Source organism: Odocoileus virginianus, chromosome 4 (assembly GCF_023699985.2).
Source record: "Odocoileus virginianus isolate 20LAN1187 ecotype Illinois chromosome 4, Ovbor_1.2, whole genome shotgun sequence".
Taxonomy (NCBI): Eukaryota; Metazoa; Chordata; class Mammalia; order Artiodactyla; family Cervidae; genus Odocoileus; species Odocoileus virginianus.
The window spans coordinates 55,199,614-55,271,702 of record NC_069677.1 but is presented as its reverse complement, the minus strand read 5'-3'; the positions used below and the strand labels follow the sequence as shown (position 1 = coordinate 55,271,702).

General features: G+C 38.6%; 2 protein-coding genes, 1 long non-coding RNA gene and 1 pseudogene across 3 annotated transcripts in view; 3 read left to right on the top strand and 1 right to left on the bottom strand.

Annotated features, from left to right (window-relative positions):
• Nucleotides 1-6,774, top strand: part of LOC110132912 (arylacetamide deacetylase-like 2) — a 23,530-nt gene extending 16,756 nt beyond the window's left edge. The window contains exons 3-5 of the mRNA XM_020886526.2: nt 679-748; nt 2,687-2,858; nt 4,810-6,774. Of these exons, the coding sequence (XP_020742185.2) occupies nt 679-748; nt 2,687-2,858; nt 4,810-5,412 (845 nt within the window). The 3' untranslated portion in view covers nt 5,413-6,774. The remainder of the gene's footprint in view (nt 1-678; nt 749-2,686; nt 2,859-4,809) is intronic.
• A 14,604-nt stretch (nt 6,775-21,378) lies between these two features.
• On the top strand, nt 21,379-29,662 carry LOC139034861 (arylacetamide deacetylase-like 2; annotated as a pseudogene).
• Nucleotides 29,663-51,576: 21,914 nt separating this feature from the next.
• Nucleotides 51,577-71,763, top strand: LOC110132918 (arylacetamide deacetylase-like). The gene is made up of 5 exons (XM_020886548.2): nt 51,577-51,926; nt 63,034-63,256; nt 64,857-64,926; nt 66,261-66,432; nt 71,096-71,763. Exons 1-5 carry the CDS (start codon nt 51,789-51,791, stop codon nt 71,690-71,692), a joined length of 1,200 nt encoding a protein of 399 aa, XP_020742207.2. The 5' UTR covers nt 51,577-51,788; the 3' UTR covers nt 71,693-71,763.
• LOC110132919 (uncharacterized) lies at nt 52,366-58,400 on the bottom strand. Its single transcript, XR_002312610.2, has 2 exons — nt 58,250-58,400; nt 52,366-52,536 (listed from the first exon to the last, which is right to left on the bottom strand). It is a non-coding gene; the product is annotated as an uncharacterized lncRNA (long non-coding RNA).
• Nucleotides 71,764-72,089: the final 326 nt, after the last annotated feature.

Sequence of the window (72,089 nt, the reverse complement as noted above, 5' to 3'; positions counted from 1 at the left end):
TCAAGAAAACAAGCAGAGGAACTGCTCCTCAGCTGTTGTTCTATGAATGTGAGAACTGCGATCGATTACTTATTGTACCTTAGCATCTATGTTTAATAACCAACTCTGCCCACCTGTCTTCCTAAATAGCTTTTTCTCTCTCTCCACACTTAAAAAAACTATTATTTTTATTTCCTTCTGTTGCTTCTCCTTTTTTTTTTTTTCTCACCACTATTTCCTTGTTTATGTCACCCCTTTTCTAATTTGCTTCTGTTATATGCAAATCTGGTCATAAACTTTATAACTAAATTCTTTGGTAATATCTATCACCTTGTTGACAAAGAAATCTTTAGTGTAGCATCCAAGTACTGGGACCGGTATTCCTATTTTCCAATGTGGTTTCACTTTATATCCTACTTCTCTCTCAATATTTGTTTCAATTGTAATTAACAGTTAATTCCCTGAGCTCTGTATGTATTCTCATGATTCTTTGGATGTATTTCCTTCTGCAGTGACCTTCCCCATTTGATGGCAGCCATCAAATCTTTCATCTCTGGATCCTAACATGTGGCAGCAGGAAACGTGGAAGTGTGAGGATTCCACCAATTAATCATATTTCTGTCAGGTTTCACAGTGTTGTCGGTTTTCAATTGCCATTTATTTACAGGGTAGACATTCATGTTAATTTCTTCATTTCAGAGCAAACACCTCTGGACCTCCTGAATAGATGGACGGCAAACCAAGTTGATGCTGTTGTTGTTTCAGTGGAGTAAGACCATGATTTTTTTAATATTATGATTCTTGCCCTTGTGACATAGTTTTGGTTTCCAAAGAAGGCACCCAAGCCTCCCAGAGGACTTGGAACCTAGGGATCTTATATTTATGTTAGTAGCTTTTGCTAATGTTACATTATATCTTACTCAAAGGTACCTAGTTTCTCTTCAGTCTCTATCATTGCACAGACTTCTGAGAGGCACCACAGGCTGAACGTCTTTGGCAACACAGCTGTGGTACTTCTAGAAATGTCTAGGTGCTTAGCTACCCATTATACAATTGGGATGTTGAGTTTAGTGGGGTATTTTATTTTTGAGTTGGTGATAAAAGATTAATTTTATAGATTTTTTTTTTCCACTGAAGTGCCATTGCTTTACCATATTGTGTTAGTTTCAAGTATACAGCAAAGTGATATAATTACACTCATATATGTTCTTTTTTAGATTCATTTTCATTATAATTTATTACAAGATATTGGCTACATAAATACTCTTAATTGGAGAAACATCAGCTGCAAATGTTGGGACCATCTAAAAATTTAAAATCATTCTCAAAATGAGAGAACTTAAGTGCTAATGATTTTTGCCCAAATTTCCAACAATATACAAGAAAAACTAGCATATGTCCAGTACTATGTGATCTATTCAGGGGTTCTCTGTACTTCATTTTCATAATGAAGTTTTTTTTTCCCATTTTCCAATCAGTTAAGTAGACTTAAGTTAAGCGAACAGAGAACACAGTAGTATTTTTGTTAATTGAGAACTTAAGGGTATTAAATAGAACATAGAAGTGCAACCACTGCTGTCCTACTCACTAATCCTGCCTTAGGGCAACCAGAAGAGTCAGATGTTTTCAGAGGTACTTCTCGTTTATAGTAATTAGGATGCTCTCCCTTTCTCTCTGTAATTGAACCTAATATACCACTTTCTTATTTTAAGATGATTTTAAAATCGTTATATGTATTGTACTGAGTTTAAGAATTCAATCAGTTACTTCTGATATTTGTTCTTTTCTTGTACCCTGAAGACCATTTAAAGTAACAATACATTTTTGATATGTTATTTTCCTTAATTTATATTACATTTCAGATATTTTAGATATAGTTACAATATGACAAGATTACAAGGGTCATCAGGTCAGCATTTAATGGTTGATACTGACATTATTAATTCACCAATTCTTTTGCAAAGTAAGGTTACTAGTACAGGTAGAAATAATACAACCCAATAGAGTTTACCTCATTATTAGAAGAAAAAATTTAAAAAAATATATATACACACATATATATAGTGGATACATTAACAGATGCTCTAATAATTTGTCTTAGAATGACAATTACAGCCGTCATGCAAGATCACTTACTATACTTAAATATTTATTTTGAATTGTGTTTTCAGGTCATATGTAAGCTCATACTCATGTATTCAGCTTATGATACAAATTCTGATAACAGAACACGCTATTTTATAGAAGTTTTATCTAGATAAATTTCTAACATAAGACCTCTACAAACCATTCATTCTCAGATCTGCTGCTTTGAAAATCTAGTGCGCACTCTTAATATGGTTGTGAAAATATTTGCTACCAACTGCATTTGAGAATCTAATAAATGCTACAGAGAGATCATCTCCCCTATTGATTGCACATTTGCTGAAAAAATTCTATACAATTTTATGAGGATAAAGATAGAATCCTGATCTCTTTCATCTCCCATAGAACCAATATTTCAAAAACATTATACAAGAATCTACATTTTACTTTAAAAACAGAAGTTAGGAGGAAGTCCAGGTATGACTGGTGACAATAAAAGATTGAAAGTTGGGCCAATTTTGTTCTCTGGACCTGCTGATTAAATCGAGAGATACATGAATATACGCAACTGAAGTTTAATCCTAAATGCTTTATCTCTTTCTTTTTTTTTTTTTTACTGAAGCCCTAGACTAGCTCCTCAGTATCCATTTCCTGTTACTCATGAGGATGTTGCTTCTGTGGCCAAATTCTTTCTACAGGATAAAATCCTTGCAAAATATGGAGTTGACCCCAGTCGAGTTTGTATTTCAGGGGATAGTTCTGGGGGTACTCTTGCAGCAGGAGTGACTCAACTGGTAAGCTGTATGTATTATATGTTACATATATATTTATAACACATACACACATGCTGTAACTCTAACACAAAATAATCATTCTCTTTGTTAGGATGTTTTTAATGGTTTTATATTTTAAGCTGTTAAGTGGAAAAAAAAAAAAAAACAGAAAAACCCTCCTGTCCTTTTACATAATTTTACCATTAGACAATGTGGCTTTAGCAGCATTGAGGAAAAGTGACACGTAGTACTAAATAAGGCTTTCAATTAGTTAACAATTTTGAAGGAAACAGAACAATGACTAGGAAGCACTGTTTAATATGACAAGGGATTTTTTGTTCTCCTTAGCTATTGTAGTTCATGTATTTCAGTGGAATGTTAGCAGATAACATTTGGGCCACATGGCATGCTTGCAAGGAAGAATCACTACTGTAATAAAAAAGAAAATGGTCTATGTTAAAACCATTGCTGTGTGCAGTTAAATAATGGTTGTTCCAAATAACTAATATGGTTGAAAAATGAATTCAGTATGATAGATAATTTTTACCACCAAAACTAAATTTTATGGAGCAAAACTAACATAAGAAGAAGGATACCTACCAGTAAAACCAGCAGGCTCTTCTACCTCCTCTTGCATGACTTTGCTACTAGCCTGAGAAAGTATTGGTTGAGTTTCTCCCATTTTTGACCTCTCATTCTGTCTCATTCTTGGTTTTGAGGTTGCTGTTGTTTACTCCACTCTGCTTATGACATGAGCCAGTTGATTTAGAAAATAATCTGTAGGAGGACACTGGGAAGGGGTCAAGGGCATAAGAGAGATTGTAGACAAATTTGTTTTTCTTCATCATCTTTTTGAAACTGTGCTCCCACTATACCTTGAGTGTGTAGTTTGCAGTTGGTTGGATATCATGTCTCCTTGTGAGGTTCTACTGGGATTAATTTCAATTAATTCTCATTTTGTATGTCAGCTACTTCTAGGAGGGGTTAACATTAATAAACACCCTCCAGAGACTGAGCCTTTCATGTGTAGTGGCAACTGGTATATTCATTTCTACAGATGTCACCGTTGAGGCTGTTGGTCTGGGGTTAGGCTCCTCAGATTACTTTTACGTGTTCTTCTTTAGAGTGTAGGAGTAAAATCAAAGGAAAGGAAAATATATGGTGGCTCATCTCACCCCATAGTTGAGATATTAGCATGCTTCTTATTTCTGTAAGAAAGAAAAACTTCAAATACAATGCTCCATGTCTTTTTTTGCCCTTAAAATTTTCATTAATTACTATGCTTATTTCCCACCACACTACACTTGTGTCTTTTGGTTTTCTCCAAAAGACAAGTTGCTTATTGTCGTGTGTGTGCTCAGTCACTTCAGTCATATCTGATTCTTTGCGGCCCCATGGACTCTAACACACTAGGTCCCGCTGTCCATGGAAGTTTCCAGGCAAGAATGCTGGGGTGGGTTGCCATTTCCTCCTCCAGGGGATCTTCCCGACCCAGGGATCGAACCCATGTCTCTTGTGTCTCTTGCACTGCAGGCAGATTCTTTACCACTAGTGCCACTATACTGTTTTCTCCAAAAGACAAGTTGTATGTTAGGAATATTTTTTTTAACTTGACTGAACTCCATTTGAATTTAGTTAATATGTGAGTTTGAGTAATGGTATTCTATTATTACATTCATTATTTCTTCTCAGGTTACTGTAGGTCAGATTTTTCAGTATAGACTGCTTGTTCACAGGAATTACATAATTATTTTTTTTTATTTGGTTTTTATTTTATGTGAGTAAACCTGTGTGTGAATCATTATTGATGAAAGTGGGATGACACTTTTTAAAGCACTCAATATGTAACTATGAGGTACTATATCATTCTTGTAATTATCTACATAAGAGCTGATGTGACTGGAGGAAAGCCTCCTACTCCTATAGCTTGGAAGGCTTGGACTCATTCACATTTTACTGCGTCTTTTTTCAGATACAGAATGATCGAGAATTCAAAAATAAACTGAAAGCACAAGCTTTAATCTACCCTGGCTTACAGCTAATTGATTTGTCCTTGCCATCTCACCAAGAATTTGAGCATGGTCCACTTCTGTCAAAGAAACTGGCGATCAGACTTGCAAGCCTATATTTGACTCAGGATAAAGCACTCCCCCAGGCAATGATGAAAAATCAACACATGCCTCATGGATCAATGCATCTGTTCAAGTTGGTTAACTGGAGCACCTTCCTTCCTGAGAAGTACAAGAAAAACCATGTATATACTGAACCAATTCTTGGAAGACTTAACCCTTCGTATTCAATCCTTTTGGATAGCAGGTTATCACCCTTGGCCGTCAATGATTCCCGGCTGCAAAATCTACCCTTAACTTACATCCTCACCTGTCAATATGATATTCTAAGAGATGATGGACTTATGTATGTCTCACGACTTCGAAAGGTTGGAGTTAAAGTTTCTCATGACCATATGGAAGATGGAGTCCATGGAGCTTTATCTTTTATGACCTGGCCAATGTACTTACAGCTAGGCATTAGAATAAAAGATAAGTATATTAATTGGCTAGAAGAAAATCTGTAAGTAGTACATATAACTAAGTAGCTAATCAGTGTTATAGTCCAAAGGCTATGTTTTGAGATTTGTGAATTTAAGTGACAATATGATGTTAGTTTTGATCAATCAAGGTTTAAATCAAAGCAAAATTACTTTGAAAAAACTTAATTTCCCTAATCTTAGATCTTGCTAAAAAGAAGACTGTACCATATTTATCCCGATAAATGTCATTTATTCAGAGTGATACATGTTAAATATTCACAAATTTCCTAGTAAAGTATAAAAATAAGTATGATTATAGGCAACATACACATGATAGTTTCCTGGTAGTGACATGAATGGTAATGGTGAGTGAGAAGTAATTTTAAGAAAGGAAAATTGCAATGGCTTTTAGATGGGGTTGGGAAGCAATACCTTTCAAGCCTTTTTATCATTTAGTGGCCATACATTAGTTTTATCCTCTCTGTATAAATCATTAGTTTTCTTTCACTCACACAAAATCTGCTTTCAGACATATTTCTAACCTTCTTTGCTGATAGAGGGAAAAGGCCAACATCTGAACCGTAAATCCTTTCAAAAGCCTAAATTTTTAGCCCATACTCAAATGTTTAGAAACATCAACCCAGAAGATAGATGAGTTACTCCACTGATTTCTATGTGCTGATTATCCAAGATGTTCCCTCACCAACTGTACATTGCAGTTAAGTATTGAGTATTCTATTATTTTGAACTTCTGGAGTGATACATTTATCTTCACAGGGAGCTATATAACTAGAAAGATATTTAAGCTGATGCTTTCTGGACCTATGGACTCTCCTGTGATGATGGGGCCCACACTCATGTTAGTCTAGCTGCACCTCATGAATAAAATTCATTCCCATTAGGACATGTCATAAACAGTGTCTCTTTTTCTGAAGTCCCTATGATGCTACTCTTTGCATGCTGTTGTTCTGTGTCTTTTTTTTAAGCTGAGTAAATTTGGTGCTGTATAAGTGTAATTGTATTTGCTCATTTGTTTGATAATCTAATCCCCAAACACATTGCTTGAGTCTGCAGCTTCATTATTTGCTTTTTGGTCATCTCAGCACCTAATCTGAACTATTATATCAGGACCCACAAATATAGACTATTCTGTTTCTCAATGGTATTTGTTGTCTCATCCCATGTATGAAATAACATCTTATTCAACAATCATCTAGTTGTGTTTTTTATAAAAGAGAGACACTGTTCAAAGATATTGTCTTAAATTAGATGAAAAAAATTTGCTTGCCTGAATTAATCATTGGAATCATGTGAATCTTTGTGGTTCAAGATTTATTCTGTAAACATCATTAATTAAATTAATGATAAAACTTAACATAAAGCTTATAGCTTATATGTTAAAGCTTATGTTAAAGCTTATATGTTAGGTCAGTATTACAAACCAGCAAGTTGATATGTAAATACTACAGTGACTAACACACGATTAGTGAGCAGAGGAAGGTCTGTGGCATTGAGGACCATTTTTAAACTATGAAAAATTTATGACTCATGCAGATATAAAAATACAGATATGTTAAAGACTATATTTTAATTCAATTCATTCAGTAAGAAAACCAAGCCACTGTTATACAAAAGATAATTCAGAGGACCAATACAATAAAAAGAGGTCAAAGACAATGAGCAATAGAGGGTGTGCTTAATGTAGTCAATGCATAGTTGTAAAATATTTCAAAGACCATAGTATACTAGACCCAGATAACCTAGAGGAACACACAGATGACACAGAAGAAAGAAGATCTCTTTATTCTAGGCAACACAGAAGACCAGTTTTGTATTAAAGTACATTCTTTTTCCTTTAGTGGAAAGAAGGGCAAGGTGATAGTAAAGTTCTCAACTCTTTGAAGCATCAGAAAAATTTGCTAGGTGAATTATATCGGTAGTTGTAGAGCTGTATCAATGAGCCAATTAAAGAGCTTTAGGAGAGGGGGAGACTCAAGATGGCAGAGGCATAGGAAGTCAAATCACCTCCCCCCACAGAAACGTTGAAAACACAAGTGGAAAGATTCACACAGAAAAGCGACTGAGAACTGACAGGAGACCTCAGATCTCTGAAAAGACAAGGAAACTTCCATGTAATCAGGAAAGAACAAATGGAAGAAGAAAAAGAAGGAATCAGTACTGTGCCCAAGGGAGGCAGCCGTGAAGAAGGAAAGCTTCCCACTTCCCGTGAAGAAGGAAAGCTTCCCACTTCCCTCTGGAAGTCTCCTTATCAGAGAGGAGATCAGCCTGGACAGATGGGGAACTTCAGAGCCTAAGCGGAGAGAGCAGGAATCCATCTGCGGAAGGCGTAACAGAGTAACCTGCCCAGAGGGTCCCCACAACCTAGACAGTCCTCTGCTGGTAGGGGTGAGAGGCACATGCTGACGCTCAGATTCAAGAGGTCAGTCCCAGGGAGAGGACCAGGGATGGACGTGGAATCAGCTGAAAAGTTCAGGCTGTAGCAACTGAGGGCGTACTAGGAAGAAGCCTGGGCCTGCCAGAGCGGTGAGGCACCATTATTGGGAGGTGCCCAAGGAGGTGGGGGGGGGGGGGGGACCGCTGTGAAAACGTCTTTTCCCGTGAGAGCTCTCAGGCTCCGAGCACCTCCTACAGAAGCTCTGGGGATGGGCACAAGTCACCACTGCCGTCTTGGGCTCCAAAGATGGGCACTGGCCACCTCTTCCAGACCACAGGCAGAGGCCAGGCTCCGCATCTGTGGACCCAGAAGGGTATGGGCAGTTCCCACCACTACAAATTTCAAATTTTGCCAGTGGGCCCCAGGACCACCCCCTCCACTGACTCAAACAGGCACAGAGAGCTTCCCAAACTAGTAATTCCACCAATAGGCCACAGGACCTGCCCACGCTGGCCCAGCAAGGAGCTGAAAGCTCTGGCCTCTAGGAATTCCACCAGTGGGTCCCAGGATTTGCCTGCACTGTCCTCAAATGGCAAGGAAACATCTGTGACTAGGGAATCTACCAGTGGGCGCTGGGACTTGCCCTCCAGTCCTGGGAGATTTCCCCTACTAAGTCCATCAGTGAATGTTGGGACCTGCCCTATTTTTCCCAGATTTGTGAGGAAAGCTCTCACTACTAGGAAATCTGTCAGTGGGTCCTGGGATGCACCCTGCTGTCCCAGGAGGACATGGATGGCTCCTCCAACTAGGAGGCATTGAAACCATAGCTGAGCCCCAGTGGCTATGTGACTAAGGAAGAGGAGTTGAGATCTCTCCTTGTAGCTGCATGAACCTCCTTTGATGGCTTCCTAAATTCAGTGGTTGCAAAAGATCTGAAAGAATAAATACCCTCGGAGCTGGAATAGGTCTGACTTTAGCAGCTGTGGGCTTTGTGGGCATGTACACAAAGAGATTAGGTCAGGCTAGAATCGGAGCTGCTTCCATCGCTGATCCAAGTGCATGACCACTGAAGTCCTGGGTCCTGATCTCAGTGGATCTGTGCCAGTGTCCTGGTGAAAACAATGCCTGAGAGTCACCAGGGCCAAATTCAGGCATCCCCACAGGCAAGGTGAGACAGAGCAATGCCAACAGCAGTGTCCTTTGTGAGCCTACACAAGACCAAAAGGGAACACGGCAGAGGACATTCACAAACAAACGGGTCCAGAGGAGGAATATTCACTGGCTTCTCTCCCAGGGGGAGTGCTCTAATACAACATTCCTTGTGCCACAGATCAGATTGACAGCTAAGAAACAGATCAGGGGCCTCTACTACAACAACTAGGGAGCAGACCTCACTCCTGGCAGGGCAGTGACAAGCAAAGAGCAAATGGGAGGCCATGCTCAATATCCAGGGGAGGCTCTGGTCACTATAGCACTAATCAACCCACCTATTAAGAGGATAGTGGCACAAACATCTGGATCAACCTCACACACCAGGGATCAGACACCAGAAACAAGAGGAACTATAATAGTGCAGCCTGCAGAAAGGCGACCACAAACTCAGTAAGTTTAACAAAATGAGATGACAAATATGTTTCAGACAAAGGAGGAAAATAAAAACCGACAAGAACAACTAAATGAAGGGGAGATAGGCAATCTACCTGAGAAAGATTCAGAGTAATGATAGTAAATATGATCCAAGATCTCAGGAAAAGAATGGCGGCACAGGTCAAGAAGATACAAGAAAAGTTTAGCAAAGATGAGGAGGAGCCAAGATGGCGGAGGACTAGGACAGAGAGACCACCTTCTCCCCTACAAATTCATCGAAAGAACATTTGAACGCTGAGCAAATTTCACAAAACAACTTCTGATCGCTAGCAGAGGACATCAGGCGCCCAGAAAAGCAGCCCATTGTCTTCAAAGGGAGGTAGGACAAAATATAAAAGATAAAAAGGGAGACAAAAGAGCTACGGACGGTGACCCGTCCCGGGAAGGGAGTCTTAATAGAGGAAGTTTCCAATCACCAGGAAACCCTCGCACTGGCGGGACTGGGAGAAGTTTTCGGCAATCTAACTGGGAGGAAAAATTAAATAAGGCCCACAGATTACGTGCCTAAAAGCAACTCCCAGCAGAAAAGTACCCCAGACGCCCGCACCCGCCAGCAACAAGCGGGGGCGGAACGGAGAGGAGCGGGCGGCATTGCTTAGGGTGAGGACCGGCCCGAAGACCCTGAGAGCAATCGGAGGGAGCTTCTTTTAAACGGTGGGACAAAATTAACTGGCCGGAACACACTGCCTACGGTTCGCAAAACAAAGGGACTGAGAAAGTCCAGGGAAGAGCCGGCCCATCCCCGCTGGAGGTAGGAGGCAGGGGGAAGGGGATAAGGGCAAACTCAGCCCCTGAGAAGCCACCCCCTCCCACACTGCAAACAGGCCCCCGGTTCCTATCTAAAGACTTCCTGAGACCCGACTGGCGGCGCGCGCTGGGGCCGCTGAGGGAAAAGGCGCGCTGCACCCGGGGAGAGGGCGCGCAAGCCTCTGGCTGCCTGGGCCGCTCGACACGGAGGGAAAAGGCGCGCTGCACCCTGGCTGCCCAAACCGCTCAGGCCGGGAAAGGCACAAAACGCAGGCGCAACCGAATCCGCGCTTCTGTGGAGTTCCAGAAAACTGGAACCGCACTCAACGCAGGGCCCGCACCATATAGAGCAGCCGGGAGCCTGAGCAGTGTAGACGGGGGAAAGCACTGACACCCGTGAGCGGGGCAAACCCAGTGTGGCCGGCGAGTGCTAGCCACACGGAGCGGTATCTGTCTGCAGCGCCCCGCCCTCCCCGTAGCAGGACTGAACTGAACTAGCGAACCTAAATAAGAGATCACCTCCGCCCGCCTGTGTCAGGGCGGAAATTAGACACCAAAGAGACGGCAAACAGAAGCCAAATAAACAAAGGGAACCGCTTCAGAAAGGACCGGTGCAACAGATTAAAATCCCTGAAGGTAACACCGACTACACGGGAAGGGGCCTATAGATATCGAGAAGTGTAAGCTGGAAAGAGGAGCTATCTGAAATTGAACTGAACCTACACTGACTGCAACAACTCCAGAGGAATTCCTAGATATATATGTATTTTTTTTTTAATTTATAAAAAAAAAAAAAATTTTTTTTTTCCTTTTTTTTATTTTTTATTTTTTCTCTTTTATTTTCTTTTAAAATTCCCTATTACTCCCCCATTACTCCTCAACTTTCATTTTCATATATTTATACGATTTTTTTAATTAGGAAAAAAAATTTTTTTTCTTTCCTTTTTTTTTATTTTTTATTTTTTCTCTTATTTTCTTTTAAAATTCCCTATTACTCCCCCATTACTCCTCAACTTTCATTTTCATATATTTTTACGATTTTTTTAATTAGGAAAAAAAATTTTTTTTCCTTTTTCTTGTTTTTCTCTTCTATTTCTTTTTAAAGTCCTCTAATACTCCTCTATTATTCCTTAATTTTCATTTTCATTTCACTATAATCTTGCCAAAAAAAAAAGAGAGAGAGAGAAACCCTATTTTTAAACCAAACTTCATATACATTTCTAATTTTTTTGTGTGTTTTTGTTTTTGTTTTTAAATATTGTATTTCAAAGAGTCTAACCTCTACACTAGATTTTTAATCTTTGTTTTTCAGTATGTGATATAAATTTTGGACATTTAAGAATCCAATATTCAGTTCCCATTTCTATTCAGGAGTGTGGTGATTACTCTCCCACTTTTGACTCTCTGTTTTCTACCTCAGAACACCTCTATTTCCTCCTTTCCCCTTCTGTTCCCAATCCAATTCTGTGAATCTTTGTGGGTGTCTGGGCTACGGAGAACACTTTGGGAACAGATAACTGCGTAGATCTGTCTCTCTCCTCTTGAGTCCCCTTTTTCTCCTCCTGCTCACCTCTATCTCCTCCTCCCTCTCCTATTCTTCATGTAACTCTATGAATCTCTCTGGTTGTCTCTCAGAGTGGAGAATCTTTTCACCATTAACCTAGAAGTTTTATTATCAGTGCTGTATAGTTGTGGAAGTCTTGAGACTATTGGAAGAATAAAACTGAAATCCAGAGGCAGGAGACTTAAGCCCAAAACCTGAGAAAACCAGAAAACTCCTGACTACACGGAACATTAAGGAATAAGAGACCATCCAAAAGCCTCCACACCTACACTAAAACAAACCACCACCCAAGAGCCAATAAGCTCTAGTACAAGACATACCACGCAAATTCTTTAGCAACGCAGGAACATAGACCTGAGTGTCAACATACAGGCTGTCCAAAGTCACACCTAATACAAAGACCCATGCAAAACTCATTACTGGACACTCCACTGCACTCCAGAGAGAAGAAATTCAATTCCATGCACCAGAACACTGACACAAGCTTCCCTAACCAGGAAACCTTGACAAACCAATCGTCCAACCCCACCCACTGGGTGAAACCTCCACAATAAAAAGGAACCACAGACCACAAGAATATAGAAAGCCCACTCCAGACACAGCAATCTAAACAAGATGAAAAGGCAGAGAAATACCCAACAGGTAAAGGAACATGAAAAAAGCCCACCAAGTCAAACAAAAGAGGAGGAAATAGGGAATCTACCTGAAAAAGAATTTAGAATAATGATAATAAAAATGATCCAAAATATTGAAAACAAAATGGAGTTACAAATAAATAGCCTGGAGACAAAGATTGAGAAGATGCAAGAAAGGTTTAACAAGGACCTAGAAGAAATAAAAAAAAAGTCAATTAAAAATTAATAATGAAATAAATGAGATCAAAAACACTCTGGAGGGAACCATGAGTAGAATAACAGAGACAGAAGATAGGATAAGTGAGGCAGAAGATAAAATGGTGGAAATAAATGAAGCAGAGAGGAAAAAAGAAAAAAGAATCAAAAGAAATGAGGACAACCTCAGGGACCTCTGGGACAATGTGAAACGCCCCAACATTCGAATCATAGGAGTCCCAGAAGAAGAAGACAAAAAGAAAGGCCATGAGAAGTTACTCGAGGAGATAATAGCTGAAAACTTCCCTAAAATGGGGAAGGAAGTAGCCACCCAAGTCCAAGAAACCCAGAGAGTCCCAAACAGTATAAACCCAAGGCGAAACACCCCAAGACACATATTAATCAAATTAACAAAGATCAAACACAAAGAACAAATATTAAAAGCAGCAAGGGAGAAACAACAAATAACACACAAAGGGATTTCCATAAGGATAACAGCTGATCTAGCAATAGAAACCCTTCAGGCCAGAAGGGAATGGCGGGACATACTTAAAGTAATTAAAGAGAATAACCTACAACCTAGATTACTCTACCCAGCAAGGATCTCATTCAGATATGAAGGAGAACTCAAAAGCTTTACAGACAAGCAAAAGCTGAGAGAATTCAGCACCACCAAACCAGCTCTTCAACAAATACTAAAGGATCTTCTCTAGACAGGAAACACAGAAAGGGTGTATAAATGTGAACCCAAAACAACAAAGTAAATGGCAACAGGACCATACCTATCAATAATTACCTTAAATGTAAATGGGTTGAATGCCCCAACCAAAAGACAAAGGCTGGCTGAATGGATACAAAAGCCAAGACCCCTATATATGCTGTCTACAAGAGACCCACCTCAAAGCAAGGGACACATACAGACTAAAAGTGAAGGGCTGGAAAAAAATATTCCACGCAAACGGAGACCAAAAGAAAGCAGGAGTTGCAATACTCATATCAGATAAAATAGACTTTCAAATAAAGGCTGTGAAAAGAGACAAAGATGGACACTACATAAAGATCAAAGGATCAATCCAAGAAGAAGATATAACAATTATAAATATATATGCACCCAACATAGGAGCACCGCAATATGTAAGGTAAACACTAACGAGTATGAAAGAGGAAATTAATAGTAACACAATAATAGTAGGAGACTTTAATACCCCACTCACAACTATGGATAGATCAACTAAAGAGAAAATGAACAAGGAAACACAAACTTTAAAGGACACAATGGACCAGCTAGACCTTATTGACATCTAAAGGATGTTTCACCCCAAAACAATCAACTTCACCTTTTTCTCAAGTGCACACGGAACCTTCTCCAGAGTAGATCACATCCTGGGCCATAAATCTAGTCTTGGTAAATTCAAAAAAATTGAAATCATTCCAGTCATCTTTTCTGACCACAGTGCAGTAAGATTAGATCTCAATTACAGGAAAAAAAATTATTAAAAATTCAAACATATGGAGGCTAAACAACACGCTTCTGAATAACCAACAAATCATAGAAGAAATCAAAAAAGAAATAAAAATATGCATAGAAATGAATGAAAATGAAAACACAACAACCCAAAACCTATGGGACACTGTAAAAGCAGTGCTAAGGGGAAGATTCATAGCATTACAGGCCTACCTCAAGAAACAAGAAAAAAGTCAAATAAATAACCTAACTCTACACCTAAAGCAACTAGAGAAGGAAGAAATGAAGAACCCCAGGGTTAGTAGAAGGAAAGAAATCTTAAAAATTAGGGCAGAAATAAATGCAAAAGAAACTAAAGAGACCATAGCAAAAATCAACAAAGCTAAAAGCTGTTTTTTTGAAAAAATAAACAAAATTGACAAACCATTAGCAAGACTCATTAAGAAACAAAGGGAGAAGAACCAAATTAACAAAATTAGAAAGGAAAATGGAGAGGTCACAACAGACAACACTGAAATACAAAGGATCATAAGAGACTACTACCAGAAGCTCTATGCCAATAAAATGGACAACTTGGAAGAAATGGACAAGTTCTTAGAGAAGTATAACTTTCCAAAACTGAATAGGAAGAAATAGAAGATCTTAACAAACCCATCACAAGCAAGGAAATCGAAACTGTAATCAGAAATCTTCCAGCAAACAAAAGCCCAGGACCAGATGGCTTCACAGCTGAATTCTACCAAAAATTTAGGGAAGAGCTAACACCTATCTTACTCAAACTCTTCCAGAAAATTGCAGAAGAAGGTAAACTTCCAAACTCATTATATGAGGCCACCATCACCCTAATTCCAAAACCAGACAAAGATGCCACAAAAAAAGAGAACTACAGGCCAATATCACTGATGAACATAGATGCAAAAATCCTTAACAAAATTCTAGCAAACAGAATCCAACAACATATTAAAAAAATCATACACCATGACCAAGTGGGCTTTATCCCAGGAATGCAAGGATTCTTTAATATCCACAAATCAATCAATGTAATACACCACATTAACAAATTGAAAGATAAAAACCATATGATTATCTCAATAGATGCAGAAAAAGCCTTTGACAAAATTCAACATCCATTTATGATTAAAACTCTCCAGAAAGCAGGAATAGAAGGAAGATACCTCAACATAATAAAAGCTATATGACAAACCCACAGCAAGCATCACCCTCAATGGTGAAAAATTGAAAGCATTTCCCCTGAAATCAGGAACAAGACAAGGGTGCCCACTCTCACCACTACTATTCAACATAGTTTTGGAAGTGTTGGCCACAGCAATCAGGGCAGAAAAAGAAGTAAAAGGAATCCAGATAGGAAAAGAAGTGAAACTCTCTCTGTTTGCAGATGACATGATCCTCTACATAGAAAACCCTAAAGACTCTACCAGAAAATTACTAGAGCTAATCAAGGAATACAGTAAAGTTGCAGGATATAAAATTAACACACAGAAATCTCTTGCATTCCTATACACTAACAACGAGAAAACAGAAAGAGAAATTAAGGAAATGATACCATTCACCATTGCAACAAAAAGAATAAAATACTTAGGAGTATATCTACCTAAAGAAACAAAAGACCTATACATAGAAAACTATAAAACACTGATGAAAGAAATCAAAGAGGACACAAACAGATGGAGAAATATACCGTGTTCATGGATTGGAAGAATCAATATTGTCAAAATGGCTATACTACCCAAAGCAATCTATAGATTCAATGCAATCCCTATCAAACTACCAACGGTATTTTTCACAGAACTAGAACAAATAATTTCACAATTTGTATGGAAATACAAAAAACCTCGAATAGCCAAAGTAACCTTGAGAAAGAAGAATGGAATTGGAGGAACCAACCTGCCTGACTTCAGACTATACTACAAAGCCACAGTCATCAAGACAGTATGGTACTGGCACAAAGACAGAAATATAGATCAATGGAACAGAATAGAAAGCCCAGAGATAAATCCACAAACCTATGGTCACCTTATCTTCGACAAAGGAGGCAAGGATATACAATGGAAAAAAGACAACCTCTCTAACAAGTGGTGCTGGGAAAACTGGTCAACCACCTGTAAAAGAATGAAACTAGAACACTTTCTAACACCATACACAAAAATAAACTCAAAATGGATTAAAGATCTAAATGTAAGACCAGAAACTATCAAACTCCTAGAGGAGAACATAGGCAAAACAGTCTCCGACATAAATCACAGCAGGATCCTCTATGACCCACATCCCAGAATTTTAGAAACAAAAGCAAAAATAAACAAATGGGACCTAATGAAACTTAAAAGCTTTTGCACAACAAAGGAAACTATAAGCAAGGTGAAAAGACAACACTCAGATTGGGAGAAAATAATAGCAAATGAAGCAACAGACAAAGGATTAATCTCAAAAATATACAAGCAACTCCTGCAGCTCAATTGCAGAAAAATAAATGACCCAATCAAAAAATGGGCCAAAGAACTAAACAGACATTTCTCCAAGGAAGACATACGGAGGGCAAAAAAAACACATGAAAAGATGCTCAACATCACTCATTATCAGAGAAATGCAAATCAAAACCACAATGAGGTACCATTACATGCCAGTCAGGATGGCTGCTATCCAAAAGTCTACAAGCAATAAATGCTGGAGAGGGTGTGGAGAAAAGGGAACCCTCTTACACTGTTGGTGGGAATGCAAATTAGTACAGCCACTATGGAAAACAGTGTGGAGATTCCTTAAAAAGCTGGAAATAGATCTGCCATATGACCCAGCAATACCACTTCTAGGCATACACACTGAGGAAACCAGATCCGAAAGAGACACGTGCACCCCAATGTTCATCGCAGCACTGTTTATAATAGCCAGGACATGGAAGCAACCTAGATGCCCATCAGCAGACGAATGGATGAGGAAGCTGTGGTACATATACACCATGGAATATTACTCAGCCATTAAAAAGAATTCATTTGAATCAGTTCTAATGAGATGGGTGAAACTGGAGCCCATTATACAGAGCGAAGTAAGCCAGAAAGATAAAGACCATTACAGTATACTAACACATATATATGGAATTTATAAAGATGGTAACGATAACTCTATATGCAAAAAAAAAGAAAAAGAGACTCAGATGTATAGAACAGACTTGTGGACTCTGTGGGAGAAGGCGAGGGTGGGATGTTTTAAGAGAACAGCATCGAAACATGTATATCTAGGGTGAAACAGATCACCAGCCCAGGTTGGATGCATGAGACAAGTGCTCAGGCCTGGTGCACTGGGAAGACCCAGAGGGATGGGGTGGAGAGGGAGGTGGGAGGGGGGACTGGGATGGGGAATACATGTAAATCCATGGCTAATTCATTTCAATGTATGACAAAAACCACTGCAATGTTGTAAAGTAATTAGCCTCCAACTAATAAAAATAAATGGAAAAAAAAAAGGAAAAAAAAAGAAAAAAAAAGTTTAGCAAAGACTTAGAAGAACTAAAGAACAAACAGATGAACAATACAATAACTGAAATGAAAAGTACTCTAGAAGGAATCAATAGCAGAATAACTGAGATAGAAGAATGGATAAATGAACTGGAAGGCACAATGGTGGAAATCTCTGTCAAGGAGCAGAATAAATAAAAAGAATGAAAAGAAATGAGGACAGTCTCAGGAGATCTCTAGGACAACATTAAACACACTTTTTTTTTCTCAGAAGAAGAAGAAAGAGAGAAAGGGCCTGAGAAAATATTTGAAGAGACTATAATCAAAAACTTCCCTAACATAAGAAAGGAAATAGTCACTCAAATCCAGGAAGTACACAGAGTCTCATACAGGATAAACCCAAGGATGAAAACACTGACACATATTAAGCAAACTATCAAAAATTAAATAAGAAGGAAAAAAATACTAAAAGCTACAAGAGAAAGGCAGCAATTAATATACAAGGGAATCCCCATAAGGTTGTTATTGTTTAGTTGCCCAGTTGTGTCTGACTGTTTGCAATTCCATGGACTGCAGTACACCAGGCTTCCCTGTCCCTAACCATCTCCTGAAGTTTGCCCAAGTTCATGTCCATTGCCTTGGTGATGCCATCCAGCCATCTCATCCTCTGACGCCCCCTTCTTCTGCCCTCAATCTTTCCCAGCATTAAGCTTTTTCCAATGAGTCGGCAGGTCTTCCGATGACTATTCGAGGTTAACTTCCCTTAAGATTGGCTAGTTTGATCTCTTTGCTGTACCAGGGACTTCCAGGAGTCTTCTCCAGCACCAGAGTTTGATGGCATCAATTCTTTAGAGTTCTGGCTTCTTTACAGTCCAGCTCTCACAACCATACATGATCATTGGGAAGACCATAGCCTTGACCATATCAACCTTTGTTGGCATAGTAATGTCTCTGCTTTTCAACACACTATCTAGGCTTGTCATAGTTTCCTGCTAAGAAGCAATTGTCTTCTGGTTTCATGGCTGCAGTCATCATCCACAGTGATCTTAGAACTCAAGAAATGGAAATCTGTCACTACTTCCACATTTCCCCCCTCTATTTACCATAAAATAATGGGGCCAGATGCCATGATCTTAGTTTTTTTTTTTTAATGTTTAGCTTTAAGCCAGCTCCTTCCCTCTCCTCCTTCACCCTCATCAACAGGGTCTTTAGTTCCTCTTCACTTCCTGCCACTAGAGTGGTGTCATATGCATATCTGAGGTTATTGATGTTTCTCCCACCTATCTTGATTCCAGCTCATAACTCATCCAGCCCAGCATTTCTCATGATGTGCTCAGCATATACTTTAAACAAACAGGGTAACAGCAGATAGCCCTGTTATATTCCTTTCTCAATCTTCAACCAATAAATTGTTTCATACAGGGCTCAAACTATTGCTTCTTGACCTGCATACAGATTTCTCAGGAGACAGGTAGGGTGGTTTGGTATGCTCAGTTCCTTAAGAACTTTCCACAGTTTGTTATGATCCACACCGTCAAGGGCTTTAGCGTAGTCAATGAAACAGAGGTAGATGTTTTTCTGGAATTCCTTTGCTTTCTCTATCATCCAGAGAATGTTGGCAATTTGATCTCTGGTTCCTTTTCCTTTTCTAAACCCAGTTTGGACTTCTGGAACTTTTTGGTTTGTATAATGCTGAAGCCTAGCATGCAAGATTTTAAGCATGACCTTGTTAGCACTGGATATGAATCCAATTATCTGATGGTTAGCACATTCTTTGGTACTATCCTTCTTGGGAATTAGGATAGAGATTGACCTTTTCCAGTCCTGTGGTCTTCCAGATTTGCTGACAAGTTGAATGCAACACCTTGATGGCATCATCCTTTAGGGCTTTGAATAGTTCTAGTAGAATTCCATTGCATCCACTAGCTTTATTAACAGCAGTGCTCCCTAAGGCCCACTTGACTTTGCACTCCAGAATGTCTGGCTCTGGGCAACTGACCACACCATCCAGTTCATTAAGATCTTTTTTGTACAATTCTTCCATGTATTCTTTCCATCTCTTCTTAATCTCTTCAGTGCCAACTAGTTCTCTCAACTGTTTCTGTCCTTTATTGTGCCCATCTTTGGGTGAAATGTTCCCTTGATATCTCCAATTTTCCAAAAGAGATCTCTAGTCTTTCCCCTTCTGTTGTTTTCCTTTAGTTTTATGTGCTGTTCATTGAAGAAGCCCTTCTTGTCTTTCTGTGCTATTCTTTGGAACTCTGTTTAGCTGGATGTACTTTTCCCTTTCTGCCTTGCTTTTTGCTTCTTTTCTTTCTTCAGCTGTTTATAAAGCCTCCTCAGATAACCACTTTGCCTTCTTGCTTTTCTTTTTCTTTGGGATGGTTTTGTTTGCCGCTTCCTGTACAATATTACAGACTTCCATCCATAGTTATTCAGGCACACTGTTATCTAGATCTAATCCCTTGAATATATTCATTACCTCCACTGCATGTTCATAGGGGGATTTGGCTTAAGTCATATTTGGCTGGCCTAGTGGTTTTCCCCACTTCTTTAGTTTAAGCCTGAATTTTCCTATAAGGAGCTGATTATCTGAGCCACAGTCAGCTCCAGGTCTTATTGTTTCTGACTGTATACAGCTTCTCTGTCTTTGGCTACAAAGAATGCAATCAATTTGATTTAGGTATTGACCATTTGGTGATGTCTATGTGTAAAGTTATCTCATGTTGTTGAAAAAAGGGTATTTGCTATGACCAGTGCATTCTCTTGGCAGAATTCAGTTAGCCTTTGTCCTGCTTCATTTTGTTCTCCAAGGTCAAACTTGCCTGTTACTCTAGGTATCTCTTGACTTCCCACTTCTGCATTCCAATCCCCAGTGATGAATAGAATATCTTTTTTTGGTGTTAGTTCTAGGAGGTCTTCTAAGTCTTCATAGAACTGATCAACTTCAGCTTCTTCAGCATTGGTGGTAGGGGATAGACTTGAATTACTGTGATGTTGAATGGCTTGCCTTGGAAACAAACTGGGATCATTTTGTCATTTTCAAGGTTGCACCCAAATATTGCCTTTTGGACTCTTTTGTTAATTATGAATGCTACTATATTTCTTCTATGGGAATCTTGCCCATAGTAGTTAAAATGGTCATCTGAATTAAATTCGCTCATCCCTGTCCATTTTAGTTCACTGATTTCTAAAACTTTGATGTTTATTCTTACCATCTCCTGCTTGAACCACCCTAGAGTTACCTTGATTCGTGGATCTAAAATTCCAGGTTCCTATGCAATACTGTTTGTTTTGTTTTGTTTTGCAGCATTGGTTTTTTCTTTCATCACCAGACACATCCACAACTGGATGTTGTCTCCACCTTGGCCTAGTTGCTTTATTTTTCTGGGGCTTTTGGTAGTTCTCCTCCACTCTTCCCCAGTAGCATATTGGATACCTTCAGCCCTGGGGGACTCATCTTTCAGTGTCATATTTTTTGTCCTTTTATACAGTTCATGAGGTTCTTAAGGCAAGCATTCTGGGGTGGTTTGCCATTCCCTCTTCTAGTAGATTATGTTTTGTCAGAGCTCTCCCATAACATTATCAGCTGATTTTTTTAGCAGAGACTCTTCAGGGCAGAAGAGAGAGGCACAATACATTTAAAGTGATGAGAGGAAAAACCTACAACCAAGAATACTCTACCCAGCAAGTGTCTCATTCAGATTCCATGTAGAAATCAAATGCTTTACAGACAAGCAAGAGCTAAGAGAATCCAGTACCACCAAGTCAGTTCTACAACAATTGCTAAATGAACTTCTTTAGGCAGAAAATACAAGAGAACAAAAGGGGAAGGGAATAAAAAAGACCTAAAAAACAAACCCAAAACAATTAATAAAGTGACAATAGGAACACACATGGCTGCATGGCACTGGAGCAGTGAGCGGCCAAGAGAAGACACCCCACGTCCAAGGTCAGTAGCCGCGGCCAGGAGGACCTACCACACGTCCAAGGTAAGGAGCAGCAGTTGCACTTTGCTGGAGCAGCTGTGAAGAGATATTCCACTTTCAAGCCTTGTCTAACTCAGCGAAACTAAGCCATGCCATGTAGGGCCACCCAAGATGGATGGGTCATGGTGGACAGTTCTGACAAAATGTGGTCAACTGGAAAAGGGAATGGCAAGCCACTTCAGTATTCTGGCCTTGAGAACCCCATGAACAGTATGAAAAAGGCAAAAAGATAGAACACTGAAAGATGAACTCCCCAGGTCGTCATGGGAGTAGCTTGACAGGCTTCTCGGTCCATAAAATTCTCCAGGCAAGAATACTGGAGTGGATTGTCATTTCCTTCTCCAGGAGATCTTCAGACCCAGGGATCAAACCTGCATCTCCATAGTTACAGTATAGGGATTGTCTTATGATTTGTTGCATGTGTATATCCCCAATTAGACTCCAAGTGTTTTGAAAACTGGGATAATAATTTTTTAAAAAATCTCTATGTTTCTGAAGTCTGGCAGCATACCTGTCTTCTCTCTCCACTCTTCAGAATATCCCAGGGTTTGAACTCCTCCTCTCTTCAACTTATTGTACCTGGTTAGCTACTTTACTTAAGCTGTCCCATTGTGTAATAGAAAACAATCCTACAGTTAATCCTCAATGTCTTTGTAGAAAAAAATTAGAGCTCTTGTCACAGAGCGCCTGGTTGAGCTTGCAGTGTTATACTGCAACTTCCCACGAGCTATCTGTTTCACATACGGTAATGTATATGTTTAAATGCTAATCTCTCAATTCACTTCATGGTCTCTTACTTGCCCAAAAGACTGTGGGTAGATTCTCTTTGTCTCTCCTTGTGCAGGTTGTCATTGTTTGTTTCTTTCCTTGGCTTCTGATCCAAACAAATGAAAGAAGTCCATACCTGTTACATCAGAGGAAATGAGGAAAGTATAGTGAGTGATGAGGTTAGAAAGACTGGTGGGGCAAATCATGAAAGGACCTTGTGAGATATGATTCCTTGACTCCAAGGGGACAATGAAGTTATTGAAAAGTTTCAATCACATTCTTATGTAAAAATGACTGATGTTGGGACATCCCGGGCAGTCCAGTGGTTAACACTTCACCTTCTAATGCAGGTTCCAAAACCCCAAAACATAAAACAGAAGCAATACTGTAATAAATTCAATAAAGACTTTAAAAATGGTCCACATCAAAAAATAATAAAAATAAAAAAACTTTTGTTAAAAAATGGAGAGTAAATTGAAAAGTTTGAAAGGAGGGAATAGGAAAAGAATTTCCATACTTTGAGCAACAAATAGAGTGTTGTGGATTAAGATAGTGGCAGTGGGAATGGAGAAATTTGGATGAATTAGTGAAATAAAAAGAAGTGGAATTGACAGGTCTGGGGAACTATAGTATTGGATTTGGGGAATAATGAATAAAGATGAGCTGAGGAAGTAGATTAGAGAGTTTTATGATATATACAAGAGGCAATTCAATATAAAGCAGTAACCAGAATGTCTTGCTTGAATAAATATATATTGAATATTAGTAATCATGACTTCTCAAAGAGTAGTTAGCTTGGATCCAAAGTGAACTTCTGGGAGCTAGGATTGTATTTAAAAGTGGGGGTGGGGCTTGTCAAAAATGTATATTTTAGAGAAATAAGGGAAATAACAATAGGAGAGAGCTGGGTAACAGACCAGATTAAGCAAGTCATTGAAATGGTAAAAAGAAGCAGTGCATGACGACGCTACTCCATCATATAGTGATACTTACATGGGGTTGGGGGAGGATATATTTTTCAGAAGCCTTTTGTGGTTTGATCCATGGTTTCTGTAGGAGTTATTAAGATGTTTGTCCAGTTCAGACAGTACCTCTGTATCTTCAATAAAAAATGGAGCTAAGCCATCATTTCCTATGGTTTTCCTGCTGGAAGATCAACAAATATTTTCTGAAGCATTCCAAAGATAAGCTGTTGGGTTCCTTCAACATTTATTTCAATGGCAATAAGAAATATAGTCAGTATTTACTGAGTGTTTTCTGTATGCCAGAAGCTGTACTATGAATGCTTTATCTCACCCTGGCAAAAACCATATGCCACACTTACTATTATTATATCGGTTTCAAAGATCAAGAAACTGAGCGTTTACAAAGTTAAGTAACTTGCCCAGGACTCAAACTCAGATACAAAAATCTTAAGCATGAAGTAGCACTGATTTTAAGCTCCTCTTTCCCAAGTGACTGGGTATTGCACCTGGGCATGGGTCACTGTGAACCTGGCACTTTTACGTCATATGCTGTGTTGCGCTGTCCTACTTTTAGAACATAATGGGAGGTGACATTCTTGAGGGGATAATAAGAAACAAGAAAGGATGGGATGAATCCATAAAGAGGAGAGTTAAGTTGGGTTCTTCAAAGGGCCCCATCTTAGTCTGTTTGAGCTGCCGTATATAATACCAGTGTTTAGGTTGCTTATAAATAACAGAAACTTATTTCTCACAGTTCTTGAAGTTGAACTGGGGCCCTCTCCCAGCTCATAGGCTTTTCATTGCATCCTCACATGATGGAAGGGGAGAGCTAGCCATTTGAGGCCTCTTTTAGAAGGGAATTAATCCCATTCACCAGGGTTTCACCTCATGACCAAATCAATTCTCAAATGCCTTCTTACTAAGACCATCACCTTGGTCATTAGATTTTTAATGTATGAATAATGGAGGCACATTTAGATAACAGTTAGACTATAGCAGGCCTGGTGTAGGATTTCTCCAGCTTTCAGTATGGTTGTAACATGTGTCCTAGAATGAGACCAAAAGGCCTTTCATATTGGAATTCCTTCATGGTCATCCACAGTACATCCAGATACTCACTGACTATCTGTTTTGGTAAAATTGGGTGTGGTGTGGGGGGTGGAGTTAGGTCAGTGGAGAGGAAATTAGTTGGTGGGGTGGGAAAAGGAGGACGATAAAAGCTGGGGGTTCAAGGTTGTGAAATAACAGATTTGCTGTGCTGTGTGAGTACAAAGACATTGCTAGCAATATAGGAACACCATAAATAAGTTAACATTTTGCACACATCCATTCTCTATGAGGATGAGATGGCTGAATGGCATCACCAACTCAAGGACATGAGTTTGCGCAAGCTCCGGGAGCTGGTGATGGACAGGGAAGCCTGGCATGCTGCGGTCCATGGGGTTGCAAAGAGCCCGACACCACTGAGCAACTGAACTGAACTGATTTTTCTACGAATGACAGGCAGTGGGTAAGCTGCTGCGGGTGTATAGGGCTTTGGATGGATGACACACTCCCAAACCAGGAGTCTAAGTTTGGAAGAGACCCTTGTGAACCAGTGAGTGGAGAGAGGCAGTGGATAATGAGGGATTCAGTGCAAGGACTGCAGTATAGTCCATTGGAAGGAGGAACCTACCACTTACCAGGAAGGCACCATGCTCTAGATATTCGATCTCAGGACATTTTGCAGGTAGAAGAGGACTTGATAATGCTTCAGGCAGCCTGGAGCAGGCTTTATACCAGGCATAGTTGTTCATGACACAGACACCTGCTTTGGGCTTCAAAGTAGCTGAATTGGTGGACTGATACAGGCCTCTCTGGGCATGGTAGAAAGTCATGGAGCATCATCTCTTCTCTGACTCTGTGACCAATCAATCCTCAGCCATGACTCCCAACTCCTGGGGATTTGTTGCGAACAAAGAAATTGATGTAGGATTGTACATGTTACAACAAGCTTTTAACCATAATATAGATGCCTTTCATGAACTGGTCCCAAATTTTGCTCTCAAATATGGAGCTCAAGGATGATCTCCTTGATCTCCTTGATTATTAACATGATGTTAATAAACTACTCTCACAATGACATAGTATTAGTGACAAGGCCTATAACTTGAAAAATTAGGGATTCAAATTAGGTAATTTAATAAATAAGGGACAGAGTGAATAATTTATACAGGATAATTTTTCTTTGAGTAGCCTAAATTTAGGATTAATGCTGTTTAAATATATAAGGTTTAATATCAAACCCCTTGTACTCTTATTGAAAAAGATTAAGAATGTGCTTTGTTGAACATCTTCCATAATCATTTAATTACTGAGTTACCCAAAGGTCTTTATTTTACTGAAAAAGTAATACAAAGTGAAATGGACAATTTAAATACAGTTACTGATGTCTAATCCTCAAGAATATGGCTATCAGCTGGGTATGTTTTTCAACTTTCTTGACTTTGTACTTTCATTCTTGTTTCTCCAAAGTAGTGACATCCTGAGATGAATGTCTTATTTTTTGCATTCAGGTACATATAAGTTGACCACAAAATGAGGAATACATATCCATTTATGTGATATTCATGTCCATTTTATAGAGTGTTCCATTCAGGGCTTTTTCAGCATTAATATTTATGGTTCAAGATTAATGTTTATTTGTACCTTTGCATTTTAATTAACTGGTTGTCTTTGAATCCAGGTGGCTTTAGCAGGGATGAACTAAGCTATAGATAGTTCAATAATTCAGTGTTATTTTGGGGACGTACTTATTATATGCATATTACTACTTTTTATATCCTGTGACTTCTGGTCCCAAGAATAGTGTCCTTTTAACAAAATTATAAAATGAACAGCAATATTTATTCATTCATTTTCTGTTATTTTTCAAACTGTATTGAGCATTTTACTATCTTAGACCCAATGGGAAATACAATAATAACAAGTATTGAGCCAGTGTTTGTGGAATTTGAAATCCAATAGAAAGATTACTATGTACATTTTTATAAGGGAATAGTTGATCATTGGCTTGAAAGAGGTAAAAGTCTTTGGAATTTAGAGGTGTTGAGAGAAAGAGAAGTCAACTTCAATCAGGTGTTTACATGCATCAGTTCAGTTCAGTCGCTCAGTCGTGTCCGACTCTTTGAGACCCCATGAACCACAGCATGCCAGGCCTCCCTGTCCATCACCAACTGTCGGAGTCTACCCAAACCCATGTCCATTGAGTTGATGATGCCATCCAACCATCTCATAGTCTGTTGTCTCCTTCTCCTCCTGCCCTCAATCTTTCCCAGCATCACGATCTTTTCAAATGAGTTAGCTCTTCACATCAGGTGGCCAAAGTATTGCAGTTTCAGCTTCAACATCAGTCCCTCCAATGAACACCCAGGACTGATCTCCTTTAGGATGGACTGGTTGGATCTCCTTGCAGTCCAAGGGACTCTCAAGAGTCTTCTCCAACACCACAGTTCAAAAGCATCAATTCTTCGGTGCTCAGCTTCCTTTACAGTCCAACTCTCACATTCATACATGACCACTGGAAAAACCATAGCCTTGACTAGATGGACCTTTGTTGACAAAGTAATGTGTCTGCTTTTTAATATGCTGTCTAGGTTGGTCATAACTTTCCTTCCAAGGAGCAAGTGTCTTTTAATTTCATGGCTGCAGTCACCATCTGTAGTGATTTTGGAGCCCCAAAAATAAAGTCAGCCACTGCTTCCACTGTCTCTCCATCTGTCACATATATATGGTTCTAAGTATATAGAAAGTGTGGAGAAAATATCTGAGAAGTTTACAGGAGACTGATAACACAGATATTGAGACTATGGAAGAACTGCCAAATGTGAAGGATCTAACTAGAAGGTGCTCTCCCAATATCTTGAAAATGGTTGACTTTGAATGGAGCTTTGGAGGACAGGAGAGAGACAGAAAAAAGGATTAAATGGCAAGAGGGGGCACAATAGGAATGTAGGGGTGGCAAACAGTGACACATGTCTAGGAAAATGATTTATTTCATACAACAGTACAGAAAGGAAGGTTAGAGCTAGGTAAGAGAGTTGGTAGATTCCTTTTTGCCTCATCCCTGGGCATGTGGTCCTTGTCTCTTAAGTGTGGGACACTGAGGGTGAGTTGTAGGTGGTGGGCCTTTGCTCATTAGATCATCTACCTGAGGGTACTTGGGAGAGCTTTGGGTCTAGCGGAGTTTTTGTCAGGGGGCTTTATCTTGGTTCATTTTTATTATATACTTGTGAAACTTCTAGCACCCTGAGCATGCCTTATGGAGGTGCATTTCCCTTTCTGATGGGCCTCTTGAATTTCAATGTATTCCTTCCATTAGGTTCAGCTAGATACTGTGGTGAGAGGTTGACCAGAGATAGATATATCCTTCAGTCCTGAGCTTTTACCTGAGGCAGTAGCAGGTTTTTTCATTTGTCCAGATGCCACTGTCTCAGATGTCACACTTTGGCTGAGACACATTCCTTGGACGTTATCTTGAGGTTCTCTATGATAGTCTGCAGGGTCACAGATGAGACCTCAGGATACCCACTACCTCTGGAAAGGAAAATCCTTGTCAATTATTCCACATCTTTCCCTTGCATGTAAAACTGTGTGAATATCATCAAGATGTTTTTCATAATTTTATCCCTTTGTTTCACAAACACATCACTATTTTTCACAAGCTAAGTTACCTACTGATTGGCTTCTGTTTATTTTTTGTCTCAGTACTTCTACATTTGAATAAAATTTCTTAAAAATGTATGGCATGATGTTGGGAACTTTTCTTATTAGCTAAATAACATTATGCTAAATTTTAGGAATATTTTAGAATATTTTTATTTTTAATATTTATTTTAAATACATAAACATTCATCTTTAATTTTAAAATGAAATGATTATTTTAATAGTTACATTGATTTCTTCTATTCACTTTGGTTGCTTTCAGCCAAGAATTTTTACAAACATATATACTGTCAATTTTCCATAGGAATGTCTTATTTAGGTAATTTCTTTTGGTGATTTTTGACAAAAATACCATACATGTAGGTACCTTCCTTTCTCCTCTCTATCTCTCCCTCTCATTCTTTATTTTCCCTCTTGCCCACTGTGCTGGCCTCATTTTATATACTGACTCAGCTGATTATAAGACACCAATTTGCTAACACAAATCTAAGCAATAGTTTGTGATGTTACTGTGGTAACAGAGCAAGGTTGCTGATACTTTGTCACCATCTCAGATTGAGAACCTCACTGAGGCTGCAGCTCCAGTTTCCCCAGTTTCTCTTGGGTATAGACCAATAGTGCACCTTCTGCCATATGACTTTAGAAAAATGTGTATTGAGATGTAACTGACATATAACAGTATATCAGCTACAGGTGTACGGTATAAAAATTATATACATATGTATATATAAAACAAAAAGACCACCACAATAAATCTGGTTAATATCCATCACCACATGTATTTAGAACTTTTTTCTGGTGATGAGACCTTTTAAGATTTGCTATCTTATCAATGTTTAAATATATGACATAGTATTATTAGCTATAGTCACCATGTTATATAGTACATATGAGATATTTATTTTATAACTGGAAGTTTGTATCTCTATCAGTCTCACCCACACCACGAAAATTTTTAAATCTTTACTGTTGAAATAAGTTTTACACTTTTTTCATATCACTGAAAGGCATAAGTATTGTGAAAATAATTGGAACATCCATCAATTTACATAGACTTGTTTATCTCAAGATTGCATAAATTATTAAAATTAATTTTCCTTCTCCTGGTGTTTCAGAAGTCTTTGCATTATAGGATACTATCTTTATTTTTCAGGTGCAAAACGATCTTGAAATAAAACATAAAATCAAGATACAAGCTTTGCTTTACCCTTTCTTACAGGTAATTGATTCTTATTTGCCATCTCACTGAGAAAATGAACATGGTATAGTTCTGACAAGAGACATAGCCATAAAACTTGTGAGTGTGTATTTAACCAAGAATGAAATATTTCCCCAGGCAATGAGAAGAAACCGACATATGCCTCTGGAATAAAGACGTTTGTTCAAGTTTGTTAACTGGAGTACTCTCTTACCCAAGAAGTATAGGGAGGGCCATATTTATACTAGACTAATTCTGGGAAGATCTAGTTATTCACCACCAGCACTTATGTATATCAGATTATCACCCTTGTTGGGCAATGATTCCCAGCTACAGAATTTGCCATCAACCTATATTCTTACCTGTGAATGTGATGTCCTGAGAGATGATGGACTTTTGTATGTTTCAAGACTTCAAAATGTTGGAGTTCAAGTTGCTCATGACCATATTGAGGATGCAATCCATGGAGCTTTATCACTTATGACATCACTGTATTTAAATCTAGGTCTCAGAATAAGAGATAATGTATGTTAGTTGTCTGGATAAGCATTTATAAATACATTTATATAAAATATGTGTGATCATGACTTAATGGGTTGTAACTTTTGATATTTTGTAATTGCAGTGCAAAGAATAATATCATTTGTGTTGTCTAAATCTGGATTTGAATGTTACAACATTAACTGTAGGTCCTTGAATAGGTTATCAATTTTTCTGACTCACAGAACTTGCATATAAAAAAAGTATGTAATCACATCTGTTTTCCTTGTGTGTGTGTGTGTGTGTGTGTGTGTGTGTGTGTGTGTGTGTGTTAGTCACTCAGCAGTGTTCAACTCTGCAAGCCAGTGGACTGTTTTACATCCCTTGGACAGCCCACCAAGCTCCTCTGTCCGTGTAATTCTGCAGGCAAGGATATTGGAGTGGGTTGCCATTAACTTCTCCAGTTTGCCCTTACTTATGTTGGTTTTAAAGGGACAAGTGCTTATTAAAGTTGAGAAATAAGATGGTAACTAGCAAGTTAGAGAAGATGGTTTCCAGACAGGCACAAAAATCGCAGTAGCAAGTGGAAAGAGGAAAAAAATTGCAAGGTAATTGTATCAGTTTCCAATGCCCATTGTTCTAAATTATTGTAGGTTTGGTGGCTTAAAACAATAGAAATTTACTCTCTCAAGGTTCTAGACAGCTAAGGTCCAAAATTAGTATCATTGGGCCAAAAGCCGGGTTCTGGCAAGAGCCATGCTACCTTTGAGGCTCTAGACAGGCCTCCTTGACTCTTTCATCCATGGCTGCCAGTGTTCCTTGCTCTAGACAAGTCACTCTAACCTCAAAGGTCAGCATCTTCAAACTTCTCTCTTCTCCATCTGTATATGGCCTTCTCCTCAGCCTTCCTCTCAGAAAAATACATGTTTTTGCATTTAGGGTCCATTCCAATAACTCAGGGTAATCTTCCTATCTCAAGCTCCTTAATTACATTTACAAATTTTCTGGTTTCCCCCCTCCCCATATCTGGTAACATTCATAGGGATTAAGATTTACATATTTTTTAGGAAACCTTTTTTTCCCATATTTTCAATTTGTATTTTATAAAAGGCAACAGATCAACATTATAATTTATTATAACTCAATCAAATCTAAATATGCACTCACCAATATAGCCCATATGAAAGTGAAGTGAAAAAGGTTTTTCAAAAAAAACCCCAAACCCATCAAATACATCATCTCAAAATACCCAAGTGATAAATTATATCTGCAAGAATTTTGTTGAGTGGAATCATAAAACAGAATGCTTATTATTATAAAAACAAATCTATAGTACAATGGTATGAATTATGAACCTTGGGTATTATGCTTAATCAGTTGAATCAAGAAGTTGGAAATGTATAAGAAATCGTGTGTGTGTTATTGGGGAGTGGCAAGAAAATCTAAACCCAGCTGACCCAAGAGAGACTGAGATATATAACCTCTTCAGTTGAGAACACACATTGTGGCAAACCTACATATTTCAGATGGCAAATTAAAAATGAAAATTTCAACAGTCCACAAACCACACACATTTTTAAAATGCAGAAAGAAATTAACTATGAGCAAAGAGTCACTTTTCTTCAGCTCAATTTTAGCACCTAAAGGATGAAAAATAACCCCATACTGTCACAAATGAAAACAAAAGTCATTGGAATCAGTTATTTTCCTGCATTGTGGTTTATACACTCTACATAGAAACTTGACAATATAACAACTTATACTTTCACAGTTATTTAATTTCTTTTAAACTCTTTTAATATATATTTTTAAAGTTGTTGTAAAAGTATTTCTTTTTTAATAATAACGAATCTCCTTTCAGTTGTCATCATGTAGAATATTGGCTACTAGTTCTTATCAGGGAAAAAAAACCCTCTTGGAAATCTCTTCATTATGAAAGCATATTCAGCAACAATAACTGATATGTAAGCAAATCATAAAAACTGCAGTTTGCCAGAAAAAATACTTTGTTGGTTGTTCCACAGTTTGAATGTTTTTTACAGTAATTCTTGACAAAAGATTCTTTCAACCTTATGAGTGTTAGTGTGAGTCTCACTAGCATATAGCTTTACATCCTTTGACAGGAAAGTGGCCCACATCTAGAGAAAAGCTCAAGGAGTTTAGGTTTTGATTCCTGAAACACTTTATACTCCTCTGAGCAGGAAATCATTTTTTTAAAAATTCTTTTCCTTCATTTTTTTTTCTACTTAAGACTGTGGATAGATATATGCTAAGGTAGCCCTGTCAGTCCTCATTTATTTACTTTGTGAATTTGGTCTCAGAACATTTCTGGAAGAGACCGTTGAAAAGAGCCTGGATAAACTTCCACTGCAAACTCTAACAGTGAGCATCTGGCTTCCTCTTAAGTTTGGAAACATCTAAGCAAAAGTAATCTTTTGTAATATCTTTATTGTCAGTATAAAGGAAGACCTGATTGGATCCCATACCATAATATCTAAAATTTCCAAGCTTTTTATTCTTTTCTCTAGCTATGAAAGAGAAAGAGAAAGTTTTCTATTGTCATTTGTATCTTAAATCCAGTATTGATATATCTCTGTAATCTACCTCTATGCTACCTGGAGAAAGTATACGGAGAAAATTCTTGATTTCATATATTTAAACTTTGCAAATCTTCTGTCATTTTTACTGACAATCCTCCCTATGCTTCTAGAAACATATAAAGTATAGATCTCCACTAGCATATGACACAAATAAGGTTATCTACAAGACAGAAGCAGACTCACAGACAGAAAATAAGACATGTGGTTACTGAGGGAGAGATGGGAATTCCGGATTAGCAGATGCAAACTATTATATATAGAATGGGTAAACAACAAGTTCCTATTGTGCAACGCAGGAAGCTACTTTCAATATTCTGTTACAACCACAATGCAGAAAAATATGAAAAAAAGTGAATATATACATATAACTGAATTAGTTGGCTGTCCAGCAGAAATAACACCACGTTGCAAATCAACTATACTCCAATAAAAATAAAAGAAAACATAGATTTACTAATCGCATGTCCAACATGCAACCCAGTAACGATGTCCAAAGTAAATCAACAGTGCCCAATCCGAAAGGAAATTACTAGGTGTTCTCTTCAAATATATATTCCAGCATTGTATTGATTTGCTAGAACTGCCTAATAAAATACCACAAATCAAGTGACTTAAACAGAATACATTCACTGTCTCGCAGTTTTGGAGGCAGAAGTCTGAAATCAAGGTGTCTGCAGGGTCACGTTTCTTCCTTTCCTCAGCAGGCACTAGGGAAGGATCCATCCCAGGCCTCTCTGCTAGCCCCGCTCCTAATTCCTCGCTTTGAGGCAGCACAAATCTAACCACCACACGCTAGTCTCCCTGTACACACGTGTCTATTCTCCTTTTCATGAGAACATAAATCATAGCGGATGGGGGCCCACCCTACTAAACTCATTTTAACTTGGCCATGCGCCCGCGGTGGGCTCTGGACTCCTGCGGTCCCGGTGGGCGGGCCCGAGCCTAGCCCCGCCTCCACAGCGCCGCCTGCGCAGGACCCTCGTGGGTCTCCGAGCCGGTGGCACCGACCGGCATGCGTGCTGAGACTCCCACGTGATGAGGTCATCGTGCTTCCCCTGGCCTGTGCAGCTGCTGGGGAGCCTGGTGAGGCATCATTTTTTCAGCCTGCTGTGGTAGTTATAAGGCCGGGGCATTTTGCTACATTCCAGTCTGTTCATGAATGCGTGCGTGTGTGCTAGGGCGCTTTAGACGTGTCCGAATCTGTGCGACCCCCGACTGCAGCCTGCCAGCCTCCTCTATCCATGGGGTTTCTCCAGGCAAGAATACTGGAATGGGTTGTGGGTTGCCATTTCCTCCGCCAGGGACTCTTCCCAGACCCAGGGATTGACCCCCCAGCCCACCCCCGCACCCCAGCCCTCACCGCTGGTGCCACCTGGGAAGCCCATTTATGAATGAGAAGCATTCAAACCAGCTGCTGTCAGTGTGATATGTCTTCAGCTTTTATGTGAACTCAGTGAGGAAATCCCGTGGACAGAGGAGCCTGACAGGCCGCAGTTCATGGGCTCACAAAAGAGTCGGACACGACTTAGGGACTAAATAACAACAAAAGTAAGGAAATGTGCTTTCGATTGTATGCCAGTTCTTTTTGCTTTGTTAGCCTCCTGGGGAATCACCCTGTTCACTGATCTTCCTGTAGCTGGTAGTTCATAAAGCAGTCTTCCGACTCAAGTCCTGAGCTATTGCCCTACTTTAAAAACGTATTGCTGGATATATGTTGTCCTTCCTGTTATCACAAGGTACGGTGTGCAGGGCAGGGTCAAAAGTATATGATTTTGTATTCCACCACCTTTGGGCTATTTATCAATTCCACCCTTTTCCATTAATGTGAACGAGTACGTGCTCAGTCATGTCCGACTCTTTGTGACCCCCATGGACTGGATTCCTCCAGAATCCTCTGTCCATAGAATTCTCCAGGCAAGAATACTGGAGTGGGTTTCCTTTCCTTCTCCAGGGGATCTTCCCGACCCAGGGATGGAATCGGGGTCTCCTGCACTGGCAAGCTACTACTGAGCCACTTGGGAAGCGTTAATGTGAACACTTGGACATTATTTCTTTCATAAAATATGGGCGCAAAATATTTCCACAGAGGCTAAGCGGAATGTTTAACAAAAGTGCTGTTGTCATAGTAATTCTGTGAATGTATATATATTTGGATGTGTGTGTGTATAACATTTTGTTTCCTTAAAAAGCTAAAAATAGAGCTACCGTGTGATCTCACAATCCCACTCTTGGGCATATATCTGGAGAAAACCATGGTTCAGTAGGATACATGCACGCCAATATCCTTACAGCACTATTTACAATAGCCAGGACATGGAAGTAACCTAAATGGCCATTGACAAAGGAATGGATAAAGAAGTGGTACATGTTTACAATGAAATATTACTTAGCCTTTAAAAAGGATGAAATAATACCACTTCAAGCAACAGGGATGGATTTGGAGATTATTATACTAAGTGAAGTAAATCTGAAAAAACAAATGTCATATGATATTGCTTATATGAGGAATGATTAAAAAAATTATACAAGTGAACTTATTTGTATCAAAACATTTAAAAGATACCCTACTATAAAAAAAAAACACTAGTAATTTTTTATGATCAGTATGACAAATAATGGGAGTTCTCTGGTAGCTCAGAAGGTACAGAATCTACCTACAATTCAGGAGACCTGGGTTTGATCCCTGGGTTGGGAAGAGCCCCTGGAGAAGGGAATGGCTACCCACTCCAGTATGCTTGCCTAGATATTTCCATGGGCAGAGGAGCCTGGCAGGCTACAGTCCATGAAGTCACAGCGAATCAGAAAAGACTGAATGACTAACACATATGCCCCCTGACACACACACGACAAATAACTACCATTTTGGTACATAGGATAAAAAATAACAACTTTCTAACAATTTTAGTAATGAAAAAGAACATGGGAAATATTAACCATAAGTGACTACTATATGCCTAAGAGGGCAAAATATGTAAAATATAGAAGGCATCGGCCAAATAGGTACAAAAGAAACTGGACCCTCCCTCAATTTGTAAAGGTGAAGAAATATAGGAAGTTAATAATACATAATCAGAGAAGATACAATGACTAGATGGATTCATAGTAGCATGGATTTTATCTAGTTAGTTAATTTCAGTAGTTTTGAAATTATTCCAAATGATATAAAGACAAAAATCTCCTAGTTCTTTTTAAGAAGCAAGAGAATGATACATCAAAAGAATGATATCATTTGACCAAACAGATTTTCTTTCAGGCATGCCATAATGACTCAGTACTAGCATATATATCAACACAACTTATTCTATTAAAAAATTAAGAGAGGAACCAAATAAGAAAATCAGATTTTAAGAAGGCATCATAAAAGTTAATAACTGGTCCTTAATTTATATAAATTAAGGAAAATAATAAATGAAAATTTGTTAATAAAATAAAGGCTTAATTACCAACTGTAGCAGGAATGATTATCACAATTAATGAATCACTGAAGCACTTTCAATTGAAATTGTAAACAGGAAGTGATGCCTATTATCACTACTAATAAGTTTAAGTCTTTGATAAAATAACTCCTGAGTTCATACTGAAATTTTCAATTCAAAGCCTGGACTTTGGGACATTTATCAATGTTTTCCTTTACATCTCTATCTCCTTTTCTTCACACTGAGATCCCTAGCTCTTATGTACACTGGAAATGACACAGTTATAGTATAGTATAATTGTTAATCTGCTTTGCCCCACATTCCTTAGAAATCATTTCCAGAATAATCTACTGCCACCAAAGCATGGTTATTGAAAATATTTAAATCTTTTTGCATGTATTCTCCTTTTTTGTTCCCCATTTTTTAAAGTAAAATTTTTACTCTGAAATAATTTTAAATTTTCAGAAAATTTGCAAAGATAGTACAGAGAAATCCTATATACCTCTTCCCCATTTTCTCTTGTTGTTGATTTTATAGAACCATGATACATTTTTTAAAACTAAGAAACCAACATTAGTATATTACTGTTAGCTAAACTTCAGATTTTATTCAGATTTCACTGTTTTTTCCAATAATGTCATTTTTCCATTCCAAGGTCTAATTCAGGATACCATATTGTGTTTAATTGCCATGGCTTCTTGGTCTCCTTTGGGATTTCATAGTGTTCAAAACCCCAGGAATGTCTTGTAATCTGAAACCTGCCCCTTAAATGGAGGGCAGGGAGAGATCAAATAAATAGGCTGATCACTCCAGATTGGTAGGTAGCAAGTTTAGTAAGCAAGGAAACTTAACTTTTGAGCCTTGTTTTGGGCATCCAGACAAGTAGATTTCTGCATCTGCCAGCGAGAATCTTAAAAGGTTTTAAGACTGTATCCTTGTGGAGCTTCTGGGAACACAGAAGGCAACTGGAAAGAATATTCCAAGGACAGTGACAGGATGAAGAGCCTCCTGGTTAATAGTCAGGACCCAGGTTGCAGGTGAAACCAGTTGTTACATCTTCTTGATAACCTCCTCCAACAGATAGTTTTTTAGTCTTTGTTTTTCATGACCTTGACAGTTTTGAGGAGTACTAGTTAAGTATTTTACAGAATGTCCTTCAATATGAATTTACCTTTTGTTTTCTCATAATCAGTCTGCATGAAGCGCTTGGGGAAGAAATGCTACAGGTGAAATGTCCTTCACATGTCATCATACCAGAGGATACAGTACTATCAACATAACTCATAACTGATGATGTTAATCTTATTCATTTGGCCAAAGTAGTTTTTGTCAAATGTCTCCATGGTAAAGTTATGTTTTCCTCCATTTTTCCATACTCTATTCTTAGTAAGCCAGTCATTAAGTTCAGCCACACTCAAGAAGTAGGAAGAACTGAGCTCTGCCTCCTGCAGGGTAAGATCCACATCATTTATTTGGAATTCTTCTGTGGGGAAAATTCATATCTTCTTTCACATTTTATTTAATTTTTTAAATAAAAAATTTTTTATTACTTTAATTTTTTAAAGTTTATTTAATCATTTACTTGTGACAGTAGGGGCTCATAAGTATTTGTTTTGTATTTGGGGTTGTAGGCTAGTACTATGTTATTTTTTTTTGACACTCAAATTGTTCCAGCTTTGGTCATCGGCAGCTCCTCCTTCAGGTTGACTCATGAATGAATGCCGTTAGTATATCCCCTACTTCTGATTTTTGAGCACTTCCTTATTTCTGGCACTATAAGAAGTTCCAAGCTTATATTTATCCTACCCCAGTCCAAAAATAAGCCATTTATTTAAGGAGTCTTGGTTTCTTTTATTAGATAATATATTTAGAAACAAACATCTGGGTGTGTTAATTGGTGCTTTTTAAAAACAAACAGTTGTACTCTAGCTGCATTTTCAGAGCATGTAGACATTGTAGGCTATCCTTTCTCATCCTTTAATTTGTTTATAGTTGCACATAATATATACTTAATGCTCACCACTAGTGTTCATTTTTATGTCACTCCAGTAATTTGGCTGTTTGATCCTTTCCCAGTGTTGTCTGATGCCTTCACATTAACACTCCAAAGGAAGAACTCATAGAGATATTTCTTGAATTCTTGTATATTGATGGTAGTTTCTTGTTAGCCATTAATATTTCACATTAATTTCTACTGTATAGAAAATCATTTATATATATATACATAATTTTTCTTTTTCTTTCCCTTATAAGTTAGTTATTTCATTTTTTTTGCTCAATGTACAAGAGATTTTTATTTTTTTCTTTAAAGTCTATAATTTTTGCTAAACTATATCTGAATATTTGTTACTCTGGTTTGATATTTCCCAGATGTGTCATTTACCATATCAATATCTATTTATATACATATATGTGTGTGTGTGTGTGTGTCTGTGTGTGTGTGTGTATTTGATTTTAAGGGCATCTTGAATTATAGCTTTTAGTTACTGTTCCATTCTCCTGCTTTGATTTTTCTTTATATCGTCATATCTATTATTGGATGTTCTTTCCCTGTGTTCATTATTTATTGGCTCTCAAATATTGTTTTAATCTAGTTCATTATCTCTTTTTAGCATTCACATTTTTACATTGATAATACTATAAAATTCACTAGATTTGGTGTATAATCCAATGTGTATTGACAAATGCATACCATCCTATAAATTTCTCTACAGTGAGGCACAGAACAGGTTTATAACCCCAAAACAATCTGGAACCCAAGAGAATTACTGGGAGAACATAGAATTGTCCAAACGCTCACTCTGTGGTGAACATTAAACAATTCCATATACCAGGAGGACAACAGGAGGTGAAAAGAGATGATAAAAGTAAAGGTAAAGAAGAAAAAGTAGGGGTAGCAATCCCATCAATTCATTAAGTGGCCTGTATGAAAAATGAAGATTAAGTACGTGCATTGGAAGAATAAAGTAGTCCCACGAATAACCTCTGCTCAGCCAAACATGATAAAAGGTCTTTGAGAAGAACATCAAAATAAAGGTGTCTAATATGCTTTTATGGGCTTCCTTGGTGGCTCAGCAGTAAAGAATCTGCCTGCAATGCAGGAGATGCAAGTTTGATCCCTGGGTCAGGAAGATCCCCTGGAGAAGTGTAGAGGAACCCATTCTAGTATTCTTGCCTGGAGAATCCTCGGGACAAAGGAGCCTGGTGGGCTGCAGTTCACAAGGTCCCAGAGTCAGACACTACTGGAGCAGCTTAGCACACACACACATGCAGTATGCTCTTATAGATATAGTCAGTGCTTTCTTTTTACCCCAACTTCAGAAAAAAGTTGAAACACAATGTATCTTTGTTTGAACAGGACTCCAGTATATGTTTATTGTCTATCCCTATGATATCTGAGCCTTCTCAAATATTGCCACCACTATGTTAGGGGCAGTTTTGATCTGATGAGTATTAAGAGGAATGTAATTCATTGTTTCAGTAATATGAGGATAATTTCTCTCTGAGGACAAACCCAAAGTGCAGTTGATTGGCTGAGGATGGTTAATCAAACTATCTAAAATTCAGGAAGCAGCCTATATTTCCCAAGAATAACTTGATCCAGAGTATTGAGATACATTCTGTGAATGTATGTACAAAAGAGTGTCTCTGTTTGATGAACAGTAAGAAAGAAGCACATTCACTGCAGACTGGGTAATGGTAGTTGTAGATACCAATATAGAAACCCTGCTATCTACTATACATTAAAATAGTTCTGCATTTGGCTGGGATCCAGAACAAGAAACAGGTATGCACAGATGATTTTGGAGATATCCATTATTCAGACACTTGCAGATGAAGTCAAAACTGCCACCCGGGGTGACTTTGGAATTCAAGATTCAAAATCAACTTGATGCAGTAGCAAAGTATTGCTGTTTTTGAATGACAACTGTTAGTCTATTATTGAGCTCAGGTGCAAACAGCTTCCATTACAGAAGTCCAATGTGCTGTGTGCTGTGCTAAGTCACATTCAGTCGTGTACGACTCTTTGCAACCCTATGGACTGTAGCCCACCAGGCTCCTCAGTCCATGGGATTCTCCAGGCAAGAATACTGGAATGGGGTGTCATTTCCTTCTCCAGGGAATCTTCCTCACCCTGGGATCGAACCCACCTCTCTTATCTCTCCTGCAGTGACAGGTGGGTTCTTTACCCAGAAGCCCAATAGATAATCGTAGAAGCTAAGACACCATTTGTGTCATAGGTAATGCCAGAGAAATATCCTAATAAATACAGGACATCACAGCAGAGCTCTTGGATAATATGGAAATTATGTATTTAGGATACGTCTGGAGAAGTATATGGATGGTATTAAATCATCTCATGACTTGTTTCCTCTTTGTCATATTTGCTCATTTTTCATCATTTTTTCTTGCATTTTGGATTAATTCAGTATTTTATATCTAATCATTTTCTTCATTATTGGGTTTTAAAATACATACCTTGGTTTTATTATTTCGTAGTAACAATGTTCATCTTTATGTTATCATGTATAAGTTCAAATAATATACTTCAGTTCAGTTCAGTTTAGTTGCTCAGTCATGTCTGACTCTTTGTGACCCCATGAATCACAGCACACCAGGTCTCCCTGTCCATCACCAACTCCCGGAGTTTACTCAAACTCATGCCCATCGAGTCAGTGATGCCATCCAGCCATCTCATCCTCTGTCGTCGCCTTCTCCTCTTGCCCCCAATCCCTCCCAGCATCAGGGTCTTTTCCAATGAGTCAACTCTTAGCATCAGGTGGCCAAAGTATTGGAGTTTCAGCTTCAGCATCAGTCCTTCCAATGAACACCCAAGATTTATCTCCTTTAGGGTAGACTGGTTGGATCTCCTTGCAGTCCAAGGGACTCTCAAGAGTCTTCTCCAACACCACAGTTCAAAATCAGCAATTCTTCACAGCTCAGCTTTCCTCACAGTCCAACTCTCACATCCATACATGACCACTGGAAAAACCATAGCCTTGACCAGACGGACCTTTGTTGGCAAAGTAATGTCTCTGCTTTTTAATATGCTATCTAGGTTGGTCATAACTTTCCTTCCAAGGAGTAATCATCTTTTAATTTCATGACTGCAATCACTATCTGCAGTGATTTTGGAGCCCCCAAAAATAAAGTCTGACACTGTTTCCACTGTTTCCCCATCTATTTGCCATGAGTTGATGGGACCAGATGCCATGATCTTAGTTTTCTGAATGTTGAGGTTAAAGCCAACTTTTTCACTCTCCTCTTTCACTTTCACCAAGGGACTTTTTAGTTCATCTTCACTTTCTGCCATAAGGGTGGTGTCATCTACATATCTGAGGTTATTCATATTTCTCCTGACAATCTTGATTCCAGCTTGTGCTTCTTCCAGCCCAGCGTTTCTCATGATGTACTCTGCATAGAAGTTAAATAACCAGGGTGACAATATACAGCCTTGACATACTCCTTTTCCTATTTGGAATCAGTCTGTTGGTCCATGTCCAGTTCTAACTATTGTTTTCTGACCTGCACACAGGTTTCTCAAGAGGCAGGTCAGGTGATCTGTTCTGCCCATCTCTTTCAGAATTTTCCACAGTTTATTGTGATCCACACAGTCGAAGTCTTTGGTGTAGTCAATAAAGCAGAAATAGATGTTTTTCTGGACTCTCTTGCTTTTTTGATGATCCAGCGGATGTTGGCAATTTGATCTCTGGCTCCTCTGCCTTTTCTAAATCCAGCTTGAACATTTGGAAGTTCTTGGTTCACGTATTGCTGAAGCCTGTCTTGGAGAATTTTGAGCATTACTTTCCTTTCGTGTGAGATAAGTGCAATTGTGTGGTAGTTTGAGCATTCTTTGGGATTACCTTTCTTGGAGATTGGAATGAAAATTGGCCTTTTCCAGTCCTGTGGCCACTGCTGAGTTTTCCAAATTACACTTACTACATGAAAATGTCAAAACTTTACAACAGTATACTGCCTTTTCTTTCATCCCATTTTTTGGTTACTGTTGCCATATATTTCATTCTATATGTGTTATCAAACCAACATTGTATTAATATTTTTGTTTTAAATAGTTTATCTTTTCAAGCATTTTTAAAATGAAGAAGACACATCTTTTCTGTTGACCCTAATGAATATTTCTGGAACTGTTCATTCTTATCTATGGCCTTTTGTATGTAATTTTTTTTTTTCTTTTAATGTCGGGTTCACTTGAAGAACTTCCTTTTCAATCATAGTTTTTCAGTAATGTCTTTGTGACATGACTTGCTGTGGTTTATGTTTTTATTAATCAGGGGGTATTTATTGAGGTTATTGGATCTTTGGGTTTATAACTTTATTCAGATTTGTAAAATTTTTGACTTTTTTAACTTCAGATAAATTCTTCCCCCCTCCAATAATTTATCTGCTACCTCTTTCTAGAACTCCAATTACACATATTAAGTTGCTTTATAGTTTCCCAGAGGTCACTGAGATTTTGTTTGTAAATTCCTCTGCCTCCACCCCCCATGTACTTCATTTGAATACTTTCTATTGCTAGTCAAGTTCACTTATCTTTATACTAAGTTTGAAATCTGATTTGATAAATACTCTAACTTTGTCCTTCTTTAAATTGTCTTGGCTATTCTATGTTCTTTGTATTTAAAAAGAAATTAGAATCTATTTGCCAACCCTCCCCCAAATTTTTTTAGATTTTTAAAATCAGATTTCATTGAGTCTGTGCATTAATTTTAGGAGAATTAATCAGTTAAAAATAGTACATCTTCCAATCCATAAATGTATATCTCTCAATTGATTTAAATATTTTCTAATTTCTTTTGACAGTGTTTTGTAGTTCCCAGTGTTATGGATTAGAAGTAGAAATTGCTGGGCAGTCAGTGTAGAACTCTGAGACCACCGTCTTGTTTTCAATAAACACCTCACTCCATTAGCCTAAAGCTATAGCCTGCGTTCCGAGCTCTGGAATGTGTCCTTGGCCTGATAAATAGTCAGTACTCAGATCCAGGATGTGTGTGCTCACTCACTCAGTGGTGTCCGACTCTTTATAGCCCCATGGGCTGTAGCCCAAGATCATGGCATCCGGTCCCATCACTTCATGGCAAGTAGACGGGAAACAGCGGAAACAGTGGCAGACTTTATTTTATGGGGCTCCAAAATCCCTGCAGATGGTGACTGCAGCCATGAAATTGAAAGATGCTTGCTCCTTGGAAGAAAATCTGTGACCAAACTAGACAACATGTCAAAAAGCAGAGACAGGTGGTCCTGAGATGGTGGAGGAATAGGATGGGGAAACCACTTTCTCCCACACAAATTCATCAAAAAAATCATTTGAATGCTGAGCAATTTCCACAAAACAACTTCTGAATGCTGGCTGAATGACCCAGAAAGGCAGCCCATTCTCTTTGAAAGGAGGTAGGACAAAATATAAAAGACAAAAAGAGTTAGTGGTGGACACCCATCCCGGGGAGGGAGTCGTGAAGGAGAAGAAGTTCCAAGCATCAGGAAATCCTCTCACCAGCGGGTTTATGGGGAGTTTTGGAATCTCAGAGGGCAGCATAACTGGGAGGGGGCGGACAGAAAAGAAGGGAATCCCACAGAATATGCACCTTAACTGCAACTCCCTGGAGAGAAATAGTCCAGACCCTTGTGACGACTGCCAGCGAGCCGGGGAGGCACAGGTCGCCTGCTTGGGGTAAGAACCGGGCCTGAATGCCCTGAGGACAATCCGGAGGCGCTAATGTGAAATAGCAAGCCAAACTGTGGGATAGCTGTGAGGGCGGGAGGGGACGAGAGAGAGAACTCCCCCCCCCCCCCCAAAGCTCTAACCTAAGGCACAGCCTGGCCCGCTCACAGAACAGAGGATTGAGCAAACACAAAAGGAGAGCTAGCTGGCTGCAGACCGGCCCCTCCCCCCACCGGAGGCAGAGAGGCAGGAGGGCGACGCCCAGAGCCGGAAGGCAAGGGGCAATCTCGGCCCCAGTGACGGCATCCTCCACCCAACTGTGAGCAGGCTCCAGTTGCTGGCCAAGTCTTCCTGGGATCCTGGACGGTTGACATCTGCCAGGAGGGTCGCAGCCTGAGATCAGCTCCCCAGAGGAGACAGCTGAGACAGTGCTCTTGCAGCGCACTCAGGGAACCGAGTGGCCGGGACCGGGGAGGTGATTAAGACTCACTGCCCACATGGGACAGTGTGCTCACCAAGCACCTGGTTGCCTGAGCTCCTTGGACCTGGGAAGGGCACAAAACGCAGGCCCAGCCGAGTCTGTGCCTTTCTGGAGTGCCCAAGACCCTGAACCTGAGCATCTCAGACCTGGAAAGGGCATGCAACCCAGGGCCCACTTTGGACAGTTCCCCTGCAGAGCAACCTGCAGCCTGAGCAGTGTAGACCAGGAAAGCACACGCTGCCATGAGCTGGGGCAAACCCAGTGTGGTGCATACACTGTGAGCACCCCCCACACACGCCAGTGATGTTTGCTTGCCATGTTCCTCTGCCCCCTTGTGTCAGGGCGGAAATTAGACAGTGAAAAGACTTGCAAGCAGAGGAAGCCAAAATAAGCAAAGAGGGAACCACTCTGGAAGTGACAGATTAAAACCCTGTAGTTAACATTGATTAAGCATTGCAAGCCTGGAGAAGGAAATGGCAACCCACTCCAGTACTCTTGCCTAGAAAATTCCATGGATGGAGGAGCCTAGTGGGCTACAGTCCATGGGGTTGCAAAGATTTGGGCATGACTGAGCGACTTCACCATCACCCCCTATAGACCTTGAGAAGAAGTATAAGCTGGGACAAGGAACTATCTGAAGCTGAACTGACCCCACACTGCCCTCAACAGCTCCAGAGAAATTCCTAGATACATTTTTACTATTATCATTTTTTAATTTTTTAAGTAATTTATTACTCCTTAAATTTTCATTTTTATAACCTACTATTATCTTGCAAAAAAGGACACTATTTTAAGGCAAATTTCACATATATATTCTTATAATTTTTGCGATTAATTTTGATTTGTCTTTTTAATACTGTATTTTTTACAGTCTAACCTATACTATAGATTTTTAATCTTTGCTTTTTGGTATGTGTTATCAATTTTGTACCTTTAAGAACCTAATCTTTGGTACCCATTTTTACATAGGGGTGTGATTACTGGCTTGATTGCTCTCTCCCCTTTTGACTCTCCCTCTTCTCCCCCAGGTCATCTCTATCTCTTCCCTCCCCCTTCTCTTCTCTGCTTAGCTGTGTGAATCTCTCTGTATGTTCCGGGCTGTGGAGGGCACACCGGGAATTGATTACTGGTGAGAATGCTCTCTTACCTTTTGACTCCCCTCTTCTCCTCTGGGTCGACTCTCTCTCCCTCCTTCCTCTTCTCTTCTCCTTGTAAACTGTGAACCTCTGGGTGTCCCTCACTGTGGAGAATCTTTTCACCATTAACCTAGATGTTTTATCATTAGTGCTCTATGGATGGAGATGGCTTGAGGCTACTGTCAGAATAAGACTGAAAGCCAGAGGCAGGAGGTTTAAATCCAAAACTTGAGAACACCAGAGAACTCCTGACTCTGGGGAACATTAGTCGACAAGAGCTCATCCAAAAGCCTCCATACCTACCCTGAAACCAAGCTCCAACCAAGAGTCAACAAGTTCCAGAGCAAGACATACCACGTTAATTCTCTAGCAACGCAGGAACATAGCCCTGAGCATTAAAGTACAGACTGTCCAAAGTCACACCAAGCCCATAGACACCTCAAAACTCACTACTGGACACTTCACTGCACTCCAGAGAGAAGAGATCCATCTCCATCCACCAGAACACTGACACAAGCTCCCCTAACCAGGAAACCTTGATAAGCCACCTGTCCAACCCCACCCACATGGAGAAACCTCCACAGTAAAGAGGAACCACAAACTTCCAGCATACAGAAAGGCCACCCCAAACAGAGCAATTTAAACAAAATGAAAAGGCAGAGAAATATTCAGCAGGTAAAGGAACATGATATTGCCCACCAAACCAAATAAAAGAAGGGGAGATAGGGAGTCTACCTGAAAAAGAATTCAGAATAATGATAGTAAAGATGATCCAAAATCTTGAAAACAAAATGGAGTTACAGATAAATAGACTAGAGACAAGGATTGAGAAGATGCAAGAAATGTTTAACAAGGACCTAGAAGAAATAAAAAAGAGTCAATCAATAATGAATAATGCAATAACTGAGATCAAAAGCACACTGGAGGGAACCAACATAGAATAATTGAGGCAGAAGATAGGATAAGTGAGGTGGAAGATAGAATGGTGGAAATAAACAAAGCAGAGAGGAAAAAAGAAAAAAGAATTAAAAGAAATGAGGACAATCTCAGAGACCTCTGGGACAATGTTAAATGCCCCTACATTCAAATCATAGGAGTTTCAGAAGAAGAAGACAAAAAGAAAAGCCAAGAGTAAATTCTTGAGGGGATAATAATTGAAAACTTCCCTAAAATGGGGAAGGAGATGGCCACCCAAGTCCAAGAAACCCAGAGGGTCCCAAACAGGATAAACCCAAGGCTAAACACCCCAAGATATGTATTAATCAAGCTAATGAAGATCAAACACAAAGAGCAAATATTAAAAGCAGCAAGAGAAAAGCAACAAATCACACACAAGGGGATTTCCATAAGAATAACAGCTGATCTTTCAACAGAAACTCTTCAGGCCAGAAGGGAATGGGAGGGCATACTTAAAGTAATGAAAGAGAAACACCTACAACCCAGATTACTATACCCAGCAAGGATCTCATTCAGATATGAAGACTTCAGATATGAAGAACAACACAAGAGAAGACTCTACAGGTGGACATCACCAGATGGTCAGTACAGAAACCAGATTGATTATATTCCTTGCACCCAAAGCTGGAGAAGCTCTATACAGCCAGCAAAAACAAGACCAGGAGCTGACTGTTGCTTAGATCATGAACTCCTTATTTCCAAATTCAGACTTAAATTGAAGACAGTAGGGAAAACCACTAGACCATTCAGGTATGACCTAAATCAAATTCCTTATGACTATACAGTGGAAGTGACAAATAGATTCAAGGGATTAGATCTGATAAGAGTGCCTCAAGAACTATGGATGGAAGCTCATGATATTGTACAGGAGGCAGGGATCAAGACCATCCCCAAGAAAAAGAAATGCAAAAGGGAAAAATGGTTGTCTGAGAATGCCTTACAAATAGCTATCAAAAGAAGAGAAAGGAAAGGGAAAGGAGAAAAGAAAATATATACCCATTTGAATGCAGAGTTCCAAAGAATAGCAAGGAAAGATAAGAAAGACTTCCTCAGCAACTGATGCAAAGAAATAGAGGAAAACAATAGAATGAAAAAGTCTAGATATCTGTTCAAGAAAATTATAGATACCAAGGGAACATTTCATGCAAAGATGGGCTCAATAAAGGACAGAAATGGTATGGACCTAACCAAAACAGAAGATAAGAAGAGGTGGCAAGAATACACAGAAGAACTGTACAAAAATGATCTTCATGACCCAGGTAATCACAATAGTATGGTCACTCACCTAGAGCCAGACATCCTGGAATGTGAGGTCAAGTGGGCCTTAGGAAGCATCTCTACGAACAAAGCTCGTGGAGGTGATGGAATTCCAGTTGAACTATTTAGAATCTTAAAAGATGATGCTGTGAAAGTGCTGCACTCAATATGACAGCAAATTTGGAGAACTCAGCAGTAGACACAGGACTAGAAAAGGTCAGTTTTCATTCCAATCCCAAAGAAAGGCAATGCCAAAGAATGCTCAAACTATTGCACAGTTTTACTCATCTCACACATTAGTAAAGCTCAACATATTATATATAACTTTACATATTTAGAAACCTTTTATATGCAATTAAAACTTTTTGGAAGAAGTGTTAGAGAATAATCAGGCATTCAACCAGAGGAGAATTAAGCTGTTTTTAAATGAGGAAAGAATCTAAATGTTCTCACCTTTAGAGAAAATTTTATTTATTTGTTTATTATTTTTTTTAAAGAGTACTGAATGCCTGAGCCAAGGGTTAGGCAAGTAACCATGAAAGAAACTGTTAAGATAAGTCATTGTTATGATGACTGACATCCCTGGTTTTCTGGATGCTGAGAAGTTTCTCAGGATGCAAGACTTCTAGTGGTAAATCCTGAGACAGTTTAGATGAGAGAGACACATCCACAAGGAGAGAAAGAGAGACAAAGAAGTGCAATCAAATATGAAAGCTTTAATAGAAATATGTCTGTGGGCGCTGGGTGTATAGAACAAGGTCTAGTTTATTTAAGCTGTTATTTAGGGGTGGTCCATAAAATCACCAACCAGATCCCCTCCTTTGTACTCTGTAATGCTTTTCTGCTTTCCTTTGGGGCTTTACAGTGAGAAGTACATGGATAAAATGTTAATAGTTGTCTTGTTCTTGAATGTCTGCAGTGATAAACTGTATGTTTTACATCAGGCTTATCCTGAGTCTTTCTGTGGGAAGTATAATTAATTTTGTTGGTAGCCTCTTTGATCCCCAATATCTAGTAAGAGCTCGTTGAAAATTAGACTGTTGGGAATCAGAAAAACAAGTAAGTGATTAATGGAATCACTTGCTCCTAAACCAGAAAATATTGTATTTTTTTCCAAACACGTAGGAAAAACCTTGAGTTTTTTTTTGTGGAATCATTTAAATGTTAGCAACTAGTATACTCATAGAAAATAAACTTCTATATTCTAGCTAGTATTTAAATTTCAAAGGCATTTTCAAGGACATACTGGAACCTTATACACAGTTGCAAGAGTGGCAGATGTAAGCATTACTCTGACCCAGTGAGAGCTAAAATATTGCAAAAATATCCAGGTTCACAAATGGGTTGATTTGTTGGTATTTTCCTAGGATTGTCACACGTGTTATTCTGATATAGCAAATTTCCTGTCATTATTGGGCTCCTGTTCAAGAGATCCAGTCAAAGTGTGTGCTGCTTTCTTCATTGGATCCTTTATTTCATTGTTGTTACTGATTTGTAGGAATTCCTTATGTAATTTGGATATTAACCCCCTTATAGATACATGGTTTGTAACTATTATTTTTCCATCTGATAAGCTGTTCTTTTACTTTGTTGTTTATTTCCTTTGCTATGTAGAAGATTTTTATTTTGATGTAGTCGCCCTGTGTATTTTTGTTTTTGCTGCCTGGCTCTTGATGTCAAATCTCAAAAGAATCATTGAGAAAAACAGTGTCATGAAGCTTTTCTCCTATGTTTTGTTTTAGGAGTTTTACAGTTCCATGTCTTATGGTTAAGTTTTTAATCAATTTTGGGTTGATATTTGTGTATGTTGTAAGATACTTATTTCCATACATATGTCCAATTTCACCCTTTCACATGAGGAAATCGAATTTTTACCAGCACCATTTGTTGAAGAGACTACTCTTTTCTTTCTCTCTCTCTTTTTTTAATGCCAAACTTTACTCTCTTTTTAAAAAATTAATTAATTTATTTTAATTGGAGGCTAATTATTTGACAATATTGTAGTGGTTTTTCCATACATTGACATGAATCAGCGATGGGTGTACATATGTCCGCCATCCTGAGCACACTTCCACCTCCCTCCCCATCCCATCCCTCAGAGTTGTCCCAGTGCACTGACTTTGAGTGCCCTATTTCATGCATTGAAAGTGGACTAGTGATATATTGAACATATGGTAATATACATGTTTCAGTGCTATTCTTTCAAATCATCCCACCCTCGCCATCTTCCAGAGTCCAAAAGTCTGTTCTTTATATCTGTGTCTCTTTTGCTATCTTGCATGTTGGGTTGTTATATACGCGTTAATATATGGTATGGTGTTTCTCTTTCTGACCTATGTCACTATATAATAGGCTCCAGTTTCATCCACCTCATTAGAACTGATTCAAATGTGTTCTTTTTTGTACCTGAGTAATATTCCATCGTGTATATGTACCATAGCTTCCTTATCCATTCGTCTGCTGATGGGCATCTAGGTTGCTTCCATGTCCTGGCTATGATAAACAGTGCTGCGATGAACACTGGGGAACACGTGTATCTTTCAGATCTGGTTTCCTCGGTGTGTATGCCCTGCAGTGAGGTTGTTGGGTCATATGGCAGTTCTATTTCCAGTTTTTTAAGAAATCTCCTCACTGGTCTCCACAGTGGCTGTACTAGTTTGCATTCCCACAAACAGTGTAAGAGGGTTCCCTTTTCTCCACACCCTCTCCAGCATTTATTGCTTGTAGACTTTTGGATAGCAGCCATTCTGACTGGCATGTAATGGTACCTCATTGTGGTTTTGATTTGCATTTCTCTGATAATGAGTGATGTTGAGCAATTTTTCATGTGTTTATTAGCCATCTGTATGTCTTCTTTGGAGAAATGTCTGTTTAGTTCTTTGGCCCATTTTCTGATTGGGTCATTTCTTTTTCTGGTATGGAGCTGCATGAACTGTTTGTATATTTTTGAGATTAATTATTTGTCAGTTTCTTCACTTGCTATTATTTTCTCCCATTCTGAAGGCTGTCTTTTCACCTTGCTTATAGTTTCCTTCGTTGTGCAAAACTTTTAACTTTAATTAGGTCGTATTTGTTTATTTGTGTTTTTGTTTCCATTACTCTGGGAGGTGGGTCATAGTAGTCTTGCTGTGATTTATGTCAGATAGTTTCTGCCTATGTTTTCCTCTAAAAGTTTTATAGATTCTGGCCTTACATTTAGATCTTTAATCCATTTTGAGTTTATTTTTGTGTATGGTGTTAGAAAGTATTCTAGTTGGAGGCTAATTACTTTACAATATTGTAGTGGTTTTTGCCATACATTGACATGAATCACCCTGAGTATTCATTAGAAGAACTGATGCTGAAGCTGAAGCTCCAATCCTTTGGCCACCTGATGCGAAGAGCTGACTCATTAGAAAAGACCCTGATGCTGGGAAAGATTGAAGGCCGGAGGAGAACGGGACGACAGAGGATGAGATGGTTGGATGGCATCACTGACTCAATGAACATCAGTTTGAGCATGCTCTGGGGGATGGTGAAGGACAGAGAAGTCTGGCCTTCTGCAGTTCATGGGGTCGCAAAGAGATGGACACAACTGAGTGGCTGAACAATAACAACAATGACATTAATATTTGTTTTAATACATTGCCTGGGGTACAGATTAAATGCTCAAAAACTGTTAGCTATCTCTATGATTTTATAATCAAGGGGAAAAAAAAAAAAAAAACAAAGCCATAACACAGACCTTTATAAGAAGAACTTCTCTGTGTTCTAATTTTGCTTGCTCAGTCATGTCCGACTCTTTGCAACCCCACGGACTGTAGCCTGCCAGGCTCTTCTATCCATGGAATTTTCCAAGCCAAAATACTGGAGTGGGTAGCTGTTCCGTTCTCCATGGGATCTTCCCAACCCAGGGATTGAACCCAGGTATCTCACATTGCAGGCTGATTCTTTACTGTCTGAACCACCAGCAAAGCCCCTAATTTTGCTGAAAGATCTCAAATTCAGGGGATTCCATGCTGAATGGATAAAGGTAAACACAAAACTGCAAAACTTGTATAAAGATTTAAAGTGCTGAAATATTTTTCCTGTTTCCTTTCCGTTTTTAAAAAATCTGAATTGTGCCCTATACTGAAGTTGTTTGAATATGTTTTTTATGTTGCAGTGGAAAAAATTGTATAACTTTAACCTGTTTAGCATTTTTCACTAACAATTTTATTTGTAACAAGACAGTAAAAGTAATATAGGATACAAGTGACCATGTCTATCATACTTTGTAAAAGCTCTCAATAGTTTAAACATATTTTTTCTCCCCCACACTGAGATTTGTTATTTGAAGCATACACTGGGTTTCTTGTACTTCCTGTGGCCTTTTCTCTAATTGTTAAAGTAGTCTGCAACCAGTGATTGAGCAAAAAATGTTTGTTTACTTATTGCCTAGCAACATTATAAGGCTATTGTACTTGACGGAACCTGCAGATAATATGAGTACGGGTTTCACAGAGTTCTTTGTACTTTTCTGAGTTAATTATTTCCCAGAAGCTTACAGAATGACAATTAGACCAATGGAATTTGTGTCTAAGAAGTTAGAGAACACGTCTTAATAAATCCAAAAACTTGTGAAATTTCAGCATTAAAATATTTCAGAAGTGTATTTGCTTTGCTGCCAAGTAGAACGTGCAGTTGGAAAACATCATGGGAAGAAAGACGATTTTGCTTCTGATTGTGGGGGCTCTTGGGGCATATTATGTTTACACACCTCTCCCGGATAATATTGAGGAGCCATGGAAATTAATGTGGGTAACAACGTGTTTAAAAACTATTACACATTTGGTAAGTATAAACTTTTATTGACTCTCAATGTTTAGAAGTTTAGTCAGGAGAAAATAATGATTTTTATTATTTTTAAAATAATTTCTGCTGTTTTGGAAAGTTTACTCGAAGGTTGCTTGCTGGTTTTAAAACCTTTCAAATATTTTATCTATTGCTTAATGCAGAATGAATATGGATGGAGTAGTCAAGGAGTTTCAATTTTAAATACTAGAAAATGAAATAGACTGGCTAAGAAAGACAAAAAGTCTTATTGTGAGTTTCATGGCATGAGTGCTGCCAGAATGAAGCGTTTTGAACTTCAGAAATGGTAGAATTGAGCAACACTGTGATTAGTTACAGAATTCGATACAGTAACCTTGTATTCAGGTGTGCAAATCCTTTCTTACTGAAATGCCTGTGAACAAGTCAGCTGGTGAAAACCCAGGAGAAACAAGGAAAATGGTTTCCAGTTGAACGGTTTAATTGCTAAGTGATAGGATCCTGCATGACTGGCTCACTACCTCCTGTTCGTAGGTCATCCTCAAAGACTTGTGGTTCTTTTCTAATGAGGCTAATTACTTAGAAATGAAGCCATATACTTCGCTCTTTTAACTTTGTAGTGAGTTCTTCCCTGCAGCAAAAACAATTCATAGACAGTCTGGGTATTAAACCCTTGGCTCAACATTTCTTGCATATATTTTTCAGTTGTTTCAACACTTCTGGAGCTTAATGTAGCTCTGAATAAGTGCAATGCTTGTCTTATTTTTATTTCATTATTAGTGATTTGACCATTTTTAGTAATTTTATAGTACATGTTATTGGATTTGGGTAAATTTTGGTAGAATATAGCTTCAAGTCATTTTTTAAAAGTTATTCTTGGTTGATTTTGATTGATTTTTTTGATTTCTTTTATTATTCGGATTAATTATGTGTGTGTGTGTGTGTATACACTTATGTACACATGTCGTCCTTGTTTGTCTTTGGAAAAATGTCATTTTCTCTATAGCACTTAATCTTTTGCAATTTTCTTTTGTTTTTCTCATTTCTATCATATATAACACTTTGCTTGAGTTTCTTATAATTCAGTGTTTATTTCTGAAATTATTTTGTCTTTTTTTCTTATTCCTTTTCTGATTTCTATCAGTACCATTTTTTAATCACTTCTTTTCAACTAGAGATTATCTCCAAATATCTTCCTATACCTTCCTTAAAGATTTGTACTTCTGCTTTGTGATCTTTATTTTTATATTATTTGTTCTGAAGCATTGTGTAATTTATTTCATCTACCTTGTACCAATTATTTTTAAACTTGTTTTCTTCATATGTCGGAGGCTATTATTATTTTTCTTATAGCACATAGTACCTTGCATGAGTTTTTGTTTGTTCATGAATGTTATGCATATACCTTTTGTATTATTTCTATTTGAATGAGATGGCTTTTCTTTGACAAACTTAGAAGAATGTACTGGAGAATGGTGGAAGGGTCAAGACTTTTTTTCTTAAAGTATTTTTGCTTAAGAGCGCCTATCACTATGTATGTATGAATTTATAAATTTCTAATAAAAGACAATGGATATTTACTCCAATAATGAAAGAGACTCACCATGATCAATGACTGAAACATAATGAAGCTTGATTACTGGGACAAATTGCTATACTAAAAAATTGCCCAGAAGTAACTGTTATCTTTTAAATTATTTATCTTTTTTTCCCCCCTTGAATTGTGTGATTTCATACAGATGGGAAAAAAAATGTAGATTTACCATAAAACTCCCACTCTTTTCTTTTTTTTAAGGAAAATATTTAATTTGCTAAGTACATCAGATTGCCATATAATATAGTATCTTATGAAAATCTCTAAAAAGCCCATCACTCACTTCACTTCATGTTGAAGAAGTAACCAGGGTTCTTTTTTTTTTATATAATTTTCCTCATCCCAAGAAGAAAAAAACAAAACTTTTGCTTGACATTAATGCCACCTGACACTACTTTGTTCTTTACCAATCAACTTAAGCATAAGTTAAAGAATGGTAATTCTAATTTTTTTAATTTTTAAAAATTTAAAAAAATTTTTCATTTATTTTTATTAGTTGGAGGCTAATTACTTTACAATATTGTAGTGGTTTTTGTCATACATTGACATGCCAATGATGAAGATAAATGAAAATCATTGAATACAATCAACTATCAACTAGTTGGTGATGCAGCATTGTCTCCTGAAATAGGAATTGCAAATATATTTTACTAAAATGCCAACTCTGATAGATTGCTCAGCAGTACTCTGAAAGGTAATATGAGACTCTAAAATGACTCTGAGGTTGCATTTAGTCTTGATAAGAAATAACATGGCAATCAAATAACATTTTCAGACCTGTACCCTGTTTGGGATTATAGACATTTGTGAAAGCATTTTCCACCCTTACACCAGATTATAAGATTTTACTTATTTGCTTTGGGACACTTTGAAACTTCCTAGGTTTAAGGCTATTTAAAAAATTTGTTAGTTTTATTGCCTTCTATTCTTTTTTTTCTCCATTTGTCACTGACTCTTCCAACACTTTCTACTTCTTTTAGCTGCTATGCCTTCTCAAAGATATCACTGGTTGACCTCCAAAGGATGAACATTTTGAAACCCAATAAATACTCCTTTGAGTTTCCAAACTGCTGAGTAACCACACTTAATATGCAGAACTTTGATTAGGTGCAGCCAATGGCATAGGCACTGTTTTCTCAACAGAAATTCAGTATATATATATATATATATATATATATATATAGGTGATAGATCCTTGTATGATTGATTAATATGCATAAAACATTTTGTCCTTACACTGAGGAATATAAATTCCTGCATTAGTGAGAATTGTCCCTCTCTATCATTTGATATTTCAAATTTACATAAAAAATTGCTCCAGTGTAAAGTAATTAGCTGCCAACTAATATAAATAAATAAAAAAGAAAGAAAAATCAATGTGAAAAAAAAATTTCTCCCAGAGTATAGAGTCAGTATAAAGAAAAAAAGATAATCTGAGAAGGTATGTCCATAAGCTACTGCTCTAGTTGCTTCACACTTCACCAAATAGAGTCAAAGAAACTAAAATCCTTGTTTCAATTCAGACTCCAGGGACACTGGGCAATATTTGTAGCACAGTGGTGACTTAGTCTTTTGCTATGTATTTATTAATGTTACAATTCCTAGTAAACTCTAAAAAGTTGTGAAAATACAAAGTCACCTATAATTTTTTTAAACTTAGTACTTTCTTACACACAAATGACAACTACTTTGTGTTCAGTCTCCTAAGTCAGGTCCGACTCTTTGCAACCTCATGGACTGCAGCACGCCAGACTCCTCTGTCCTCCACTGTCTCCCAGAGTTTGCTCAAATTCGTGTCCATTAAAGTCGGTGATGCTATGTAACCATCTCATCCTTTGCTGCCCCCTTCTCATTTTGCCTTCAGTCTTTCCCAGCATCGGGGTCTTTTCCAGTGAGTCAGCTCTTCGAATCAAGTGGCCAAAGTTTTGGAGCTTCAGCTTTCAGCATCAGTCATTCTAATGAATATTCAAGGTTGATTTCCTATTTTCATATAAATACTCATCTTTAACCTGTATAACATATACCATTCTCCTATCATTTAAAAATATTTACTTGAAACTAAATAATCTTATTCTTTGAAGATAAGATACTTGAGTCTAGTGATTTATGTTTTGAAAGAGGCCTTGTATTTTATGTACTTAACTTTGAAAGCCAGAGGGCTGGCTCAATTAACATAAATTATTTTAGGGGGAAAAATGTGGACACTTTATGTCATAGGTCATAGGAATTTTAAATTTGTTAAAATTAAGTAAATAAACGCTTGTGACCCGACTATCACTTTTCTATGTTAACATTTAAAATAATTAAAAATTGTTTCCACATTTGACACTGAAAATAAAGGAGATGGAAAATGGTCCACTGGAAGTAAGAGTCTCTACCCCTTGTGTATAGCACGGAGGAACAGGTATGGGATACCACGGTGTTGGGGGCAAGGTCAGTGTGTGTGGAGCTGTTTGTGTGTGGAAGGGGTGACCAGAATGTGGAGCAGACCTGGAATATCCTTATAGCTATAGAAGAGTTGATCTTCTAAGCTCGTCAGGCACTGACTAAGCATTTGCACTTCACTTTCACCTGCATGAAGTTCTACTCCTCTGGCTGCAGTTGTGGCATTAAGGCGGTGCTTTCTGTGAGTCTATCTTCTGGCATCTCTCTAGGACAGCGGCTGGGCACCAGTAAGGAGGGATGTTTGTGTGCTACTTGAGCCGAGTGTAGCGTGAGTGGGCTGGGGCATGCAGGAGGCCGTGGGAACCACCACATTCTTGTGGACCCTGGGCAGGGCCCAAGGCGCCCTCAGAGTTGGGTTCCCGCCCAGTCTCTCTGCCCAGTCTCTCACACCCATGAAAGTTCTGTGAATACTAAGGGATCCTTGAACACTGTATCCACTGCCACGCTGTCTCTTCAATGGGCATTTCATAATGATGGCCACTACGGGACAGTATATTGTCGGTCAGGAGTGACACCTGGCTCCAGGGATCAGACCGGGGCTTGAGTCCCACATGTAGCACTTATTGTATGGGTAGTCATAAATATGTCTCCTAACCTCTCCCACGTCAACATACTCAACTGAAAAATCTGGGAATATATTACTGTTGACCAGGTTTTCATAAGAATTGAATTGGTACACAAATGGAAAGCATAATACCTGGCAAAGATTAAAAACAACTGTAAGTATAGTTATTTATCTCTGTCTCCTTTCTTCTGATATTAGCAATGCCACTTCTTTTTTGATATGATTTTATGTATTTTTGGCTGTGCTGGGTCTTCATTGCTGCATGGGCTTCTCTCTAGTTGCGTCGAGTGGGAGCTACTCTCTAGTTGCGGTTTGTGGGCTTCCCACTGCCACGGCCTCCTATTGTGCAACCGGGCTGTGGGGCGCTTGGGCTTCAGTGGTTGTGGCTCCTGGACTCTAGAGCACAGGCTCAGTAGTCGTGGTCCATGGGTTTAGTTGCTCTACAGAATGTGGGATCTTCCCTGGACCCCCTGTCTCCTGCAATAGCAGGTGGATTCTTTACCACTGAGCCTCCAGGGAAGCCACCAGCGTAACTTCTTAAAAGGATAACATTTCCTCCTAATTTTGTAAGGGGTCCTGATAACTTACTGCACCCTCCACATATGCTTACTTGGACTATGTATCCTTGGTAAGCTTTATGTAAAATATCAATATGTCATTTTGATGCATGATCCTTTGCTCAAAAATGTATATGACTGTGTCTTTGACTTCTAGTCAGCAGAACAGTTCTCAGAACTTTCTGAGATTCTGTCTCCTGGGTTATCATCCTCATTTGGCTCAAATAAAAAGCCTCTTGTTTCTTCTTAACTGATGGTTAATTGAGTCTTCATTGACATAAATAGAGATACGAATATTGAGACACAATTGAATACATATTTGGACATGGATTAGATATGGGTATAAATGCCTAACTCAGTATAAATATGGGTAGCACATTATATGACGTCCCTGGTGGCTCAGTGGTAAAGAATCTGCCTGCACTGCAGAAGACCCAGTTTCGATCCCTGGGTTGGGAAGATCCCCTGGAGGAGGGTATGGCAACCCACTCCAGTGTTCTTGCCTGGAGAATCTCCACGGATAGAGGAGCCTAGTGGGCTATAGTCCATCAGAGTTGCAAAGAGTTGGACATGACTAACTGACTAAGCAGAAGCAGCACATTATATATGTGAATATATATTAAAAGCTGTTAGTATCTTTTTATCTGTCTACCTACCTATATATCATCAATCAATTTATTGATTACATGCCAACTTTTACCATTTCTTTTGACTATAACTAACCTCCTAACTTCAGGAGTATCTAGTTAAAACTCCTGAGTACAACGTATGTACAAATCATAATACTATTTATTTTGGATCGGATTAATCAGAGACATCAGACTAGATAATATAGAATAATAACCGGAAATGACCTTTCAATACATTAATTAGAAAATTCTAATAGAGTATGGTCAGCTTAACTCGCAGGTTATGTTTCACAATGCCCACTGTTTAAAATTAAATTACTGTTTTAAGTACAGACAGTTCCTGATTAATGATGGTTTGACTTATGGTTTTTTTGACTTTATGACGGGGCAAAAGTTATACACATAGAGTAGAAACTGTACTTTGCATTTTGATTTTGGTCTTTTCCCAGGCACAAGATATGTGGGCGACTCCTTGTCATGACGCTGGGCAGCAGCAGGGAGCCGCAGCTCCCAGCTGACCCTTGACCACACGTGTAAACAGCCTACATACTCACAGCACTCTCTACTCCTACAACCATTGTGTTCTTCACTTCAGCACAGGATCAGTAAATTACACAATCTCAGCATTTTCTTGTAAGATAAGCCTTGCGTTAGATGATTATGCCCCTGGTAGGCCAAGCAGATGCTTGGCAGGTGGTCTGTGTGTAGCTGCTCAGTCTTGTCTGGCCCTTTTTTGTGACCTCATGGAATGTAACCTGCCAGGTTCTTCTTTCTGTGGGATTTCCCAGGCAAGAATACTGGAGTGGATTGCCATTTCCTCCTCCAGGGGATACTCCTGATCCAGGGATTGAACCCCTGTCTCCTGCATTTGCAGGCAAATTCTTTACCACTGAGCCACCTGGGAAGCCTGTTTGATAGGTTACATATATTTAAATGCATTTTTGACTTACAGCATTTTCAGTTTACAATGAATTTACCAGGACATAACCTCATTGGAAATGGAGGAAGATCTAGTGTTTCTTTGATCATTATACTTAATGATATATATGTATATATCATATATGGATCTCATTTATTTTGTTGTTGGCTAGTTAGAACACATTAAGCTGCTTGATGATATGTTTACAAAAGAAAAATAGACACTGTGTTCTGAAAGTAGCTCCTGATACTGCAGTGTCAACAGAGCTTCCCACTGTAATTTCAACCATATAAACCAAGCAAGTTAGCTTCCAGATAAAATGGTTTTCATGAACACCTTTGAAATTTCTTTTCTTTAGGCCTTTGATCAAATTATTTTGCCTGTATGACTAAATCTAAAAATTTTAAGCAACTATAATTTTTCACATTCAACAGGTTGAAATCAAACAGTACACCCATCAGAAATTTTCTTCTTATTTTTCAGAACTGATCTGTCTTCTCTTTCTACCTGAGCAGCCATTCAAGGTCCTTTTTTGATCTGCCTTTTATTAGAGTTTATTTATGTGAATGTCTATTTTTAGCAATAGTCTGTAAAGGTTGGAAATTATTTCACAGGCATCTTGCATTAATCATACCTCTAGCACTGTGCTTTTTTTCCCCTTATTTTTGACCCTGCCACACAGCTTATGGAATATTTTTGGTACAAAAGTATTTGGTACAAAAGTAATTGTAATTTTGTAGTGTGAATTTTAAATCATTATAACTAGGCTCAAACACATCTTCATTAATCAAAGTAAGAACCATTACAATCAACACATTTTGCCAACAAGGAATAAGTTTCTTTATCCCTATAGCATCAAAATCTATGTTTCATGATTCAACGAACACTTGGAAAGCATTTTTCTCAATCCTGCTGGTTGTGACAGTGTTTTCTCTGCAAAAGGTTGTCAAGATGCTTGAAGAAGAAGTAGTCAGTTGGTGAGAGGTCCGGTGAAAATGCCAGTTGAAGCAAAACTCTATAGCCCAATTCATTCAATTTTTGAAGTGTTGCTTGTGTGACGTGCAGTCAGGCATTGTTGTGGAGGAGAAATGGGCTCTTTCTGTTGACCAGTACTGGCTGCCAGCGTTGCAGCTTTTGGTGCGTCTCATCAATTTGCTGAGCATACTTCTCAGATGGAATGGTTTCACCAGGATTTAGAAAGCTGTAGTGAACCAGACGGGCAGCAGGCCACCAAACAGTGACCATGAGCATCTTTTCGTGCAAGCTGGGCTTGGGGAAGTGTTTTGGAACTTCTCAGTCCAACTACTGTGGTGGTCATTGCTGGTTGTCACATAAAATCCACTTTTCATTGTACATCACAATCCAGTCAAGAAATGGTTCATTGTTGTTGTGTAGAATAAAAGAAGATGATACTTCAAAACCACGATTTTTTAAATTTTCTGTCAGTTCATGAGACACCCACTTATCAAGATTTCACCTTTGCAATTTGCTTCCAATGCCAAATGAACATAAAATGATTGACGTTGAGTTCTTCAGCAATTGCCTGTATATTTCTAAAAGGATCAGCTTTGATTATTGCTCTCAATTGTTGTTGTCACCTTCTGATAACCAGCTACTCTGCTCCTCATTTTCAAGACTCTCACCTCCTTTGCAAAATTTCTTGAACCACCACTCCACCGTATGCTTGTTAGCATTTACCGAGCCAAATGCGTTCTTCATGTGAGTTGTCTCCACTGCTTATGACCGATTTTGAACTCAAATTAAAAAAAATCGCTTGAATTTGCTTTTGTCTGGCATCATATCTATAGTCTGAAATAAATATAAAATAAACAACACATAATAAATCATTAGCAAAAAAAGCATAAAGAGAGAAATGTGCATTAAAATTGTGTATAATGTAACAACATTTATTTAAGAATATATTCCAGTGTCAAGTGGCAAAGTTCAACAGTGTAAAACTACAATTACTTTTGCACTAACCTTATAGTTCCCCAACCCGGTATCAGTTCAGTTCAGTTCAGTCGCTAGGTTGTATCCAACCTTTGCGACCCCATGGACTGCAGCATGCCAGGCCTCCCTGTCCATCACCAACTCCTGGAGTTTACCCAAACAGATGTCCATTGAGTCGGTGATGCCATCCAACCTCATCCTCTGTTGTCCCCTTCTCCTCCAGCCTTCAATCTTTCCCAGCATCACCCCTGTGCAAACTTCAGTGAAAGCACAGAGTCCTAACTACTCACCTCACAAACCTCTCCCTTCATGGGGACTGTTACAGGTGTTAACGTTCAATAACTATTTTGCTACTATATTTCATGCATTAACATGTCACTTAACATTGGTACCAAGGGCATTATTATCTTTAAGCAGGTCAGTTTTCTAATTTCAGCACATCTTTTTTTTTTAATGAAACCACAACCGAATTTTTGGCATTTCTTGTCCACAGCCACTAACACTCTACTGTATGCAGTTTGTGGGCCTGGGCTCACAGGGCACGGGCCGGGACAGCAAGCCTCCTTCACTGCAGATCTGTGATGGTAATCTTCCCCTTGTCCCTTTATGGGCCATCTCCAGGAGGCAGCAGGGAAAGCTGGAGGTTTCCCTTTAAATACTTACTAGCGAAGACCTGGAGAATGTGACAGCAGACAGCAGGGATGAGAGGCAGGCTGCTCAGACTACGCGGGTCTGAGGTCTAGGCCAGTTGTAAGAGGAGGAGGACGGACACCACAGACGAGCTTCAGTGGCTGGTTTGAGATGCTGGCAGTTGCTACTAAACTAGGGCAAGAACAAAGTATTTTCCTAAGGCAAGTGGAAACATTTTTCTGGAGAATCTGGGGTCTCATTCAGACATGCTGCTGCTGCTGCTGCTAAGTCGCTTCAGTTGTGTCCGACTCTGTGCGACCCCAGAGACGGCACCCACCAGGCTCCCCTGTCCCTGGGATTCTCCAGGCAAGAACCCTGGAGTGGGTTGCCATTTCCTTCTCCAATGCATGAAAGTGAAAGTGAAGTCGCTCAGCCGGGTCCGGCCCTTCGCGACCCCATGGACCGCAGTCCACTGGGCTCCTCTGTCCATGGGATTTTCCAGGCAAGAGTACTGGAGTGGGGTGCCATTGCCTTCTCCGTCAGACATGCTAGAGTTGTGAAATGTTTCACCAGCACTTCTCTGAGGAGGGTGCGGAGGCCATGATGGACCAACTTCACCTCCTCTCCAGTCCTCACAGCTGGATACCACGGTTATCCAAACTTACAATGGATGGTTCCTTAGGATAGGCAGCCGGTCCAACGAGGTGGCCCCAGCAGCCTCAAGAGCCCTCTTGCCTAGACCATCCACGTGCCCAGGCTCTGGGCTCAGGCTGACCTCTCTTCAGAAGGATAGCAGAAGGTCAGAAGCCATGATTTCATTCAAATAACTCTCAAGAACAGAAGCCCCCAGTGCCAGGGTGCATGATTCATAGCTTCAAACAGCAAGTAGTTGCATGAGCTTCCTTCCCAAGTGTGAAGTGGGCACTGTGTGGTCTTCATGAGACTACAAGAGCTGCCCAGCCATCCATTTGCTATTCCCAAGCTCAGGTGGGGAAGATGGGGCCACATGGTGTCATCCCGATTAGTCAGGAACTGCACTTTGAGATGAACAGGTTCCCCAAAGCAGGCATCTAGGCTCTTGAACCAAAGTCACATTCAGGAACAACTACATAAGAGGACAAGGCGGTCAGCTGTTCTTAAGAAAGGTCCTTCCTCCACTTTGCCCATTCTGGTCCTGCTAAGTAATTCCAGCACATGTCTTAAACGTTCTTTTTTTCTGAAAACTCCCTCTAAACTATATCCTTTGTCAATCATACTTTGTTAAAATAGCTCTACTAGCTTGACTACTTCATGGTTTAGTTAGTAAATCACCTGCATTTCTCTGTAACAGGAGTGTCCCTTGTCTGTTCCTTTGGGCTCTGGTGAGATTTCCTTTTTGGTTGGCCACATTTTTCTTCCCCTTTGAATATTCACATCAGAGTTCGCCAATGTCTGAAAATTCCTCCCCAAGTCTTATGATCAGGCGTCTAGTTTATTGACCTCTGCCAGAGTTCTCTCTATATGTCTATGAGACATTGGTTATGTTGTTTTATGACTATGTATCCATTTCTCTCACCTGACTTTTGAACTTATATAGAGCACTTACCTTGTTTATCTTTGTACTCAAAGTAGAAAGTATAAAATCTGCCAAATTGCAATACTTCAATAATTCTTTACCTTTTTTTTTTTTTAATCTGAGGCCAACTATTGTGGTAAAGATTCTGAACCTCTTCAGATTCACCTGTGACAGTGTTACGCAGGACCTTTAGGAACACATGTGCATCCTTCTAGGGTCATTAACAGCATTGGCATTTGATATCTGTAACCTCGATGTGTTTTTCCCCTTCACTCTTATTTTAGGGTCACTTTGCTGAACTGTTGGGAATCAGTAATTCCATGGACATTACAGGGTTCTTCATGAGCATTCAAGAAGTCCCACCCACATCTGATGAAAACGTCACTGTGATGGAGACAACTTTCAACAATGTTCCTGTCCGTATATATTTACCAAAACGGAAGTCAGAGACACTAAGAAGAGGCTTATTTTATGTTCATGGTGGTGGTTGGTGTATGGGAAGTGCTGGTATGAGCCTCTCGTTGAAACTTTTAGTTTGTCACCTAGCATACATTTTACTAAGATGTTGGCTTTGACATATGTTAAACATTATCACAGATAACAGAACACTTCAGCTGTCTGAAGTTTAATTCTTTGGACCTATACTATTAATAGTTTAAAGGAATTATATTAAATCTCTCTCTGAAAAAGAATAATCAATATCAAAAGCTATAGCAGATAACAGATAAGAGGGAAAAGAATTTTATGAACTTAGAAATACAGCATTAAACTTGTTAATTGCAGAAATGATGGAACATTGTGGTGAAAACCAAAACGAAGCGAGTTGAATAGTAGATGAGAAATGAGGAAATAGAGATGGTGATGACAGTTTTTCAGTAATCTTTGATTTGAAGGAAATGAGAAGGAAGGTGTTAGATTGAAAAGAAGCACAGAGTTGAAAAAAGGTATTTTATTTTTATTTTATATAGGACACATGTACATTTCAATTTATTTGATGCGTTTTTATATATAATACATAAATTTATTATATATGATTTTACTTATAAAAACTTTTTTGTATGTATAAATATATTTTTTATCATATATGTTTCGTATTTATCTATGGAAGGCCTGTGAATGTGCTTATAAGTCGAACATGAAGATGTTGAGGAAATGTGGAGAGGGGGAAGTTGGGATGAGATTTGTCTGACCTAGAGGAAGTGGGAGGGAATTGGACTCACTAAAGAGAAGTATTGACAACAACTTTTTGTAGCAAGTGTTAAATAAAAGTTTAAAACTTAGTGTATATTCGCCATTTTAAGAATAGTCAACACCCAACTTTGAAAACTGTCACAAGACAATTTGTACTCCTCCTTTCACATGATGGAACATTTGCAACAACTTTGTATCTTGATATCGCCCTTTAGCATTTTATGATTTCTTTCTCTTCCTATTTCTGACAAATTCAATTCTATGTTCTTAAACTTTTCTTATATGCAAAAGGGAGGATTTACCCAAGCCTAGTAGCAAACATGTGTGGCCCATCCCAATCCTGTATACATGGCCAAAAATAAAACCCAAACAAACAGACCCCAGAAAGCACATATTTTTGTCTGTCTTCTAGAAAATAGGAATGTATAAATCAGGTCTCAGCTCTCCCTACTTCCCCTTTACTCTTTATCTTCCTCTGGCAGTTTTGATGGCATCTAATACTATTTCCAGAGAGCACTTATTACGCTCTCCCATTAAAGCAACTACTATTTCGCAGTGTTCCTGTCTGCGCATACGACTATCCCTCCCTATACTTGTCTTCAGTAGGCAGTGAGTTCCCAAGTATCAGGGAGCTAATATTTCTGTGTCAATCTTTTCAACACATAACAGCTGCTAAATGAAGGTAACAGAGATTAATGTTGAAGGGAATGAAGTTTGTTTAATATATTTAGTGTGAAAATGAGGCATATGTGAAAGGACCACTGAATAGAGGAATTTATGTTCTGTAGCTATGATGAAATTTTAGAAATATTTTTCCCAGAACATTTCATTGAGGAACAAGGTAGAGTAGTAAGCTTTCTGCTGAAGGGAACACCCTTCATCTGTCAGTCTCTGATTTTATTTTCATTTGTTTCAGCTTTCTTTGATATTGACTTTCTATCAAGACGGACAGCCGTTATACTAGATGCTGTTGTCGTTTCAACCAAGTAAGAACACTGTGGGATCGAGTGGTTTTTGGCTAGATGCCTTATCCAGTCAGATGGTCACAGCAGTCTTGGTCATTCCTTGGTTATGTCAGGAGTGTTCAAATGAAGTTGAGAAGATGGGAATAGAAAAAGTGAGTTTGAGCGTGACCAGAAAAGAGTCAGATAGAAAAGACTTTTATAGTTAGGCCAAGTAGGGATCAAAAAGAGCAAGTCAAGAAATTTTTATAATAAAATCTAACTATTGTATCTCATGGACAAAGGATTTCCAATGGCCTTTTAGCCTACTCTTAATTAGCAGGGCTTCAGAGTCAGAAAATGAGGTTCAAAACCTGGTGATAGAGTCAACTGGATGGCTGCCAGTTAAATATCATGTTAGATTTGTTTTCTCATGTGTAAACTGAGAGGCATAATATTTTGTATATTATAGTGTGTGTGTTTTTTTTTTTTTGAGGATTAACCAATAAGATATATTTAAAGAAATTAGTATATATTTCATGGGCTGCTGCTGCCAAGTCACTTCAGTCGTGTCCGACTCTGTGTGACCCCACAGACGGCAGCCCACCAGGCTCCCCCCATCCCTGGGATTCTCCAGGCAAGAACACTGGAGTGGGTTGCCATTTCTTTCTCCAATGCATGAAAGTGAAAAGTGAAACTGAAGTCGCTCAGTCATGTCTGACTCTTAGCAACCGCATGGACTGCAGCCTACCAGGCTCCTCCGTCCGTGGGATTTCCCAGGCAAGAGTACTGGAGTGGGGTGCCATTGCCTTCTCCATTTCATGGGATAATCCTCCCTTAAAAGCAGTTAGTCACTAAGTAACATGTGGGAATTCAGACAAAATCTAGTTTCAAAAAACATTCTAGGTTAATGACCAACAGTAGAAAAGAAACCCAATGGGAATGACTAGAAAAATGAAGAAAATATGAAAAAAATAGTGACCCCTGCATGCCAACTTGATCATTAGATTAAGTTGAAATAGAATAGTTCCTATTATTTGTTCATTATTTATTGGTTGCTAATAAAGTGTAATGACTACAAAGAAAATAACATTTTGGGAGAGGTTTAGTTTCAGGAAGTTATCACCAGGGTTGTTTTTTTTTTTAATCTAGTCCAGACTTGTCATTCAAGATTTTACTTATGTAAAAATGGCATTTGTAAAAACTTTCATGTCAAGCACAGTCATAAAGATTAAGTTTGTCTTTGAATTCATAATGACCTAAAATATGAGGTGGCTAAGGAAAAATATTACTTTTGATTTTTAGGTTAGAGCATGCACATCCACACATTTTTTGATTAACAATAACTGACTTAAAGAGCATTGTTATTCTGCCCACAGCTACCGACTAGCACCTGAACATCACTTTCCAAGCCAATTTGAAGATGTCTATAATGCACTAAAGTGGTTCTTAAGCCGAGATGTTCTTGACAAGTACGGTGTAGATCCTGAAAGAATTGGTATCTCTGGAGAGAGTGCTGGAGGGAATTTAGCTGCAGCCGTGACTCAACAGGTATATTGCTCAGATTTATTTGATTTTTTAAAAATATCCTACACTTAAATACATGTATTTCAAACTTTGAAATATCAGTGCAGTTATGTTATTATTATACTAATCAGTTTAGTTCAGTCACTTAGTCGTGTCCAACTCTTTGTGACCCAATGGACTGCAGTATGCCTGGCTCCCCTGTCTATCACCAGCTCCTGGAGCCTACTCATGTCCACCAAGTTGGTGATGCCATCCAACCATCTCATCCTCTGTTGTCCCCTTCTCCTCCTGCCTTCAATCTTTCCCAGCATCAGGGTCTTTTCCAATGAGTCAATTCTTCGCATCAGGTGGCCAAAGTATTAGAGTTTCAGCTTGAGCATTAGTCCTTCCAATGAACATTCAGGGCTGATTTCCTTTAGGATGGACTGGTTTGATCTCCCTGCAGTTCAAGGGACTTTCCAGAGTCTTCTCCAACACCACACTTCAAAAGCATCAATTCTTCTGCACTCAGCTTTCTTTATAGTCCAACTCTCACATCCATACATGACTACTGGAAAAGCCATAGCTTTGACTAGACAAACTTTTATTGGTAATGTCATATCTCTGCTTTTTAATATGCTGTCTAAGTTGTTTATAACTTTTCTTCCAAGGAGTAAGTGTATTTGAATTTCATGGCTGCAATCACAATCTGCAGTGATTTTGGAGCCCAGAAAAATAAAGTCTGACAGTTTCTACTGTTTCCCCATCTATTTGCCATGAAGTGATGGGACCAGATGCCATGATCTTAGTTTTCTGAATGTTGAGCTTTAAGCCAACTTTTTCACTCTCCTCTTTTACTTTCATCAACAGGCTCTTTAGTTCTTCTTCACTTTCTGCCCTAAGGGTGGTGTCATCTTCATATCTGAGGTTATTGATCTTTCTCCTTGCAATCTTGATTCCAGCCTGTGCTTCCTCCAGCCCAGCGTTTCTCATGATGTACTCTGCATGTAAGTTAAATAAGCAGGGTGACAATGTATTTCCTCAAAAGCATATATCAGCAAAGAAAGAAGGATGAATATTTGACCCCAAAAATAAAACTAAATAATAGAGGGAAGGTAGTAATAATGACAAGAACAGAAATTAGGATAATCAAAATGAGCTTATGGAAGATGTGAACAAAAAGCAAAAAAGTCCTGTCTAAAAGGACTAACACAATTTTTAAATCTCTTCGATTTTTGTTTGAAGAACTTTGGAATTAAAGTGTCATAATATTTCAATTAAATGGACAAATTCCAAGAAAATATAACTTGCAAAACAGACAGAACAAGAAATAAAAATCTGAGCCACTTTATAGCCATTTTATTTCAGATAAACAAAATGTATGCCTAAGAATAGGAAAAGAGTATACACTCCAGTTATTTTCAAAGAATCTTGATCTTTATGATCAGTCTGACAAGAACAATTTCAGGAAGGAAAACAATAGGTCAATTACACTCAGAAAATTAAGATATTATTATCATGAATAAAATATTAGAAAAATACATATTATATATATATACCATGACCAAGCTGTTAATAATGCAAACAAAAGTATATTTTATAAAAATGTTTCAATACATTGAGAGATCAAGGAAGTAAAATCATATCTCATGTACAAAAATAATTTTTTAAAAGTCACACTAACAATTATTGCTCACCTAAGAATAGATGTGTGTGTGAACTCAGTCACGTCCGACTCTGTGACTTCATGGACTGTAGCCCACCAGGCAGGCTACTCAGTCTATGGAATTCTACAGGCAAGAACACTGGAGCGGGCTGCCATTTCCTATTTGAGAGGATCTTTCTGACCCAGGGATCAAATCTATGTCCTTGCGTCTCTTGCATTGCAGGCGAATTCTTTATCCCTCTGCCGGGAAGCCCTAACCAGTTTAATTGCACTGATATGTATGCCTAGTGTTATTTTAAAGAAATACACAAAATTGAATGTAATAAAATGAAGGTTGATGGTTACTGGAGAGGAAGAAGGGTGTGCAAGGGTATGGTGAATTCCCTGACCCTTAAACATATTTATTACATTTCACATTTCTGCCTTATGCTGTTACATATATGTGCTATATTGAACTATAAAACTATAAAGTATAATTTTTTAAAACAGAAATGGATGCACAGATGTAGAAAACAAACATGGCTACCACGGGGAATAAAGGGGAGGAATAAATTGGGAGATTTGGATTGGTATAGAATACTACATGTGAGATAGATAACTAATGAGGACCTACTATATACACAGGGAACTCTACTTAATAATCTGCAATGGCATATATGAGAAAAGAGTCTAAAAAAGAGTGGAGATATATATATATAAACTGATCCACTTTGCTGTACAGAGAAACTAAAACAAAATTGTAAATCAACCATACTCCATTAAAAATTTAAAATAAAATATAGATTTGTTTTTTTTTTTAATCTACAGGTCAAAGATTTTGGCTATCTGTAAAGTTTTAATTCATTGGTCAAATATAATGTATTTTTGTATGTCTTCTTAACTCACTAAGTCAGTCACCTGTGAGCTATCTATTGAATAATTGTGGGTTCAGTCGCTCAGTCACTTCTAACTCTTTGCGATCCCATGGACTGTAGCCCACTAAGCCCTCTCCATGAGATTTTCCAGGCAAGAATACTGGAGCAGGGTGCCATTTCCTACTCCAAAGGCTATTTCTGACCCAGGGATGGAACCCACAGTCTCTTGTGTCTACTGCATTGGCAGACAGATTCTTTACCCCCGCACCACCTGGGAAGCCATTTAGTAATTACCACTCCTGTACTGATCTGAACAGCATTCTTCATTCTAGGTACCAAGATAAACGGAATGTGGTAATTTTACCTGAAATAAAACACTGAACTGGTTATTTAAATTTGGAAATTATTTTTACATAAAATAATCTAGTAATGAACTTTTAAATATTTTATTCTACTAACCAGTTCTAATTCCTGTGATCTAAATGAAATAAAGTAAAAATTGTTGCTATTTGCTTTTGCAGGCGTGTGTGTGTGTGTGTGTGTGTGTGTGTGTGTAAAATGTCATATTTTTATCAAAGGAAAGAATGTCAGGGTCCTGTCCTCTCTTCAACTCTATATCAAGTTTTCAGAAACTTTCGGGAACTTCATCTAGCCATTATACTTTACTCTGAGCATCACCAGCATGCCTATGGCTTCAATAATTACTGTTTATGACCTACACCAGTGGAGCTCAATGTTTCCTGGCATCAGAATCACCCAAAAGATGACAACACACACGTTGCTGGCTCCTCCCAACTTAATGTAGTGAGTCTGGGCTAGGTTGTAAGAAGTTTCATTTCTAACAAATCCCTGAGTGGTTTGAGTGCTAGTCATCTAGGGACCACACTTAGAGAAGCTAATCTCTGAGACATCCTGGGCCGTTTCAACGTGGGAACCAAATAAATGTACATAGTATGGAACGTCTCCTAAAATGTAATGCTTAATATTGTGTGTGTGCTTGCTGAATCGCTTCAGTTGTGTCTGATTCTGTGCAGCCTTATAGACTACAGCCTGCCAGGCTCCTCTGTCAATGGGATTCTCCAGGCAAGAATGCTGGAGTGAATTGCCATGCCCTCCTAAAGGGGATCTTCCCGCCCCAGGGATCAAACCTGGGTCTCCTGCGCTGCAGGCAGGTTCTTTACCATCTAAGACATCAGGGAAGCCCCATGCTCAGTATTACTGGTTCCCAAATATTTGGGGTTATGCATCCTATTGATGGAAAAATTTTAGTACACCCCAAATATATGCATATTAATTTATAGATACAGTTGTCTTAATGCACTAACCTGAATATTTGAAACACTTAAATGTTAAAATCAATTAGACTTTTGCCCAGGATTTATTTGTTTAATGTCAACATTGAATTAGAATTCCTAATGACATGATCTCCTTAAATGTTACTGCCTGTTGATATCAGTTTAGTTCAGTCACTCAGTCTTGTCCAACTCATTGTGACCCCATGGACTGCAGCATACCAGGCTTCCCTGTCCATCACCAACTCCCAGAGCTTACTCAAATTCATGTACATCGAGTTGGTGATGCCATCCAACCATCTCATCCTCTGTCATCCCCTTCTCCTCCCGCCTTCCTCTCCTCTCAGTTTCAAGGTCTTTTCCAATAAGTCAGTTCTTCACATCAGGTGGCCAAAGTATTGGAGTTTCAGCTTCAGCATCAGTCCTTCCAATGAATATTCAGGACTGATTTCCTGTAGGATGGACTGGTTGGATCTTTTAACAGTCCAAGGGGCTCTCTGTTAATACAATAACATGTATACAAAATCTTCATTTAAAATATATCAATTTCCTCTGATTGCCATTCTTGGCTGTAAGAGGAGATATTTTGCTTTTCAATCACAGATTAGGTGGTCTTTTTCCCCATCCATAAGAAAAGTAGGCGGCTTCCCTGTTGGTTCAGACGGTACCACCTGCAATGCAGGAGACCTTGGTTCTATCACTGTTTATGTTCATAGTATTTAAGTAATACACCTAGTCTTAGATATAATTGAAACTGGAATGTTCTTTGAGATATATTTCTTGTTTCTGATTATCCTTTTGAGATTCTGAATTTAACTCATACCAGTTATTGTTTTTAAATTAAAAATATATTTTTAAATGAAATTACTATTTGATCAACTGTAAATTATTTTCAGCTCATAGATGACCCCGATGTCAAGATCAAGCTCAAGACCCAGTCTTTAATTTATCCTGCCCTTCAGTCTCTTGATCTGGATTTACCATCATATCGGGAAAACTCAAATTTTCTTGGTCTGACCAAATCATTCGTGGTCAAATTGTGGAGTGGATACTTTACCACGGACAGATCACTTGAAAAAGCCATGTTCTTCAATCAACATGTACCGGTGGAATCAAGTCATCTGTTCAAATTTGTTAATTGGAGTTCTTTGCTCCCTGAGAAGTTTAAGAAAGGGCATTTTTATAACAGTCCAACTTATGGTAATTCTAAGCTGGCTAAAAAGTATCCAGGGTTTCTAGATGTGAGGGCAGCTCCCTTGTTGGCTGATGACAACATATTGCGTAATTTGCCCCTGACTTATGTCATCACCTGTCAATATGATGTATTAAGAGATGATGGAATCATGTACGTCACCAGACTCCAGAATGCTGGAGTTAAGGTGACCCATAACCACATTGAGGATGGATTCCATGGAGCACTTGTTTATCGTGGGTTTAAAATTGGATATAGAATAGAAAATCAGTATATGAGTTGGTTAAGTGAAAATTTATAGTAAAATGTCTGAACAGTGGTTCATAAAAATATATAAACCTCAGAGTAGAAAATAAATTACTGATAAAAGGTTGTGTTTGCATTGATATTTGATTATCTCTGACCTTTCTAAGTTCTCATAACCATTGTATTTTGTTTGTTTGTCTTTTTAACTCAGCAGATTCTTCTCTATCCCTTATTCTAAATGTTGTTTACTCATCTGTGTACTTTAATATTTATATTCTATATTTTTTCTTGCTGCTGTTATTCATTTCTTATAACTCTAATTTATAGCCCTAGTTTTTTGTCTAATAGTATTACTATTGAGAAGAAAGTTTAAAGGAATACATCTGGTTTGTGAAATGCTAGAGCTTCAGTTGGCATGGATTTGGAGTCTTGAAATGCTGCCTTATAGACAC

Bases quoted from the DNA above. Each gene is read 5' to 3' on its own strand.
- LOC110132918 (XM_020886548.2), top strand. From the start codon at position 51,789: ATGGGAAGAAAGACGATTTTGCTTCTGATTGTGGGGGCTCTTGGGGCA. The intron at 63,257-64,856 runs GTATGAGCCTCT...CATTTGTTTCAG, and splicing joins TTGGTGTATGGGAAGTGCTG to CTTTCTTTGATATTGACTTT. The intron at 66,433-71,095 runs GTATATTGCTCA...AATTATTTTCAG, and splicing joins CTGCAGCCGTGACTCAACAG to CTCATAGATGACCCCGATGT.